Source organism: Hyperoodon ampullatus (genome assembly GCF_949752795.1).
Source record: "Hyperoodon ampullatus genome assembly, chromosome: 4".
NCBI lineage: Eukaryota > Metazoa > Chordata > Mammalia > Artiodactyla > Ziphiidae > Hyperoodon > Hyperoodon ampullatus.
In genome coordinates this window covers 47354511-47426293 of record NC_136917.1, presented here as the reverse complement: position 1 = coordinate 47426293, position 71783 = coordinate 47354511, and the positions used below count along the sequence as shown (strand labels likewise).

Genomic DNA, 71783 nt, shown 5'->3' with positions numbered 1-71783 from the left:
TTCCCATATATAAAATGTATGGGAGATTTCCCTGGCAGTCCAGTGGTTAGGACTTGCACTGCCGTGGCCTGGGGTTCAATCCCTGGTCAGGGAACTAAGATCCTGCAAGCCAAGTGGTGTGGCTAAGAAAAAAAGAAAGAAAAAGAAAAAAAAATGAATGGGCTGCAGCAGACCATCTCAAAGAAACTGTAAAGTGTAATATATAATGATTCTGTGGCTGACTGAGGGCCTATCCAGTCTTCTTTGGAGGGAGGGATGTTGCTGAAGCAGGGAAAAGAAGGACTCACAGAGCTGAAAGATTTGAGAGATGAATTTCTTCCCCTATTAATTTCATCGGTGAGAAACTGAAGCCCGGAAGAAAGGGACTTGCTAGTACATGGCAGAGCTAGCCTCAGCCCTTTCCTTTGGGCTCCTACATCAGTGTTTTTTTGGCAACAGGAGGCACTTCTCTCTTCTAAGCTCTCCCAGGTCCTTTGTTACCGTTGTGAGGTAAACCCAAGGTCTGCCTGCCTTACAGGGGCTTAGTGGGTTTGCTCCCGATCTCTTAGAGGGCTTGGTCCCAATCCTAGGAATATTCCTCACCCAATGCTGCCTTTTCCTGCCTTATTTCAGGAGGACCTACCAGTTGGCGCTGTCTTATGCCGAGACTGAGATCAAGGAAGCTGTTGGCTGAGTAAGAGATTAGGGGAGGATCTGTGGGTACGATGGAAGCTGTAAGTTGGTTTCAGGTAGATTGGAAGCTAGTGCTTTGGAGAACCTGAGCCCAGTAAGCTCTCGGAGGCTTCCTGCCACACACTCTTACTTAAAAAATTAATATTCACGGGGCTTCCCGGGTGGCACAGTGGTTAAGAATCCGCCTGCCAGTGCAGGGGACACGGGTTTGAGCCCTGGTCCAGGAAGACCCCACATGCCGCGGAGCAGCTAAGCCCGTGCGCCACAACTACTGAGCCTGCGCTCTAGAGTCCGCGTGCCTAGAGCCCGTGCTCCGCCAACAAGAGAACCCACCACAGGGAGAAGTCTGTGCACCGCAACACAGAGTAGCCCCCGCTCACAACTAGAGAAAGCCTGTGCACAGCAACAAAGACCCAACGCAGCCAAAAAAAAAAAAAAAAAAAATTAATATGCACATTTTAAAAAAGACATCCATAGTTAAATCCTTAATTTTTTTAATCAAAGGATTTATAATTAAAGCTAGAGTCTCCTTATCTGACCCTCTCCATTCCTCTTTCTGGGGCTAAACTTTTTTTTAAAATTGGTTTTTTGTTTTAGTTCTTCAGTTCTCCATCTCTTTGTATAATACACTTTAATGATATTTCTCAACTAATCAACATGTTGTTAGATGAAAATATGTACCTGTCAATCTCCCCCACTCCTCCTGTCAATATAATTATTTCACTTTCAGTTCTTTTTTACTTATCTTTGTACTTTTAAAAATTATATAAGCATAAAGATAAACTTCTTATAAATTTTAAAGAGTATTTGTGTTAGTTTCCTATTGCTGCTTTAGCAAATTACCACACATTTTGTTGATAAAACGAGAAATTTGTTATCTTACAGTGCTGGAGGTCAGAAGTCCTAAAATCAAGATGTTGGCAGGGCTGTGTTTTTTTCTGGAGGCTCTAGGGAGAATCCCCTTCCTTGCTTTTCCAGCTTCTAAAGGCCTCCCGCACTCCCTTGGCTTGTGGATCCTTCTCCATCTCCAAAGCCAGTAGAGTAGCATCTTCTCTTCTCTGACCTTTCTGCTTCCCTCCTATAAGAACCCTTGTGATTACATTAGGCCCGACTGGGATAATCCAGTATAATCTCCTCTTGTCAGTATCTTTAACTTAATCACATCTGCAAAGTCTCTTTGGCCATCTAAGGTAACATGTTCACAGGCTGTGGGGATTAGGACCTGGAGAACTTTGGGGGCCATTATTCTGCCTACTCCACCATACATCCCAGTTTACCTGGAACAGTCCCACTATATGCCTGGTGTCCTGGTGTAACTATTAACACAGCTCCCATTGTAAAGCAATTATACTCCAATAAAGATGTTTTAAAAAAATTAATACAGCCCCGTTTATTCTCAAAAGTGTCTCCACTTGAACAAAAAATTATAACACCCCACTTATCCAATGTTTCCCAATCTCTTTTATACCATAACACATGTGGAAAATGATAACATTTTATAGATCCTTAAGATAAAAGAACAAGCCTATTCATGACTAGAGGTAATTGTCTCAGAAGCTCTGGCCACGTTAGGACCCAGCTGGCTGCTCCAAGGGGCAAAAGTATCAACATCTCAGCACCCCTATAACCCACTTATGGTACGCCATTGGCCACTGCATACCATTGGAAAGTCTTCCTTACACTAAAGCAATATAGTATGTTTTAAAGCCTGTTCTTCTGATATGCTCCTGTGTGAGCAGCATTTAATTCCAAGGAGTGTACCCGGGTTCTCATACACATGCCCTGACGCTCCTGTCATTGCAGTCCTGCCTGCAGGTTAGTTCAGGTTGTCAGACTGCTGGCATCTTTTCCCATATGCCTTCTGGTTCTTTGTCCCTGCAGAATTCCCCATCCCTCGTGCATTCTCCCAGGCATCAAGAGTGTTGGTGTTGGTGGCAGACAGGTCCCATTGGATTCTCTGGATGGGCTTTTTAGACAGCTTGCAAAATTCTTCTCTGGGTCTTCAGAGTGCATATGTCTCTTAACTTTGTAACACATTTTTTTTTCTTTAAACGTACTTCGTTTACCACAAAGTCGTTAGTGGTAAAACATTTTAGCATCATTACCTCCTTTCTAATCATCAAAAGTCACAAGAGCTTGGCTCAGAGGCACATTATAGTGTAGATACGGCACCAGCACTTTTCCTAGTATCTGAGCTGCTGTTTGTTCCCTTAGTGGGGTCCTTGCTTTAACGGCTGCTTTTCATTTCAACCACGTTGCTAATTTACTGAACAGGATGCACCTTCCTTGGTCATCAGCATATTACATAATGATGGTGTTTGGCTTTCTTTATAACAATTTCTAATTTCTATAGCCATTTCTAATTTCCATTCCCAAATTAAGAATTTTTTTTTTTTTTTTTGCGCAGGCGGGCCTCTCACTGTTGTGGCCTCTCCCGTTGCAGAGCACAGGCTCTGGACGCACAGGCTCAGGACGCACAGGCTCAGTGGCCATGGCTCAGGGGCCCAGCTGCTCCGCAGCATGTGGGATCTTCCCAGACCAGGGCACGAACCCCTGTCCCCTGCATCGGCAGGCGGACTCTCAACCACTGCGCCACCAGGGAAGCCCCCAAATTAAGAATTTTTAAGTGAATTTTGGCACTGTGCCACTTAATGAATTCTTGAATTATACTGTTATGGCTTACAGAATATTTTAAATTACACTAATAAAGAATGCTTATACTACAGATAATTACTCAATCCACCCATAGAAGTTCCATGTGAACAATGGCATTTCTCTCTGGTTTCTGACAAAAATGGGTGGGCACTTCTGTGTCCCAGCCAAAGCGTAGCACACTTTACAGTTCACTCTTTTGAACATCAGTCAGGCTATTATGAGATACCTCGTGAAAGTTTAAATTTGGGTAGGATTCTAAATACTCTAAATTCTGCATACAAAGTAGGACTTCATTAACATTTTTATATCACACCATCTTAAATACATGTAATGCAGCTATGTATACAGAGACCGTGTTGTGTACCCTGGGTGTTTTTGTTTTTTCCTTAACCAAATGTGCTCATTTTACGTGTGCTATTTTGTAACCTCCATGTATGTGGGGGCCAAGGGCTGGGAAGCCAGAACCAAGAGACACATGACGTGTGTGACTCTGGGTTCGTTGCCCCTCCTCTCTAGGCCTCAGTTTCTCCACTAAGGATGAGAGGTTGGACTCACTGACCCAAGAGGGGCTTTCCAGCTCTAATAATCTAGAGTTAAAGGAGGCTCCCTGGAAGAATCCCACATTCTCTTTATGTCTAGGGATGTAAATAGAAGAAAAAGAGAACAAAGGGGAAGGAAAAGAAACAACTACAAGAAAAAACCGGAAAGGAACAGATACGTGTTGGTAAAAGAAGGGAAAAGGAAAGCAGCAGCAAGATTCCTAGACTCACAAAGTGCGAGTATGGACTTCATTTATTAAAAAATAGGTTTCAATTCACAATGTTTTTTAAGAACACTGGCTGTGGAGTTATAGAGTTTGACTCCTGGCTTTATCACTTATATTCTTGTGTGACTTTGGGCAGTTTTCCTGTCTCCTTGCCTCAGTTTCATCTATTAAGTGGAATGAAAAATAACGACCTCATAGGATCTCAGGGGGGAGTAAATGAGTTTGTAAAGCACATAGCACTCAGTGAATCAGAGATCTTACTGTCATTGTCATCACTTTTCCTGGAGTCCCCCTGAGACAGCGGGGACAGGAATTCTCCTTCCTTTAAGGTGTTTGTAGGTCACCCTTCCCCCTCCCATCCTCATGAGGCCAAACAACTCCCAGTTCCTGAGTGAAGAACCCAGAGAGGCGAAGCAGGCACGTTCCCCCCATGCTAACCAGGTCTGTCCCTCCACTGGATGTGGACAGTGAGAGTAATGAGAATCACCTCTTGTGTGGGTATATTGATCAGTACAGTGTGCCAAGTGCTCTGAAACCCATCAGACCCTCTTCTGGCTGAGAGATGAGGAGGCAGAGGCTCAGGGAGGTTAAGCCCCAAGAGGTCATGTCATGTGTCCAGGGGTATAGGAGGCTGGGAAGCTGTATCTCAACACTTTTGCCCCAGTACCCATAACCTGGGGAGGCGTTCGCTCAGCTTCTCCGGGGAGGCTGGGCTCCTGCGTGTTCTCTGCCCTTTGATGGCATTCCCCACCCTCCTGCTTCACTAACTGTGGGTGCTGCTGAGTGGTGGGTGCGGTGAGATGGTCAAGTATGTGGTCACTGGCATTCTGGCTTCAGCAATGATCAGCCGCGCGACCTTGAGTGTTTTAAATCTTTCTAAAGCCCACTTTCCTCATCTGCAAAATGGGGATAATGCCTTATGCCTAGAATGAGAAGCTGAGACAGGGTTTCTTGAGAAAGTAATTTACTAAGGGAGTGTTCTCAGGAGAAGGGGTGTGAGGGAAGCAGAAGGGAAGAAAAAGGGAAAAAGCTAAGTGAGGATGCAGTCTCAGGTGGAGACTAGCTTCAGCCTGATCCCACAGGGAGCTCTGGAGCACAAGTTGCATCATAAGCTGATCTCACCTTAAAGTCAGGGGACTGATCTTTGGTTCCCATCCCCCTTAAGTAATTGGCTGTGGACTGCACCTCCCCCATCTGTCATAGAGTGTGAAGGAAATGGATCGGGAACACAAGGGATCCTTAAAGAAGAGATGGAGAGAAAAAGGGGAAATTGAGCAGGACTCATATGACATACACAATCAATAAACATATACCCTCTCCTTTTTATACAAAAGGCTGTATCACCATTCTCTTCATTTTTTCCCTTAGGAATATAACTGGAATTTGCTTCAAAATAATTTAGGGTGAAGGGGCATTAGGTGGGAATAGATAATCGGGGTGGTGGTGGTGGTGGTGATGGTACTGGGTTGGGATACAGATAAATAATGTTGGCCAAGAACTCTCTCCAGAGTTGGTTTCACTCCCAGCAGCCAATCAAATCTGCTCTTTTGAACACCATCAATGGTCATTCTTTACTAAACACAATGGTCTGTTTTCAGTCCTCTTCTTATGTGAACAAGCAGTAGCATTTGACATGGGTAGTCTCTCCCCTCCTTGAAAAACTTTCTTCACTTGGCTTCCAGGACACCACCACTTCTGGTTTGCCTCCTAGCTCAGTGACCATGCCTTCATGGTTCCTTCTGCTCATTCCTAGTCATCTTTCTATGCTCTCCTAGGCTTGATTTTTGGATTTCCTCCCATAGTTTTCTGCACTCACTTCCCTGGTGATCTCATCTAGTCTCTTTGCTTAACTACCATAAATATGCTGACAATGGCCAATTTTTTACCTCTAGGCTGGACCTCTCTCCTCTCCACAATCATCCCAATGCCTCCCTGACCTCTTCCCTTGGATGTCTAACAGGCGCTTCACACACAACAGTCTCCCCTTGCTCCCCACCAAAACCTGCCCCTGCCATTGTCTTTCTGTTCTAGTAAAAGGCAACTCTATCTTTCCTGTTGCTCAGGCCAAAGTGTTTGGCTCCTCCCTCTCATACTCCACTTCCAGTCCATCAATGTGTCCAACCTACGATAAAATTATTTTCAGAAACTGACCACCTTCACTGCTGTCACTCTTGCCAAGTCATCACAATCTTATCCTGGCTTACTACAACTGCCTCCCAACAGGTCTCACTGTTTCTGCCCTTGCGTATATCAACCCAATAGACAAAGCATCCTTTTAAACCCTAATCAGATCATGGCACTCCTCTGCTGAAACTTCTCCAGTATCTTCCCATCTCACTCAGAATAAAAGCCAAAGCCCTTAAAGTGGCTCACAGAGCACTATACAATTTTCACCCATTTATTGTTGCTCTGACCTAATCTACTTCTCTTTCCCTAGCTCTCTTTGCTCCAGCCACAGTGACCTCCTTGTCATTCTTCAAACGGATGAGGCGCAGTCCCACCCCAGGACCTTAGCATATGCTATTCCCTCTGCCCAGAATGCTCTTCCCAGTGTTCACATGGCCTGTTTCTTCACCTATTTCAGGTCTTTATTTACATTTCACCTTCTCAGTGAGACCTTTCTTGACTATTTAAAAGGGTTGCAATCCCTTCCCTCTGCCTCCAGACTCCCTCTTCCACTTTCCTGATTTATTTTTCTCCATAGCAGATACACCGCTGACATATGTATATTACTTAGTTATTCTTAGTTATTTCTGTTGCCTGTCTCCTCCCACTAAAATATAAACTGCACAAGAGCAGGGGTTTTTGTCTATTTTGTTCACTGTTGTATCCCTAGAGCCTGGCACAATGATACTCAATAAATACTTATTGATAAAAATATGAACACATTTCCTCATCCTCATCTTCTTACTGTTCTATTTGATTCTTAATTTGTTATTATATTTTAAATTTCCAAATTTTAATTTAAAATTAATTTTAAAATATAAAATTTATAATTTTTATTTTTCCTCAGAATATTCTTTTTTAAAGCATATTGTTTTTATTTCATGATTGCAACATCTTATCTCTCTGAGGTTTCTTAGGGCAGCGTTTCTCCAACATGAGGGAACATCAGAATCACCTGGAGGTCTTATTGAAACAGATTGCTGGGCCCCACCCCTGGAGTTTCTGATGCAGATTCTGGAGTGGGACCCCAGAATCTGCATTTCCAGTAAGTTCCCAGGGGATGCTGATACTGCTGGCCCAGGGACCCCAGTTTGTTTTTTTATGTTTTGCATAGTTTCGTCCAAGGTGCTTTCATGTGTTTGTGCATTCCAAGGTGCTTTCATGTGTTTGTGCATTTGATTCTTCTTCTTAGAGGCTTTTCTCAGATGTCTGGTAATCTCTTTAAAATTTTAAAATTAACCTTTTAAATACAATAAAGTTCATATATTTTAATTGTCCAGGTAATGGCTTTTAAGTTTAAGCCTATGTACCCATCATCCCAATCAAGATGTAGCATTTTAGCACTGCCCTGGAAAGCTCTCAAGTCCCTTTGCTGTAAGTCCGCACCCTACACATCCCAAGCAACCACTGATCAGTTTTCTGTCACTAGATTAGTTTTTGCTCATTCTATATATTTGTATTAATTGAATCATGTAGCATGTAGCCTCTTGTGTCTAGCTTCTTTCACTTAGCATAATGAGATTCATCCTTATCAGTAGTTCCTTCCTGCTATATGTGCCACGATTTGTTTATCAATTCATCTGTTGATGAATATTTGAGTTGTTACTAATTTAGCTTTATTAGGCTGCTTGCTGTGAACCTGTGAGTACAAGTCTTTGTATGGATCACAGCCAGGACTAGGGTGAGGCAAGCCAGGAAACCTAGTTCACAAAATTTAAGAAGGCCCTCACTCTTGTGTACCTATAAGTGCCAACTGTGCACTTGCACAACCCTGATAGGGAGCCCTTCCTTAAATTTTCCACCCAAGGCACCAGGCTCTGGGCCTGGTGTGGATATGCTTCTATTTTTTTTGGGTAAAGAGTGAAATTGCTCCATCATAGGATAGGTATGCATTTAACTTCATAAAAAACTGCCAATGAGTTTTCCAAAGTGGCTGCACCATTGTACACTCCCACCAGCAAGGGATGAGAGTCCCAGTTGCTCCACATCCTCACCAACACATGTATTTCCACTATTTTCTTCTCTGTTGCCACAGATGGACTGCTGCAAATATGGCTCACCCGTGCAGTTCTTTCTGTCATCCTCATCTCTTTGGCTTTCCTGATCCAAATGAGATTCAGGAGAGTTTTTGTTGTTAGTCTTGCTGAACTGTCCATGAGCGCTGTTTCAAACAAAGGCAATATAAGCTGTGCAGCTCTGAGTGAGCTCTTCACCTTCAGAAAGAGTTTTTATTGATGCTTTTCTGAGATCTGCCCTCTCCCCTAACCCCCCACCCTGGGTCCCCTCACTCCTCTCTGAGTTTATTCTCCTTTCTCCTGCACAGCTTGTCTGATCTCAGCTGCTTTTGTTGGTCCTTACACGTATTTTGGTAACTATGGATTATATTTCTCTTCTGGCTTTGCTGTAAATAGAATTTGCAGTTTTTTCCTTTTTGCTTTTGTATAGTTTCTAAGAGTAAAAGTCAAAGTGGTTATTTACACAACCATTTTGCACTAGAAATCTTTATATTTCTGAGTAAACAGTGGGAGCAGAGGTGGAGATCTGCATATTGGGGAAAAGTTATCTGGGAAAGATAAGGAGATGTTATTGTATGCTAGTTTCTAATTAGGGCTGCAAAATGATAAGGCTGATAGAGTCCTAACAGTATCTGAAAATTGTGCAGCCTTTTTTCAAGGGTCTCTCTAATAAAGGTGTAGTGGTCACCACAGAAGTAAGAACATCAGTGCATCCCAGGGGCAGATGGGGAAGGCAAAATCCCACCTGCATCAGTAATTCCAATAGGGAGCTATGTGGTTCTCACAAGCTCTGCCTTTCTGGGGTAAAACATTAGGAGGAGCCACAGAATCAATGAAATTTGAGGTCAGGAGGTGACCTAAAGGGGGCATTCCTGGACTTCGACTCAGCAGCATTCCAAGCACAGCTCCTGGCACTGAGCAGTCAATGAACTGGGTACTTCTACCAGGGATGGGATGAATTCATTCATCCTCATATTTTGACTGAGCATGAATCTACCTTCTTTTCTCTTTCCCTGCTGAAATGAATCAACTGGAGTAGATTTTTTAAAATATACATATAGGTTATGGAACATATAGAGATTTTAAACATATATACATAAAGTAATGTATGTTTATGAAATAATTTAAACAGTACAGACAGTGAAGAATAAAAGTCTTAAGCAAAACAGTAAGTACTGGTATTCATGATTCTAAATTTTAACACCACACATCTGTACATGCTTATATATAGATACTTCTATAAATACATGGCATAGGGTTTGGAAAACAATACTCAAATGCTGGTAACTGTAAATCTTTGGAGAGGAGAGTGAATTTGGGAGAAGAGAAATTTTCACTGTTTATAATACTTATATATTGCCTAACATTTTTTTTTTCTTGCTGCGTTGGGTTTTTGTTGCTGTGTGCGGGCTTTCTCTAGTTGCAGTGAGTGGGGGCTACTCTTTGTTGCGGTGCACGGGCTTCAGTAGTTGTGGCACGTGGGCTCAGTAGTTGTGGCTCGCGGGCTTAGTTGCTCTGCGGCATGTGGCATCTTCCCAGACCAGAGCTCGAACTCGTGTCCCCTGCACTGGCAGGTGGATTCTTAACCACTGCGCCACCAGGGAAGTCCATGTTCATTATCTTGATTGTGGTGATGGTTTCACAGGTGAATATATATGTTGAAAGTTATCAAATTATACACTTTAATTATGTGTAGTTTATTGTATATAAATTAAACCACAATAAAGCTGTTAAAATATTCAGTAAAAATTATATAATGCAATAACATATTCCTATTAGAAATGTTACACAAGAATTTCCCTGGTGGCACAGTGGTTAAGAGTTGGCCTGCCAATGCAGGGGACATGGGTTCAATCCCTGGTCCAGGAAGATCCCACAGGCCACGGAGCAAGTAAGCCCGTGCGCCACAACTACTGAGTCTGCGCTCTGGAGCCTGTGAGCCACAACTACTGAAGCCTGAACGCCTAGAGCCCATGCTCTGCAACAAGAGCAGCCACAGCAAGTAAAAGCCCGCGCACCACAACGAGGATTAGCCTCCCCCGCTCGCGGCAACTAGAGAAAGCTGGTGTGCAGCAATGAAGACCCAATGCAGACAAAAATAAATAAATAAAGTTATATTTTAAAAAAATTTTTAAAAGATAATGAATATATTTGTCACCTTGAAAGTTTCCTTATGTCCCTTTATAATCACTCTCTCCTCTCCTGATCTCCTCAGCCATTCCCAGACAACCACTGATGTGTTTTCTGTCGGTGTAGATTATTTTAAAATTTCTAGATTATATAAACAAGAATTTTTTTTCTGGCTTCTTTCACTCAGCATAATTAAGATGTATCCATTCTGTACCTGTTTCAATAGCTTTTTTTTTTTTTTTGCTGTGTAATTTTTTTTTTTTTTTTTTTTGCGGTACGCGGGCCTCTCACTTGTGGCCTCTTCAGCTGCGGAGCACAGGCTCCGGAGGCGCAGGCTCAGCGGCCATGGCTCACGGGCCCAGCCGCTCCGCGGCATGTGGGATCCTCCCGGACCGGGGCACAAACCCGTGTCAATTGGCAGGCGGACTCTCAACCACTGCGCCACCAGGGAAGCCCGCTGCGTAATTTTTAAAAGTAAAATCTGCTAGGAGGAGGTAAGAGGAGCGTAGATAAGACATACACCCCCTGTTGCCATTAAAAAATGTCATTTACATTTTTAAAACATATTAAAAAGAGGGTATTGACTTACCTCACTGCACCATTTCCAGTCGCAACCACACGTCTGGGCAAACGTTTAAAAGTATGACAAAAGTTTTGAAAAGATGCATTATTTCTCGATTATTAAGCGCAACATATGCTCGGTGAGAAGTGTTAACGTACGGCTAGCGTAAAACTGAGCCACCTTTCACAAGCCCACAGCTCAGGGGACCGCGCTCTCCAACTCTGAACTCGCGGCCGCGCCTGAATCTTCGACGCCCGGCTCAGGCCCAGCTCCCGCGAGAACCGTCCTTCCCGCAGAGGCAGCTCCCGTCGCCAGGTGGTGCTGCGAAGCCGAGCCCCCGAGCCTCGCGATAGGGGAGGAGCAGCCGCGCGCGGGAGCATGTGACCCGGGCCTCGGGTTTGGGAGCCTGGATCACGTGATGGCGCCCGGAAGCGGCTGCCAGGGCAGCGGAGGGTGGGGATGGCTAGGGCTCCGAGCTGAGGCAGGGAGTGGTGGGCTGCTGCGCTGAAGCTGGAGCCAGAGCCGGAGTCGAAACCCGAGCGGTGAGTCCGCGCGCTGATGGCCTGGGGCTGGCGGCGGGTCGTCGCCTTCTGCTGTACCCACGTCTCCTTCCTCCGGGCTCAGCGGATGCTCCGGGTCAGGCACCGACCGGCTTAGGCTGCGGGTCCGATTCTCCTCGGTTTCCCGGTCGCAGCTGCGGTGCGATGCGGGCACTCCTCCTGGATGAGGGGAGGTGGAGAATCCCTAGTCCTTCGCGCTGCCTCCCTTGACCTCCCCGACCTGTTTGACAGGTGTAGAAGCTGAGGTCCCGAGACGGGAAGAATCACCGAAATGACCAGCTAGGGCTTCTGTTGCGCTTTCTAAAGGGGTCCGGACATCGCGGGCAGGTGACCCGCCAGCTGCGGGAACCCTGCTTGGGACTTGCTAATAGCGGGTCTTTGGGTCATAGAATACCGAAACTACCAGGATTCTGCGAAATTATCTTTGGCAGCCCCTTTCTAGAGCTGTGGGGAAATCGAGGTCCAAGAAGCGGTAGGGGTTGCCTAAGGTCATCCAGTGAGTTAGTCGCAACCCTGCGATTAGAATCCAGGTCTCCCTGAGCTCCAGTGGCTCTTTGCTTTTCATCACACTGCCTCCTGCAGAAAACTTGACAGGTGAAAAAGCACGCTTTTCCTGTCCTCTTTTCTTTCATTCCTCTCTCTTTTTTAGCTCTGCATTCTCCATCGCCGCCGGGATCGGCTTGGCTCTGGGTGTGGTTCCCTGATTCAGTGTTCACCGATTTTTCTGCAAACTCATCATTCTGTAGGTTTTGCTTCTAACCGTTCTGCAATTTTGTGTAAGTCATACCAAAATATGAAATAAGAAGCAGAGTATACTCCTGGGAGGGTAGGTGGCTCCCAGCTGAGGTGGTGGAGAGCCCTAACATTAACTTGAAGAATGTCAAGACCTTTGCTTTATTTTTAATATAGCTTGTTAGATTTGGGGAATGCTGGTCATTCGGATGGATGTTTTGCAGTTATTTGAGGCTTGCCGAAAGAAGATAGCAGCGTGGTGTAATGGAAAGAACTGAGACTGGGGAATCAGGAGATTTTGTTCTAGTTCTGACACTTGCTTTGCAACCTTGGGTGACTCCCATCCTTGCTTGGGTTTAGGTTTCCCAGTCTGAACAGTGATGGGGTGGAATCCCTAAGGTCTCCTGCTGTGACATTCTCTGCATCTCAGTCTGTTTGTTTCCTATTCAGAGAGATTTTTTCTCCTGTATATTAGCATTTCCCTTGCAAAAAGGTTTAATTCAGTTGTCCAGGAAGCAGTTTCTCTACTTATTTCTAGGTTACCATGAAATCCACCTCCTCTTTCTACCTATCTCTGTATTATATCTAAGCTAAATGCTGATAGCTGAAAATGGTTTTGACTTTTATTATTTTAAATATGATCAAGGCCCTCTTTGATTCTTGTTGAGAGGCTAGTCTACAGTAATTAACGTGATTGTATGTTTAGAGTGTGTTTTTTTAAAAGATGTTCTTGAAGTCAAGAGGACACAAAAGACTTGACCATTCGCTCTGGGTTTGAGACTGTTTGGGGTGGAGGCCTTATGCAACAGAGCCTGCTCTGATGATCATATTAAGTCTCTCTCCCCTTGTTTTCTGATTGAGCCATTTATAATTGTCTGCTCTTGAGTCCTTGTTTTTCCTTTAAAGCATGTATCTGTTCATTTGGCCTCATCCCTGTGGCAGCTTGAAGTGCTCAGAGCTTTGTCTATTTTAAAGGCAGTGTAAGGAGGCGGATTCCATTTCTTTTGTAATGTTCCAGAGACCACAACTGGGACCGGTGGATGGAAGTGCCATAAAGGAAGTGGTTTTTGGGTGAGCATAAGAACTTTAAAAGAATTAGCGCTCTAGCATGTTGCAACACAGAGCATGGCAGTCCCTGTCGCTGGAGGTCATTGTCACTGGGCAATTACTTTTGGGAATGTTGTAGATTAGGTCATTGTGTTGGGTAGAGGGTCAGACTAGATAAAATTTTCAGTTTTCTTCTAACTCAGAAGTTCTTTGAAATTCTAGGACTGGACTTGTTAGCATGTGGGATGTGAGGTAGAGTAGGTGGAACCGAGGTCCACTTTTGTGAATGCTTTATTTTTCCACTTTGCTCAGATAACAATTCTCATGTTAAATATTCCACTTTTTCTTTCTTTTTATCCCTCCTCTCTTCCCCAGTGAGTGTCTCAGTTCTTTAAGTTCTTGATACCTCTTGCAGGGTCAGATGCTGAAGAGTCATTGCTGTTAATGGTATATTCCTTCTTTCCATCCTGACCTGAAGTGAGATCCTAGAGCTGGGCTGAGTGAGTGGACTTTGGTTTCTACTTTTGCTGACTGGTCCTCATACTTTCTTCCAGAGGTGTGTGACTACCCACTGAGTCTTAGGCTAACTTTCTCTTTTTCCCATAGAGGAAGCTCACATTGTCTTAACCCAGATCTTGGCAGAATCTTGTACCTCCTTCCTTTGGCCGGGCCTTACTTGGTCTGAGCACACAAAGCTAGTCTCTATTTAATGAGTGTGGGGTCCAGTGGATAGGATATTCTGCATATGCCAAAAGAGAAACCTCCCGATGCTGTATTTGGTGCTGTCTCTTCTTTTTCCTTCCATACATTTCTCTTGGAATCCTTGACACCCAGGGCCAGTTCTCAATGACCCTCTCTAGTAGGAAAGACTCCTCTGTGCTTCCCTTTTCCGTGAAGTTCAGGAATCTGTCTACATGGGTTACTGGGATGCTCTTGGCACATAGATCACTGTTTCCGAGATGGAGACCTGGCTCAGCTCTCCAGAGTGATGGAATGGAGGAAGCCCTGCAGCGCTTTATTTGTGTAGTGACTTCCTGACTTGAACTTCTGACTTCTGTCCTTGAACTTCTCTCTAGTAATAACACAGTTGCTGCCATTAATGAGGGTCCATTATGTACCAGGTAACATAATTAACATCTTTTCCTTCTACCTTCATAACAATATTGTAATGTAAGCATTCTTTTTTTTTTTTTTTTTTTTTTGCGGTATGTGGGCCTCTCACTGTTGTGGCCTCTCCCGTTGCGGAGCACAGGCTCCGGACGTGCAGGCCCAACGGCCACGGCTCACGGGCCCAGCCGCTCCGCGGCATGCGGGATCCTCCCAGACCGGGGCACGAACCCGTGTCCCCTGCATCGGCAGGTGGACTCTCAACCACTGCGCCACCAGGGAAGCCCCTGTAAGCATTCTTAATGACATTTTTCAGATGAGGAAATTGAGACAAAGGGAGATCAGGGTCACACAACTAGGCTCTGAACTCATGTACTTTTTATTATTCAGGATTCCCCCTGTAGACCTAATCCTGCCCCAGTTTTGTTCCCAGGGAGATTTTAGGGAGAGTAGATGGTGTGTTAGAAAGAACACTGGACTAGGAATCTGATATGCTGTATTCTAATCCCAAACTGTTAACCAGCTGGGGCCTTGGTTTTCTCACCTATAAATGGGAAACTGGAGCTTGGTTACCTGTCAGTCATGCCTGGTCCTAACATTTAGAGATTTTTATAATTGTGGGTAAAAAGTGAGTGTGTTTGCTCTTTCAGCTGCTTCCGTGCAGAGCCTGCTGATGTCAGCAGCTGTTTTGCGGCTGTCCTTGCACCAGACCCTCTCAGGCAGGAGTCTCGAGTTAGGAAATGCACTTTTTTGGTAGATCAGATGGCGTCCTATCTGATGTCCTCTAAAATAAATCTTGTGGATGTCAGAAATTTTCACTTCCCTCCCTGTAGACCACATATAGGAACACAGTCTGTGTCCTTATTCATGTTTTTGGAATTCCAGCAACAGAGAAGAGAACGTATATCTAGAGAATTCGCTGTTTCTCTGGGTTCCAGAGAATATAATTGTTTCAGAATAATAGGTAGCACTTTTAGTCTGCGTATATCACCAATCCATGAACTTTGGTAGGAGGGGAGACCTGCAGTATACCTATCATAAGATCGTATATATATGTTTTTTTTCATAGTGCTTTATATAAATCTGCCTGTAATCAGGATCATCTAAGAAGCCTGTTAAAATTAAAATGCTCAGGCTGAATCAGATTGGGCCCAGAAATCTGTTTTGGTTTTTTTTAGCAGTTTTATTGAGATATAATTCACATAGCATACTATTCATCCATTTAAAGTGTACAATTCAATAGCTTTTCCACTGAACTCACAAAGTTGTGCAACCATCAACACAATCAATTTTAGAACATTTCATCACCCAAAAGAAACTCTGAACCCTTTAGCTGTCACCCCCTAATCCCTCCCAACTCCCTACCGCAAACTCTAGGCAACTACTAATCTACTTTTTGTCTATAGGTTTCCCTATTCTGGACTTTCATATGAATGAAATCATACACTATATGATCCTCTGTGACTGACTTCTTTCCCTTAGAATAATGTCTTCAAGGTTCATCTGTGCTGTAGCACCTATCAGTATTTCATTTCTTTTTATTGCTGAATAATATTCCATTGAATGAATATTCCACATTTCATTTATCCATTTATCAGGGTTTTTTTTCCCCCATTTTTTGGCTACTAGGAATAATGCTGCTATGAACATTTGTGTGTATGTTTTTCTATGGACATACATTTTCATTTTGGTATGTACCTAGGAGTGGAATCATTGCTGGATCATATGGTAACTATGTTTAGCCTTCTGAGGAACTGCCAGACTGTTTTCCAAAGTGATTGCACCATTTTACATTCCCACCAGCAGTGTAAGAGGGAACCCTCTACATTTGTCTACATCCTTGCGGATACTTATTATTATCTGTCTTTGAGTCTAGCCATCCTGGTGGGTGTGAAGTGGTATCTCATTGTGATATTTGTTTCTCATTTACCTGATGGCTAAGGATATTGAGTATTTTTGCAGATGATTATTGGCTTTTTTCACATCTTCGGTGAAATATTATTCAGATCCTTTGCCCATTTTTTAATTGGGTTTTCATTTTATTATTGAAGTGTAATATATTTGCAGAAAATTTTTCCCATTCTGTGGGTTGTTTTTCACTTTCTTGGTGGTATCCTTTGAGGCATATACATTTTAAATTTTGATTAGGTCTAATTTACCTATTTTTTCTTGTGCTTCTGCTGTCGTATATAAGAAACTCTGGTTAATCCATGGTCACAAAAGTTTATACCTATGTTTTCTAATAAGAGTTTTTATAGTTTTAGCCCCTACATGTTGCTCTTTCACCTATTTTGAGTTAATTTTTATATATGGTGTGAGGTAGAGTTACAACTTCATTCTTTTGCACGTGGATATCCAGTTGTCCCAGTGTCAATTGTTGAAAAGACTATTTTTTCCTCCATTGAATTGTCTTGGCACCTTTGTCAAAAATCAATTGACCGTAGGTATGAGAGTTTATTTCTGGACTCTAAATTCTATTCTATTGATCTATCTGTCTGTCCTTATGCCAATACTGTATTGTCTTGGGGTCACTGTAGCTTTGTGTAGCAATTGGGAAGTCCTCCAACTTTGTTCTTTTTCTCCAAAATTGTTTTGGCTAATTTGGGCCTCTTGAATTTCCATATGAATTTTAGAATTGACTTGTTAATTTCTGCAGAAAGGCAGTTGGGATTTTGATAGGGATTCAATTGAATCTGTGGATCAATTTAGGGAATATTGCCATCTTAACAGTATTAAATCTTCTAATTCATGAATATTAGGATGTTTTTCATTTATTTAGGTCTTCTTTAATTTCTTTCAATGATGTTTTATAGTTTTCATGTACAAGTCTTACACCTACTTGGCTAAATTTCTTCCTAAATATTTGATTCTTTTTGATGCTATTGTAAATAGAACTGTTTTCTCAATTTTGTTTTCAAATTGTTCACTGGAAGTACAAAGAAATACAACTGATTTTTGTATATTGATCTTATATCCTGCAACTTTGCTGAACTTATTAGTTCTAATGGTTTTTAGAGGATAATTTTTTATGTATTTACAAGTCACCCTTAGAAGTATTGTTTAAATTTTAGTAATGAAGCTAACACTTTAGTACTGCCTGTCCCTCCCTCCTCTCTTTTCCTCTCCCCGACCTTCCCGTGTGCCCTGAAAGAGACCTACAAACTCGTACAGATGGATTCTCCTTCCGTTATTGGAATTTATCTTGTTTATCGTACTGAATTTGGAATAGAATTTAATCACTAAGTCTTAAATAGCTATCTTGAGAACATTTTAGTATTTTCAAAAGTAAGTTCAAAAATGAGTTTAGTATTTCCAAAAGTATGAGTCTGATAGGTGGGGGAAAGATGCTCTTACAGTTTTTATTATCAGTGGTCTTTGTTGGAAATTAAAAAACGTAAAATAAAATAAATACAAGGGGCCACCCATTCATCAGAAATAGCAAAAATAAAAATGATAAAATCCAGGAATTCCCCAGCAGTCCAGTGGTTAAGACTCAGTGCTTTCACTGCTGAGGCCCAGGTTCAATCTGTGGTCGGGGAACTAAGATCCCACAACCTGTGTGCACAGCATGGCCCCCCCCCAAAAAAAGATAAAATCCAAAGTTGGCAGGGTTATGAAAAGATAGGCATGTCCATATATTGCTAGTGACACTGTATGTTAGTTCAGTCATTTGTATGGTGATAACCATAGAAAAGCCTATTCATCTAGCTCTACTCCAAGGATATGACTTGAAAATTAAAAACTATTTGTAGGAATTTTTTTAGCTATGATGTAAGATAGTCCAAAAAAAAAAAAAGCTCAAAAGCCAACAGTTGGGAGCTAGTGAAGCAAATTATTTTATTAATATAATGATGGACCATTATATTACTGTATTACAACTAAAGATCATCAGTGTGTGTACTGTGTAGATTCAAGGAAGAGTAGATATAAAATAAGTGGAAAAAAACCTTAAAATAATGAGAATATCGATTAATTAAAAATAGTTTATATAAGGAAAAATAAGGAAATTTATCAGGGTTATAAAAATAGTTGGTATTTCAATGCAATTTTGGTTGAATATACACTTGAAAAAAACAATATATACATATATATGTTTGTCAGTAAACATGCAGACTTTTCTTATGTAGTACACTTTTTTTTTTGGCTGTGCCACGTGGCATGTGGGATCTCAGTTTCTTGACCAGGGATCGAACCCGTGCCCTCTACACTGGAAGTGTGGGGTCTTAACCACTGGACTGCCAGGGAAGTCCCTTAGTACACTCTTTTGAGTCTAAATATCTTATGGAGATTTTTACTTTGTGTTGATGGGCCACACATATTCTATAAACTGTTCATTGTCCTCAAGAAGCTGAAGGAAGAGCTGGTCTTGAACTCTTAAATATTACATCCCTCATTTGGACAGTTAACAGGGTCTAATAAACTCTCCCACAGGGCAGGAAATGGCAATTATAGCACTAGATGGTAGAAACCAGGTTTCATCACAGAGAGCCCAGGGCAAGGTGGCCATGGAGGCTTGCACTCAGTGGGGACAGCTAGAGAGAAGAGGAGGAGGCCTTGGTTGCCAGAAAGAGCCCTAGAAGGCACTCCAGGGAGTGACTGCACTCACCGTCTACAGTGCTTCAATTCCTGCTTAACAGCTCTGAGAGGGGCTTCTGCTTGGATCTTTCCAGGGATAAGGAACTATCTCCTAGAGTGATCCATTTGGACAACTCTCTTTTCTTAAAATAAATTTATTTATTTATTTTTGGCTGCATTGGGTCTTTGTTGCCGCACATGGGCTTTTCTCTAGTTGCTGTGAGCGAGGGCTACTCTTCGTTGCGGTACGCAGGCTTCTCATTGCGGTGGCTTCTCGTTGCAGAGCATGGGCTCTAGGTGCACGGGCTTCAGTAGTTGTGGCATGTGAGCTCAGTAGTTGTGGCTCGTGGGCTCTAGAGCGCAGGCTCAGTGGTTGTGGTGCACGGGCTTCGTTGCTCCACGGCATGTGGGATCTTCCCGGACCAGGGCTCAAACCCACGTCTCCTGCATTGGCAGGTGGATTCTTAACCACTGTGCCACCAGGGAAGCCCTGGACAACTCCTTTTGATAGTTGTCTTCCTTATGTCTAGCCAAGGACCTGCCTCCCTTTACTTTCCACCTACTGATCCTGTTTCTGAGTAATCTTTGAGGCTCCACAGAACAAATATGATCCCTAGGACAGATTTTAAAGACAGTTTTTTTACCTCCCGATTTGCCAGTTCTCCAGGTTGAAACTTCTCAGGGCTTCCAACTGTTCTTCATTTAGCTGGTTTTCTTCCCCCTCATGACCTTGGTGCTGACCCCTGGCTATACCGCAGTTTATCATTATCCCCTTTATAGTGTGCTGCTGGAACAGAGTACAAGGTATGGCAAAAAAGAACAGTCTGTCATCTCCCTGGGGTTCTTTCTTGTTGTAGTGCAACCAAGAATTGCATTAGTTGAATTGGCATCTATTATGATAATATCATTGATTTCTGTTGAGCTTATCAACAAGTAAAACCCATAAGTAGCATTTTTTTTCCTTTTTTAACATGCACACAGTTGCCAAGCCACATCTTCCACATCCTGCAGTTGTTCATTGGACTTTTGATCTATAAATTTCAGCTTCTTTCTGAGCAGTTTTCTTAGTGATAATCTGCTGTGGGTCACAACGTAAAGAGGCCTCTTTACAGTGTTTGAAATAAATTGAGCGTCTGTACCAAGTAAGCAAGAGTGGTTTTTGGTTGATGGGGAGGGATTGGGGAACTTGTCAGTGCCTGTTTTCTGTCCCTCTCCCTCAGTAATACGCAGGGTTCACCTGGAAGGCTCTGTTCCTCAGATGCTTTTGGTATATTGGAAGAGACTAGAAATTAGCTGCTGTTTGCATAAAGAATTGCATTAATTGATTCCTGGAATATTAGAGCAATAGTTTAGTACACCGTACCCCCCACCCCCGCCTTTTTGAGCATGTGGAACTAAGACTCGAGACAAATAAGGAGATTTGCTCCAGGCTACTGAGCAAACTGGTGTTAGAGGCAGATTTAGCACCCAGGCCTTCTGACATTCATAGAAATTAATTTAATTGCTTTTGCCTGAATAGCAGCTTTCAACTGTTCATATTGAGATACTAAATAGATTTTTTGTTTCCTGGCCCTCTTATGAATTTCATTGCCCCAGAGCTTAGATGACTTCCTTGAATTCCTCCACCATGTGAGTAAATGATGCAGACTTAGATATCTAGCAAAGTCGGCTCTGGTGGTGAAATGAGGCAGGATCCTCTCTGGGACTTCCAAGCCCCTCACTGGCTTTCTGTCAAGCACTTTCCTCGTGAGATTACATGGGGTCCTTCCTCCATTATAGTTGGTGGGAGAAAATGAGATCACCCTTGGATCACTCAGGTGCTAGGTGGGGTCAGTTTCCAAAGAGTCCCTTGGGACTGGACCTCTGGGAGCACTTGACACAGAGCTGTCTATTCTCTGGCAGGTAGTGATGGGTGTTGGGTGGGACGGCGTGTTGTGATGGCCATCAGAGGTCCTATCTCTTCACCAGGCATCTGAGATAGCACATCAGACTAAGGATGGGCATCCAGCCACGTGCTGAGGGAGAGCCCCTTATAGGCAGCTGGTTGTGCCAGTCTGCCAAGTGTCAGAAGGATTTTTATTGGTAATTTTTAATGTTCATGGGCCTTTTCTTCCTTACTTGATTGCAGATTCTTGGAGAAAGTTGACTCTCTTTCATTATGATATTCCATCACTGCAACTGGCAGTGTATTCAGTAGGTATTTCCAGATTTAGGCAGGGTGTCAGGATGTATGTTTACGGCTTGGTGCTACCTGGCTGTAGCAGAGCAGGTCCCTTCATCTTTTGGGGGAACGATTCTTCATCTGTGAAATGAGTAGTTTGGAGCGACCTCCAAAGGCTCTTTTAGCAACCGTCTCTAGGATTCTGGGAGCCTACACAGCTCTCAAAATGTATCCTTATAGTGTATTTTAGCGAAGTCCTTGTATTTCTCTTTTCTGGTGTATAATTATTAAAAAACTCCACTCATGGGACACCACCCTCACCATCCTTCCTCAGCACACAATAGGAAGGGTTTCTTCTTTCACCAGCTTTTGAAAAATTGGCAAAAAGGGAGAAGGGTTGCGGCGGGGAGATGTTGCTACAAGGGCCAGTGGTGAGCACCTCTCATGCTCCTGGTCTTCCTTTGTGCTGCTTTCAGCTGCCATTTCTCAGTATGCAGGCTGGTTGCAAGAAAAGAGTCCTAGGATGAGGGAATGAGCATCACTGATGACCTCTAAAGAGTATAGGACATACCAGAAGTCATGGCAGAGAGAAAGAGAAGGTCATCTGTGGCTCTGGGACCTGGTGGCAAGTTTGAGCAGAATTAGATGATCTAGAAGGGATTTCTGGAATGCAGAAGGCTCTTTCTGGACTGAATGCAGAGGAAAAATAGAATACAGCTAGGAATATTTAGGTTCCCATCCTCTGAGAGCTTGCTCTTGGGGAAGATGGATGTAGATACAATGTCAGTATTGTTCAAGGTCCAAGAAATTAGCTCAAAGGAAAGGGTCGTTAATCCCAACCTAAGGAATGGGAAAGGCTGCCTAGAAGTGCCTGTCTGCATCTTCCCCCATCCCTCCCAAGCCGTGCCTCACCTTTGCTCTGTCCAGGTGTGCAGGCAAGTTTAGAAACTTGTGAGTGTGACACCGACTAGATAGGTTGCGAGGGAGAAGCCAAGAGAGCGCAGCCCGCCCATGTGTACTTTGTACCTTTTTCATTTCTCTTGGTATCAGGCAACCTCACTGTACTTAATCCATAGTGCAGCTGTCACTGAGCTACTGTGGCAATGGCTGCTTCTGCCCCAGAGCCGACTCCAGGCTTGGAGCTAAAGGCCCCAGCTACTGGAGGTCTTAGCACTGCTCCTGTCCCCTCAGTTACCATGTCCACGCAGAGACTTCGGAGCGAGGACTACCGTGACTACAGCTCCACCGACGTGAGCCCGGAGGAGAGTCCGTCCGAAGGCCTGAACAACTTCTCTTCCCCGGGATCCTACGAGCGGTTCGGGGAAAGCAACAGCACAACGTAAGTAGCTGTTCCTGTCTACCCTCCTGGGTGTGGTTCATATTCCTAAATTCTGTATCAGTAACATAATCTCCATTAGAGTTATTTTTGCTCCCCTATTTTATCAATTCCCTACTTTACAGATGAAAGTAAGAGGTAAAGAGATTGAGTGAGTAATGGTGCTGAGATTTGCGCTCCTTGTCTGCCACTCTCTAGTCTGTTTCTTATTCTTTGTTCATTTCACCTGTGTGGTCCCAGAAGGCTGGTGCCGAGTAAGAGCCTGAACATCAGAAAAACTTCTAAAGAGAACATTCTCTTAATTTAGAACCATGAGTTGTCTGTGCTAGAACCTTAAATGCCTCCAAGTCCAATTGGAAGCCTCCTTTGCAAAGTCTCCCTCAGACTTCTGTCCCCATCACCAATCAACTGGGATATTTGGCGGAAGAAGTAGGAAGAGGGAGGAATAACTTCTCCTGCCCTTAAAAGATTCAAGGGGTTGCTAAAGGTGATCTGCTTTGCATGCCCTTGGGAGGGCTTAAGTCTTACTCCTGGAAACTGAATTCCAAGTCTCATCTGGGTGAGTTTGGCCCTCTATGGGCCTCAGTTTTCCAAATGTAAGAGAAAATTGAGGACCCCCCCCCACCATGAAGCTATACCGACTCACCGTTCAAATGAAAAGATTCAAAGGAGGGTTTTCTACTCCACTGAGTTGTCTGGCTCAGTTCTGAAAGTCAGCAGAGCCCCGACATTTTCTCTGGACCCCAGGATTCCATCTTTTGCAGCCCTTCTGTTTATTCCTCAAGCTTTGCCATCACCTGCTCTGTGTTCCCTTGTGGGTTGGGTGTGACTTACTGAGGGATCCATTATGTCCTTGACTCACACTGTCCCACTGTGACTGCCCAAGGAGACCATGGAAGCTTCTCTTGGAGTTCATTACTGGTGAAGCTCCGCCTAGCTGCAATCTCTCCTAGTGCAGGGCATTTTCCCTAGTGAACTCAGAACTAGAGGAGATGGCCGGCCCACATTATAAGCCCCTCTCCACCTCTAGCTGGTTTTCTGCTCATAAAGATTCAGTCTCCATAACTTCTTTCTCCTGTGGCATGCTATTGTAGATTCCCCCATTTGCTTGCAGTGTTAGCTGGTGGAAAATATTGCTTAGACCACAACTGGCAGCAGTGAGGACTGTCTTTCCTCTTTTTTCCCTAACCTTACCTACTTAATTGGCTTCCCCCAGGTGGAAGGAGTGTCAGATGCAGCCAATGACATTTGATAGCTTCCCTTCAGAAGTCACTCTTGTTACTGTGAAATACTTCTTCCAAGCTTGTCTCTCTCTAGTTTCCTTTCCAGTTTTTGCTCCTTGTTCTTAGGCATCAGCTTGTCTATGCAGTGCTTGCCGCATGGGGTCTAGATTTTCATTTTTATTTTTTTCTTTACTTTTTTTTGTCATTATTTTTTTTGGCCGCGAGGCTTGCGGGATCTTAGTTCCCCAGCTAGGGATTGAATCCGGGCTCTGGCAGTGAAAGTGCAGAGTCCTAACCACTGGACTGCCAGGGAATATGGAAAAAGTACATGGAACGAAGTACAAGAAGCAAAGTATATGTACTTCGTTCCATGTACAAAAAGCATGTACACACCAGGCTCTTCTAAGGGTTTAGGGCTCAGTAAAAATCCCTAATCAGGGGTGCAAATAGGAACCCCAGATGCTTCCATGATGATGTGTTTGGTGAGGGTATTTCCTAACACTTGAATGTTATCAAGCTGTCGACTGCTTTGATGACAGCCTCATTTTTTACTCTTTTGGGCAAAGTTTTCTTATTGCCCTATTGAGCTACATTATACTGCTCTTGATCAGGCTTTGATACTTTTTCTCCAGGCTGGCAGGCTGAGAAACCAGTTGACTGAAACTGGTCTTCTGCAGGTTATCTGGAGCAGCCACTTGCAAAGTATGGTCTTCAGACCCTTTAGGGCTCCCAAGACCATTTTAAGAAGCCCACGAAGTCAAAACTGTTTTCATAATAATACTAAGATGTGATTTGTTTTTTCACTTTGTTGACATTTGCACTCATAGTTCAGAAGAAATGATGGGTAAAATTGCTGGCGCCTTAGTGTAAATCAAGGCGGTGGCACCAAATTATGCTTGTCATCATATTTTTCACTGTCACACATATACATATACAAAGAATAAACCGGTTTCACTTAAGCACGTCCTTGATGAAGAAGTCAAGTTACTAATTTTGTTAAATCTTGACCCTTCAGTACAGGTCTTTTAATATTCTGTGTGACAAAATGGAAGGTACACATGCAATACTTCTACTGAACAACTAACGAACTATAGGTCATTCAGACCTGAGTACTTGGCAGACATTTTCTTGAAAATGACAGTAATGAGACCATCACCTCAAGAAAAACAATCAGTAGTATTTGTTGCCCACAATGAAATTTGAGCTTTCAAGCAAAATCAGAAAAAAAAAAACTCGTATCCAGCACTGTGACCTTGACAGCTTCCCTCTACTCAAAGACTTTTCTGATGAGATTAGGGATGATATTAATGAATGTGATTTTTTTTTGATATCGTATAATGAAATGTGCCAGCATTTGGAAGATCCACATAGCTCAGGGAATCAGTATCTTCCCAGATGACCAGAGGGTGATGTTAGAAAATTGTGCGTGGGTAAAAGATCCATCCAAGGAGCAAGATCACCAGTGGGTTTTCATGTAATAGAGGGTGAAAAGGTCAGATTCCACATTACAACTAACTTCTAAGAAACTACATGTGTCGAGTTTTGGTGTAGTATCAAAGAAAAATTATCACAATTGTCGGAAGAGGCTATTAAGATACATTCTAACTACATGTCTGTGTGAGGACAGATTTTCTTCAGGTACTTCCACCAAAACAACATATCACAACAGCTTGAATGCAGAAGTAGTTAGTCCAGCTGTCAAACAAGACATTAAAGGATTTGCAAAGAAGTAAAATAGTGTCCTTCTTCTCACATTATACTTTTTGGAAAATAGAGTTACTTTTTGTTAAAAATTGGTTATTAACGTGTAATAGGTTTATTGTTATTTAAAATTAATAAATGTTTTAACATTTCTTGGTGTAATTTATAATATAATATATGTCAGCAGACATAATCCATAGAAGCAAAAACTGTTTGGGATCCTCAATAATTTATAAGTGTATAAAGGGGACCTAAGACCAAACAAGTATAAGAACAGATTTGGAGCGTAAAGAGACGACAGAGATTTGTGAGGCTTATTTCTCCCTCCCACCCCCTGCAGTTAAGACTCTGCAGTCCATGGAGTTGATTTTGTGATAGGTCATATGGGTTTGGGTAATCCCAGCTCATGGCCATTGATTAAAAAGCATGATTTTGGTCAATTGCCTGGAATCCTGCTGTTTCAGAGCTGAAGTATGCTGTTCTGGTCCAGTCCCCTCACTCTACAGATGAGAAAACAGTCCCAGAGAAGGGAAGGGAATTGCCATATGGAGTTAATGGCAGAGCCAGGGCTGGAGGGACCTGATCTCCCATGAAACTCAGCTCAGAGGCGTTTTGGGGAGGCCCCTGGTAGGCAGGTGGTTTTGATACAGTGCTTATCTTTGCCCTTAAGTGGATTAAACATTTGCCAAGATAGAAATTTGCTTAGTCCATCATCCTGCACTTAATCTCCTGGTCACTGGCCACTGATAATGAATGAGTCACCCCTGGACCCTTACAGTCCTTTAGTTTAATCCAGGAGAGCACTTGCCTCTTCTCATTCAGACTTGAAGCAGTTTTCTTCATCTTGCCTGAGAAGCTTGGGAGACAGTAGAAAGGTCAAGAGATTTTCTTCCTGGAGGTAGAGGGAGAAAGGTTACCGAAAGTAAAATTCCTTTCCAGAGAGTGTAGATGGGTCTTACTTGTTACCGTCTTTACAAGGTAACACATGATTTGCTTTCAGTTTCTACTGAATTGCAGATTTGAAGAAATATGTGAAAGCATCATTCAGGAGGTATTTAGGTTATTTGCGCAGAAGAATTTCCAGACGGTGCCAGGGGCCAAATCCTGATTAAGTCTGTGGTACCATGTTTGATCTTTTCCGTATCCTGCTGGAGTAACAGAGGATGGAAAATGCTAAAGATGAGGCCACTGACGTCAGTCCTTTGAGGAGCTCCCATTCCGTATGGAATGCCCATCCTCACCCAACCTGAGCGGCCACAGAGCTGATGCGCTCCTCTGTGTTGGTGCTCATGCCTGTGTCTGGGCGCGTGTTCCCAGGCTCTTCTTCCCTGTTGGCACACACACAGAGCCCTGCATAGGGCCCAGCTGGGCTCAGCCCAGGTCTCTGCACGCTACAAACCCTCACCTCCCTGCCCCTCCCTGGGCATTGTTCCTGGGCTCTTCCTAGGACAGGGATCTTTCTACCTTGGGTGGTTGTTAATGTGTCTGCCTTATCTCCTTGGAGACTTTTATTCGTTTCTAGAGACTGAGGTCCATATCTGGTTCATGATAATTTCCACCATTGCATTAACACAATGTTTTACACATTATAGATGGTATTTGTTGAGTGAAAAAATAATGAGGACACTTGAGAGACTTTACAGTCGCAGCTTCAGGCGGACAGTTTGTACAACAGATGAGGGAAAACTGTGTCCTCAAGGCAGAAGGATAAACTAGGTGACTGTGTGAAGAGGGCTTCTCCAATCTTAGGCATTTGACTTTTTTTTTTTTAATAAAAAGTACACCAGGGACTGCAGACCCCTACTGTCCCTCTGATCTAATCTCCAAGAGAGGTGGACTTTTCAGATGCTTCAGGGAACAGAGTTTATAGCCCAATGACTAAGAGAGTGGGCTCAGGGGCTAGACAGCCTGGGTTTGAATCTAGGCTCACACTCAAGGTACATGGCCTTGAGCAAGTTGCTCCCTCATGCATAAGGTGAAGTTAATACCTACCTCATAGGGTTGTTCTGGAAATTGAATGAGATAACTCATGAAGGCACTTAGCACAGTGCTAAGTGCTCAGTAAATGCTAGCTCTCATTATTGTTAACATGCCCTTGTCTGCCTTCTTCCCACTTCAGATGGTTCCAGACCCTGATCCACCTATTAAAATGCAACATTGGCACAGGACTCCTGGGGCTGCCTCTGGCCATGAAAAATGCAGGCATCTTGGTAAGGGTCTGTGTCGGTGCAAGGAAGTATTGTGACAAATTTTAGGAGACAGTGTTTTTTTTTTTTTTTTTTAATTTACTTCATGGAAAACATTTTAAAATGGGAATATTTTCTTTTTCAAATTCAGTTGAGAAAAAGCAAAGTTCAGGTGTTCATTCATCTAAAGATATTTATTGAGGATCTTCTGTGTGCCGGGCACTGTTCTAGACTCTTAGAATATTATCAGTGAATAAAAACAGACAACGATTCCTTCCCTCATGGAGCTTACTTTGAGGCAAGGAGGAGGTACTTGAAAAGTTTCTGGCAGTTTCTATCAATAATATTAGCTAATGAGTTAGTAACAGAAGTCTGTCCATTTTCTACACAGTCCTTCCATGCCCTACCCTTAGATGGCCAACTCTGAGAATCTTATTTTTGTCTTTCATGATTCTCCCCCTATAGGCTGCCTGTCCAAAGCCGTTCTGGTTTCTTTTAAAGCTGGAGAAGCTCAGAGACGGGGATTGTCCTCCACTAAGGACGGTCTTGTGGCATTGCTCTAGAGAGAACTCTCCCCCTTCCACCACCCCTTAGCCTGTCTCTTCTTCCCAGACAGTCCCAGGAGCCTTCTATTCTGCTGATTGGCAACAGTCTCGGAATAGCCTTATCTTGTGTCATTCTCCTCCTGGAGATTAATTCTCTAGAAGACCTGCTGAGGTTCAGATAGTGCCCGTCCTAACTCAGCTCATCTCTGCGAGCACATTTGTCTCTCGAAAGCTCTGCCGGAAGTTCTGTCATTGGAAGGTTCCCTAGTAAAGTTTTGATCATTTGCAAATCCAATTCTAATTCTGTCTGCTTGTCTCTCCCCCTCTTACCCACAATACCTGTCTGCAGATGGGTCCCATCAGCCTGCTGGTGATAGGGCTCGTGGCTGTGCACTGCATGGGTATCCTGGTGAAGTGCGCTCACCACTTCTGCCACAGGTGAGAGCACTTCTCGAGTGACAGATTGTCCTTTGGGGTTCCGTTGCCAACACTGAAAGTGATCACTTAACACAGATCACTCTGGACTCTGTGCCGGCTGAAGGTGGCTGCTAGTCATCACCACACTGCCTTTCCCTGGCGATTTTTGTGTTCTTTTTTAGCTTGTTGTCATCTGTCGCACTTACTTATATCCAGTGGACAGAGACCACATTCTGGTTTTACATGCTTTGTAATATTTACCCCACTGAAAAGGTTTACCAGATGGTTGTTAATTATAAGGGAAGTAACCGTCCCATTGACATAAGACTTCTGCTCCTTGAAAGCATCAGACCCAGGACTCAGTGGTATGTCTAGGGTGGCTGATGGGGAACCGGCCCAGGTCTCCGTGAGCTATGTTTGTTCTGTCGTTGTCGTTGTCTGACCCCTGCACTCTGCCCTTCCTCTCCCTCCCCTCCTCCCAGACTGAACAAGCCCTTTGTGGACTATGGGGATACGGTGATGTACGGCCTGGAAGCCAGCCCCATCTCCTGGCTCCGGAACAACGCCCACTGGGGAAGGTAATGGGTTTCCTTTTTCTTTGCGGCTGTGGCCGCCCGGTGTGGAGGCCTTCAGATAGGGAGGTGAGGTGTGGGAGACAGTGCAGCTCATGGGAAGAACATTGCTTGGGTCTGCGGACTTGAGTTCTAGCTTAGCTCTGCCAGTGGTCATTTGTGTGACCCTGGGCTATGTGACCCCTCCCTTCCCTGGGCCTCAGTTTCCTCATTGGTAAAACTTGGGGCCTGGCCTGAGAGATATTGAAGGGCTCTCCCAGCTTTGACAGCCTGTGACCAGTGATTATATTTCATCCCCTTGTTTGGTCAACAGATATATTTAAGCACACTCTTATAAGTGGTACAAAACAATTTTAGGTATAGGGAGGAGGGTTTCCCTGAGGGATATTATGTAGTCCTGGCCCTCCAATGGACGGAGAAAGATGCATGGGAATCTTGAGAACAAGAGATCAGGAATAGGATATACCAGTAGAGAGAGTCATGAGCTAGAAATACACCGCAGGAGCCCTGAGAGGGAGGAGCCCTAAAGACGCTCTTGTCCGCCGTGGCAGATGAGAAGCGCACATGATAGGAGCTTTCAGGGCAGGGCACTGGGCGGGAGGAGGAAGGCTTCAAGGAGGAGGTGAGGTGAACCAGAACAAATGGGTTTGTTAGGGAAAGAGACGTTTCAGGAGCTGGGTTGGGAGGTGTTTGGAAGTTTCTCCTTATGGTAACTTTTCAGATGCCTGGAGAGAAATATTCTACTGTTTGTTTCCTATTTGAGGAAACGGTACATGTAGATGTAGAAAATTGATAACATCGAGGGCTGAATCCTTTTTTTTAAAAAAAATTGAATCACATTAAAGTTATGTTCTCCAGAAAAACTCCTTGTTGTGGTCATAGGGAGACTTTTACCTTCACACATAGTCAGCTTCTTCCTGTGATGCAGGATTATGTAATTCTTTCAGCAAAGTCGTTTTCTGTGCCTGGGAGAAGCCAGATTGCCAAGTGACCACTGTTGGTTGGTTGGTTGTTAGTTGACTCTTTCTTCTCCTCTCTTCTTCTCTCCTCTTCCTTTCTTCATCTCTGTTTTTTCCTCTCTCCTCCTCCTCTCTTTCCCTCTGGCCCCATACCTTCCCCCTCCTTCCTTACTCCCTCCCTCCCTTCCTTCCTGTAATAAAATTAACGTGTGCTTGTGGTTAAAAAAAAAAAAATTTTTTTTTGGAACAAGTTAAGAGAACATAAAGTGAAGAGTAAAAGTATATCCCGGTCACAGTTGCATGGGTTTTATTTTGGAATTTTCTGAATATATACAAACATACACACATTCTTAACATTTTTTACACTAATTACCATACTATGCATGCTGATTGGAAACTTGTTTTGTTTTGTTTTTTTCCCTTAAAGGTCTTAGACATTTCTTTATCAGCACATGTAGATTTAACATATTCTTTTTATCTGCTGTATTCTGTTTCATCTCATAATGGCCTATAATTTAATCATTTTCCTTTTGATGACCCCTTAGGTTGTTACCAGCTGTTGTTGTAACAGTGCTTCAACCAGCAGCCTCTTTTGGTACATCAATTTCTGTGTCCTTATGTGAGAGTTGGTTCGTTGATCCAAGTTATAGAAAGAGATCCGTGAAGGGGTCCACTTCTTGGGCTTTTATGCTGAGGGTTCCCTGTAGCTTTAGGACAAACAGTGTGAGAGGGGATAGGCGGGCCATGGGAAGGGGGTAGCCAAGGGGCTGGGTAGTGGTCCTGGTGTATGTGCTCCGCCCTGGGCAGTGCAGTCTCAGGACTGTCTCGAGTCTGCCTGACCGCGTGCAGCATTCCTGACACGAAGCCAGGAAGGGGACCTCGGGAACCACACAGATAGCACCTTCTTCACCTTCCTCCAAGGCTCTAGACCAGTGGCATGTGGCACATTTTCTCCTCTTTCCTGGGCAACACTCATCCTTGTCACCTGATGGGAAGGGTCTGTGATGACTTGGGAATAAGTGCTGTTCAAACACCTGTCTCTCTGGCAGTCTTGCTTGCTATCATTACGATCTTTGTCTTCCTTCCTTCCCCACCTGCAGGCACACTGTGGACTTCTTCCTAATCGTCACGCAGCTGGGATTCTGCTGTGTCTATTTTGTCTTTCTGGCTGACAACTTCAAACAGGTAAGCCCTGGTAAAAAGAGAGACTGGCAAGAGATGAGTGGACTTTCTGTTTAGGGTCTCTTCCAAGCCAGTTTTGTTCAACACAAGAATTGAGATCTTAACACTTTATGTAGAACAGTGTCAGTGTCGTTTGATTTTATCTAAAGACCCAGGGCACGGGACTTCCCTGGCAGTCCAGCAGTTAAGACTCAGCAGTTCCACTACAGGGGGCACAGGTTCGATCCCTGCTCAGGGAACTAAGATCCTGCATGCTGCGCAGCGTGGCAAAAAATAAATAAATAATAAATAAATAAATGAAAATTAAAAGAAAAAAAAACTTTATAGAGACCCAGGGCATCGAGAAACCTCAAGATGTCATGCTGTCCTCCTGTCTTTAGGTAAGATGTGATCAAACCCAGCTCAGACATTCATGTGGCTAACAATCATGAAGATCTCCAAAGGCAGTTCACCGACCACTAACTTTCTATGTGGCCTTCTTCACACACTGAGCCTTTAGCCAAGAACCCCTTCCGGTGGGAGGGCCACTGGCCTTTGTCATTTGAGAGGCTTTCTCTGCTGCTTTTCTTCCCCTCATTCTAGGTGATAGAAGCAGCCAATGGGACCACCACCAACTGCCGCAACAACGAGACGGTGATCCTGACGCCCACCATGGACTCGAGACTCTACATGCTCGCCTTCCTGCCCTTCCTGGTGCTTCTGGTGTTCGTCAGAAACCTCCGAGCCCTGTCCATCTTCTCCCTGTTGGCCAACATCACCATGGTGGTCAGCCTGGTTATGATCTACCAGTTCATTGTTCAGGTATGACCCCAGGCTCCCCGCTCCACCTATTAAATAATCAGAGAAACAAAGAAAGTGGGTAAGTGGAACATAAATAGGGGTTTGTTACTTATGAGCAGTGTACTTAGTTAGGTTAGGGCTTCTCAGCATGGGCACTGTTGACGTTTGGGCCGGATAACCCTTTGTTGTGGGGCTGTTCTGTGCATCGCAGGATGTTTAGCAGCATCCTGGTCTCCACCCACTAGGTGCCAGTAGCAACCGCTCCCCAAGTTACGACAACCAAAAGTGTCTCCAGATGTTGCCAAATGTCCCCAGGGGGGCAAAATTACCCCCACTGAGGTCACTGGTTTAGACTTTTACCCAGTTAGATAATTAAGACATAATCATTATATAAGATTGGAAAAGAGAGAAAAATATTAAGATGATTCTTATATTAACTTATAACATTTATATTCTTATATTAAATAATATAAGAATCATCTTATTATATAATATATTGTAATAAGGAATACTATATTATTATTTTACCACTCCAGTTTTTTTTTTTTTTTGCGGTACGTGGGCCTCTCACTGTTGTGGCCTCTCCCGTTGCGGAGCACACGCTCCGGACGCGCAGGCTCAGCGGCCATGGCTCACGAGCCCAGCCGCTCCGCAGCATGTGGGGTCTTCCCAGACCGGGGCACGAACCCGCATCCCCTGCATCGGCAGGCGGACTCTCAACCACTGTGCCACCAGGGAAGCCCTACCACTCCAGTTTTATATTTATTCAAATAGTAAATAATTCCTTACCACTCCAGTTTTATATTTATTTGTCAGAATTGTAAATCCGGTGATTATTCCACCTCACATAGCCCATGTGGGCAGGTCTGTGGGGAGGTGCAGGAGAGGACATCTGTATATAGATGGGTAGAAGATCAGGCTGAGGAAAATGTGCCCTTAAACACTGGTTGATTATAGACATTTGCCAAGACTTGAGAAAAGGAAAAAAATGAAAGCATGTGAATAAAAGAATAACTTTAAAAAAAAGGTATGTACATTTAATTCCCCAAATAACTCATCAATACATACTTATGAAAATACAGACAACACAAGTACCTTTTGAACACTCCGTCTCCACCCTGAGTCTCCTCCACTCTGGGACCCTCTGTGTGTGTTTCTAGGTCCTGCAAATGCATTTACACACTGTATTCCTATGTAGAGAAATATATAAAGCAAAAATTGGTTTTGTGGGGTTTTTTAACATAATTAAAAAATTATTATATGTAGTGTTCATCTGCTTTGCTTTTTTTCTTTGACAATGTCTCAGAAAGCCTTCCATGCTGATATACCTGTTTATCTCATTCTTTTTAATTGCTAAATAGTATCTCAGAGAATAGACGTGTTGTAGTTTCATAGCCTGTCAAGTCATGTATCATCTGTAGTGTCATTTAGTATTATGACAGTGAATATTCGTATGCCTTCCTTTTTGTGGACATGTATAAATACTTCTCCAAGATAAGCATCTAGAGGTGCTAGAGACGCAATTGCTAGACAGTGTGCACTGTAGAATTTTTTATATTGCCAAGTTGCTTTTTCCAAAAGCTATTTACCAATTTCACATTGACTCCCTTCCACAGTTTGTAAGCAACCCCTTCTAGCCACACTGTATCAATCTTTTAAATTTGGCTCAGTCTGACAGGTGAACATTACCTCATTTTCACAGTCTGCTTAACAGTGACCTGGTTACCCCCTGATGAGGTTTCTAGGAGAACAGTGGGTCGTAAAATACAAGGACTTCCTGTACTGAGGAAATGACATAATGAATTTACACCAACAGTGTAGTCAGTGAGCATTCACTGGTATTTCCTTCTCCCAGTAAGTCAGGTGGATGGCAGATATGGACTCTTCTCCTGCAGAACTATTTTCTTTTTTTTTTTTTGAATACAAATTTTTTATTCTGGGTGCTTTTTACCATTTCAAACATCATAAATAGCAAAAGACAAACAAACAACAAAAAAAACATATTGCAAAAACAATACATATAATAATCATGTAAGTATATGTCTTCATTATATATATTTTATTCATAATTTTGTTTATAGCTTTATTTTAGTATCTTTTATGGTTCTAGTAATGTAAGTGATATCCTTTATAAAAAGCCTTGCAGTATTCTTTTTTTATTTTATTTTATTTTATTTTTTTGTGGTACGCGGGCCTCTCACTGTTGTGGCCTCTCCCGTTGCGGAGCACAGGCTCCGGATGCGCAAGGCTCAGCGGCCATGGCTCACGGACCCAGCCACTCCGCGGCATGTGGGATCTTCCCAGACCGGGACACGAACCCGTGTCCCCTGCATCGGCAGGCGGACTCTCAACCACTGCGCCACCAGGGAAGCCCAGCCTTGCAGTATTCTTACTAGCAGTCAAGGTGCAAGAATGCCAAATCAAACTAGCCAAGCATCTAAGCAGAACTATTTTCTAATGCATAAAATAGACAGCTGTCCATGTCCCATTTTTTTATGGGACTGGAAAGAGGACCTGTGAACACATGAATGACAGTTTCCAGAGAGTTTCTTTCCCTATCTGGCCAATTAAGTTAAAACAAGCAAGGGTAAATAAATGTATGATTTAACTTTGTAATTAGAGATCTCAGTCAGTGCCTAGGACACACTGCGGTGAACGCTAAAGACAAAAACGGGTGATGCCAGCTCACGTAGACACTGCATTTAATTTCAAACCACTGCAGGTTGTTGGACTGTGATTGTTGCTGTGATCCGAGGGCTGGGATGGGAATATGGGTTCCATAGTCCCCCCGTGAAAGTAGTGTCCATCCAGGGCATTGTCTGTGCCTCGTACAACCTGCGCTTCTGGATGAGGCAGCCCTGCTGACTTCCCGAGAGCGATTCTGAGCCTGTCTCTGGGCTCAGCCAGGAGGTGGGTTGTGATCTGATAGTGCTATCTGCCCGGATCTGGCTGTGTGTCCAGGAGCTTCATTTTGATGTGGTACACAGCTAAAGATGTCCCTCTGGGTTGTTTTTGTTGTTGCTGTTAGTTCTGTCCCATCTTGGCATTTTGCCCTCTTTACCTTGATATTTCCTCCTGCTGTCCAAAGTTCCTGAATTTTCACCTAAACCCGAGCCTGTACATGACCGGTGCTCTTGCGCCTCAGGCTCATGCCATTGTAGGAAGTCGCCTGATGCCTTCCACCTGAGCAGCTGTCTTCATCATGTTCATGACAAATGGCACAGTTCTAAGCAGAGTGCCTTGCCCACAAGGGCTCCTAATAAATCCAATAAATGTGTTATCACTGCATATCCTTAATTCTTTTTTTTTGGCCGCATCTCACAGCTTGTGGGATCTTAGGTCCCCTGACCAGGGACTGAACCCGGGCCATGGCAGTGAGAGCTCGGAGTCCTAACCACTGGCCTGCCAGGGATATCCTTGATTCTGATATGTATTTTTTCACAGTTAATAACGTTTCCAAAATTGGAGTACATCTGACAATCCTTATGTACATTTAACAGCATTTTTTCAAAAAGCTGTTACAATTACATAATGTGGTACAAATGAGGAGATAATATGTTGCAAGTGAGCCGATTTTAATTTGTACATTTCTTTGTAAATGAAAGTTTTTCCCCAAGTTTAATTCGTTGGAGTGTAAGGCAGTAGCAGTCATTATATATGTAGAATTATAAATTCCTTCTGCTGGTCTCATTCACACCAGTATCCCCAGACATGTATTTTGAAATTCCCCCTCTGATATCTCAGCCCGATCTGATATATGACTCTGGGCAGTAGTCATCCATTAACCAACAGATCCACTAACCTCCTGTTTTCAGGAACTTCAGTTACACTGTGACTCAGGGATAATTACAGGGTGATCTCCCCCTCATATTTCATCAAAGAACAAAAATATTTACGAGTCTTGTCTTCATTCTAGGAACTGAAGTGCTTTTTTATTTTTTGGCTGCGTTGGGTCTTCATTGCTGCGTGCAGGCTTTCTCTAGTTGTGGCAAGCAAGGGCTACTCTTCTTTGCGGTGTGCGGGCTTCTCATTGCGGTGGCTTCTCTTGTTGCGGAGCACAGGCTCTAGGTGCACGGGCTTCAGTAGTTGCAGCACGCAGGCTAAGTTGTTGTAGCACGCAGACCCTAGAGCGTGCAGGCTTCAGTAGTTGCGGCACATGGGCTCTAGGGCAGGCAGGCTTCAGTAGTTGTGGAGCACAGGCTCTGTAGAGCACAGGCTCAGTAGGTGTGGCACACGGGCTTAATTGCTCCGCGGCATGTGGGATCTTCCTGGACGAGGGATCGAACCTGTGTCCCCTGGCAGGTGAACTCTCAACCACTGCGCCACCAGGGAAGTCCCTGAAGTGCTTCTTATGAGAGATCTAACTGATTTCTTAGCAGGGGCTCAGAAAAAAAAAAAAAGAAAGCATTTAAAAGATCCTTTTTATCTTAGGAAGACTATAATATAATTGCTTTGAAATCTTTCAAAGAGAAGCCTATTACAGAGAGGAATAGTAGATCTCTTTTTGCTCTCTGATATTATTCCATCACACTGTTAGGACATGCCCCATATCTCTCTAGAGACCTCTTTAGTGAAATCAGTTTTAAAAGATTGTAAAAGGCAGTTTTAAAGTCATTTTTTAATCTAAAGGCCAAATTCTGAAAGGATGGCAGCTTCTGTCTCCTCTGAGTCCTGCTCCTTTGATACTGTCCATCACTGAGGACTCTTGCCCATTGGTCAGCCAGGTGGGTACATACTTACATTGTACCTGCAGTTATCAAGTGCCTTGGTTTTTATTTGCCTTCTTTTTTTTTTTTTTTTTTTTTTTTTTTTTTTTTTTTTTTGCGGTACACGGGCCTCTCACTGTTGTGGCCTCTCCCGTTGCGGAGCACAGGCTCCAGACATGCAGGCTCAGCGGCCATGGCTCACGGGCCCAGCCTCTTCGTGGCACGTGGGATCTTCCCGGACTGGGGCACGAACCCGCGTCCCCTTCATCGGCAGGCGGACTCTCAACCACTGCACCACCCGGGAAGCCCCTTGCCTTCTTTTTAAAATGCTTTTTTTGCTATTTTTTTCCCCATATGTGCCGATACACCTGTTGTGTGCCTATCAAAAATATTTTCCAAGTGTTGATTTACAGAATTTTTGAAAAAAGAGAGAAAGAGAAGTAGAGAAAAAAAGAGAAAGTGTTCATCTAAAAATCTACCACCTTTCCCTCCAGCTTTATCTGTGTGGAGTGTTTATGTAGTTATATCATGGTGAATATATAAATTTTAAAAATATTTTTCTCATTACTATTTCATAAGCAGTTTTCATGTACTACTTAGTTATCCCACTCTTTACTTTTTAAATAGTGCATAATATTCTGGGGTTTATTGGATGTGCAGTAAACTAACTGTTCAGATGTTTGGGAGCATTTAGGTTGTTATCACTTACTGTTAAAAAGCCTTACTCGGGGCTTCCCTGGTGGCGCAGTGGTTGAGAGTCCGCCTGCCGATGCAGGGGACACGGGTTCGTGCCCCGGTCCGGGAAGATCCCACATGCCGCGGAGCGGCTGGGCCTGTGAGCCATGGCCTCTGAGCCTGGGCATCCGGAGCCCGTGCTCTGCAATGGGAGAGGCCACAGCAGTGAAAGGTCCGCGTACCAAAAAAAAAAAAGCCTTGCTCAACTTTTTTCATATTTTCATCATTTTTTTTTCTACTTAGATTATATTTCTGGGGATGGGATTACCTACTGAAAGAACATGATTCTTTTTATGCAGTCTCTAACATTTGAGGTTTTTTTTTTATAATAAATTAATTTTTTTAGTTTTGGCTGCGTTGGGTCTTTGTTGCTGTGTGTGGGCTTTCTCTAGTTGCGGCAAGCAAGGGCTACTCTTCGTTGTGGTGTGCGGGCTTCTCATCGCAGTGGCTTCTCTTGCTGCGGAGCACGGACTCTAGAGCGCAGGCTCAGTAGTTGTGGCGCACGGGTTTAGTTGCTTGTGGCATGTGATATCTTCCCGGACCAGGGATTGAACCCACGCCCGCTGTGTTGGCAGGCGGATTCTTAACCACTGCGCCACCAGGGAAGTCCCAACATTTGAGTTTTTAATGGTACTTTGGGCTAGTCTTTCCCCAAAGCAAGTAGGGTTTTCTCAGCTTGATGGAAAAAAAAAAAAAGAAAGGCTATAAATGACCCCAAATCATCTGTCCCAAACTTAGGAAAGGTTTGACCTGTCTGATGCTGGGGTTGAAATCATGAATCTCCATATAGCCTTTGCTCTGTTTTATTTTCTCTCTTTCAGGGTATCCCAGACCCCAGATTCCTCCCCTTGGTGGCATCCTGGCGGACCTACCCTCTGTTCTTTGGCACGGCCATTTTTGCATTTGAAGGCATCGGGATGGTAAGAGTTGCACTGTGATTCTCTGGTGCCCTCAGTGTCCTTGAGGTCTGCTTTAAGGAATGCTGAGGAAATGCTATTAGAAATTATCTTCTGAGTCTTATTGGCCAGTTAATGGACAGCGTTTCAAAGACTCCACTGAAGTTTCCCAGCTCCAGCTTTTGGAAGTAAGTTGTATGTAATTTGAGAATGTTTCCCTTCAAGCCCTCTCTGTTGCACACTCATCTCCTGTGTGTGCAGTAAGCAGCAGTGCAGGGCAATTCTGAACACAGGGTCTAGATTCAGACTGACTTGGGGTGAGTCCTGGCTCTGCCAGAGAGTAGCTGTGTAACCTTGTGCAAGGACTCGCCTTCTCAGAGCCTTCATTGTTTGCTTCTGAAAAGTGGGCTTAATGTTTAGTAGTTGTTAAGATTAAATGAGATATGTGTAAAGTGCTTTGTATGGTCCCTGACATATGGTGAGCATTAAGTACTTTTTCTTTTCATTAATAATACTATTGATTTTATTGTTAAATCAATAAACATAACGAATGAATTCTCTGCCCTGGAACACTGTTGAGCTGTATTTTCCTTGTATAAATGAGTAGCCTTTACTCCCAGCTCAGCTTCCCCGTGTTGGTGCTGTGATTTCACCAAATTCTTCTCCTAAAGGGAGGAATCTGTCACTCAGGTGTACCTATTTTGGTTTTTATTTGTGTTTTTCATAATAAAGGTCCAGAATTCTCTGAAGAAAGTTATTAGCTCTGCTGGCCTAGGGCTTAGGAAATGGGAAGACACTTCTTTCATGGAATATCTTTTTGTCCCCATTTGATTGTCCTGTCACCTTATACACTTTTAAGAAAACCTAGAAGCTGGACATTTTTTGTCACAATTTGAGGAATTGCCCAGGTGGTGTCCATGGAACGTGAGGCTCTAACAACATGGGGGAGGCTTTTCGAGTGATTGTGTGTACGTGGTTGTCCTGAGGTTTTGAACCTTTCCCTGTGCTTGCTCTTGGGGCTTCCCATTGCCCAAGAAGAATGTCTCATTTTTTAAAAAAATTTTTTAATAAATTTATTTATTTATTTTATTTTTGCGTTGGGTCTTCGTTGCTGTGTGTGGGCTTTCTCTAGTTGCGGCAAGCAGGGGCTACTGTTCGTTGCGGTGCGCGGGTTTCTCACTGCGGTGACTTCTCTTGTTGCGGAGCACGGACTCTAGGTGCATGGGCTTCAGTAGTTGTGGCTCGCGGGCTCTAGAGAGCGGACTCAGTAGTTGTGGCTTGCGGGCTCTAGAGCGCGGGCTCAGTAGTGTGGCTCGTGGGCTTAGTTGTTCCGTGGCATGTGGGATCTTCTCAGACCAGGGCTCGAACCCATTTCCCCTGCATTGGCAGGCAGATTCTTAACCCCTGCACCACCAGGGAAGCCCCAGAATGTCTCATCTTGATTCACAGACATATATGGTTTCCCTGCTGCTGGGGCAGAGGCCTGAAGGGGCCTGTATTATAGCAGGAGAAAGAGGTCCCAAGCACTCGGGACTGGAAAGAAGAGGCTGAGTGAGTGCAGAAAGAAGCCCAGGTTTCTTTAGGAATGTTGTACTGCATTTGTCAGTTTCCCCTAACAGCACAGGGCAGAAATTGCTCTTTGCTTCATTTCATTAGCTGAGACTTGGATACGGAGTGATTCTGTAATCATCATTATCTGTTACTTCAAGATTTGTCCATGTTTTCTCTTTTTACAATAGAGACACTGCTGTTTTGACTCTTAGTTTGGATCTGAGTGCTGTTGGGCATGACCGGTAAGAGCAGTGGACTCACTGGGGCTTCCCGTGCTCTCTCTGTTTCTGCACCATTTGGCCTGGGCTGGCCGGGCTGGAGGAGATGGGCACCCTGCCCTCTGGCTCCTGAGACTCTCCACAGAAAGAAACTGAAGGAAAGCTTAGAAACTGTTTCTCATTGGATGTGGATCAACTGAAGCTTGAGCCCCTTGAGCCGGTGGTGGGGGCGGGGCGGGTGTTGCTGAGGGCCAGTTGGAGATACAGAGCAGTGATACGCCCCAGAGCCCCAGGCCTGCACCAGGCTCGCTGGGTGTGTCTGGCTCAGATCTGCTCTGCCTGGTGGCCGCAGGCCCTCAAGGAAAATGAGCGTAATGGGGACCGGGGCGGGGGAGGGGGGTGGTTGCGGGCAGTTTGATGTTGCCCTGAGTCACGTTTCGGGAGTCAGACCAGCCAGGGGCAGTTGACAGCAGATCATGAAGGTTGTCACAGTCACGCTTGCTATTTTCCCTGTGCCTAGACGAACCAGCCTTCATTAAGGGCCTTTCCTAACAGTATGGAGGTTCCTCAAAAAACTAAAAATAGGGACTTCCCTGGTAGTCCAGTGGTTAAGACTCCTCGCTCCCAATGCGGGTTTGATCCCTGGTTGGGGAACTAACATCCCACATACCGCAACTAAGCCCACACGCTGCAGCTACTGAGCCTGCGCACTCTAGAGTCGGTGCGCCGCACCTAGAGAAGCCCACATGCTGCAACGAAGACCCAGCACAGCCTAAATAAATAAATAATAAATAAATAAAAATAAATTTATTGAAACAAAAACCTAAAAATAGAGTTGCCATGTGATCCAGCAATTCCACTCCTGGGCATCTACCCAGACAAAACTATAATTTGAAAAGATACATGCATTCCTGTGTTCATAGCAGCACTATTCACAATAGCCAAGACGTGGAAGCAAGCTAAATGTTCACTGACAGATGAATGAATAAAGAAGATGTGGCGGGGCTTCCCTGGTGGCGCAGTGGTTGAGAGTCTGCCTGCCAATGCAGGGGACACGGGTTCGAGCCCTGGTCTGGGAAGATCCCACATGCCGCGGAGCGACTAGGCCCGTGAGCCACAACTACTGAGCCTGCGCGTCTGGAGCCTGTGCTCTGCAACAAGAGAGGCCGCGATAGTGAGAGGCCCACGCACCGCGATGAAGAGTGGCCCCCGCTCGCCACAACTAGAGAAAGCCCTCGCAGAGAAACGAAGACCCAACACAGCCAAAAATAAATAAAAATAAATTAATTTAAAAAAACCCAAGAAGATGTGGCATACACACACACACACACACACACAATGGAATATTACTCAGCCATTGAAAAGAATGAAATAATGCCATTTGCAGCAATGTGGATGCAACTAGAGATTATCACACTAAATGAAGTAAGAAAGAGAAAGACAAGTATCATCTGATATCACTTATATGTAGAATCTAAAATACGACCCAAACAAACATATCTACAAAACAAGAACAGACTCACAAATAGAGAGAACAGACTTGTGGTTGCCAGGGGGTCGGGGGTAGGGAAGGATTGAGAGCTTGGGATTAGCAAATGCAAACTATTACATATAGGATGGATAAACAACAAGGTCCTACTGTATAGCACAGGGAACTGTATCCAATATCCTGTGATAAATCATAATGGAAAAGAATATGAAAAAGAATATATATATGTATGACTGAGTTACTTTGCTGTGCAGCAGAAATTAAACACAACACTGTAAGTCAACTATACTTAAATAAAATGTTTTAAAAGAAAATTTTTATAATAAAAATTTTAAGTATTAAAAAAAGAAAAAAGGGGCTTTCCTTGGCTTTGGCTAATGTTAAAGAAAGTCCTGGACTTCCCTGGTGGTGCAGTGGTTGGGAGTCTGCCTACCAATGCAGGGGACACGGGTTTGAGCCCTGGTTCGGGAGGATTCCACATGCTGTGGAGCAACTAGGCCCGGGCGCCACAGCTACTGAGCCTGCATGCCACAACTACTGCAGCCTATACACCTGGAGCCCGTGCTCCACAACGGGGGAGGCCACCACAATGAAAGGCCCATGCACCGCAGCTGGGGAGAGCCTGCGTGCAGCGGCAAGGACCCAACGCAAGCAAAAATAAAATAAATAAATTTAATAAAAAAAAAAAAGAAAGAAAGTCCTCTGCTGTGAGGGAGAAGGCCGTGAGGATCAGTGGTTTGAAATAGGAGTCTGGAAACTGGGTTTTGTTATACATCTCCACAAGCCTCAATCTCCAGGGTCCTCTCGGTTTCTCTAACTTGGAAATTTCACTTGTCACTGCTAGTGCCCACCCCTTTTGAGGTAAGGAGACAGTTTCTGGGAACTGGAGTGGCAGTTTTCCCTGACCTGCATTTTGCATTCTTGGGACAGGTTAGCAGAGCTGTGACTTCAGGTGAGGTACAGCTGGCTTGGGCCACCATCGGTGTCCCTTCCTTGTTGCGCTGGGTGGGCATGATGCAAGAGGGCCTGCTGGGTGCCTTGCCACCTGCATTTGAGAAGCAAACAGCACTCCTAGCCCACAGGGATCTTGTAGTCAGAGGCAAAGAGCCAGACTGTGCCAGGAGTCCTGGCTTCCGGGCCTGCCCGCCCTTACCTCCTGGGACTTCCTGCTTAGACAGCAGGCTCCAGAGCTCCTCCAGCTCGGCAAGTGTAACTAATGAGGAACAGCTTGCGTTTGTCTGTCTAGTCAAGGGCAGATGTGCTTTGGGGGAATTTGGGGATAGAGAAGTTACTTTTTTCTGAGAATATTACTTTGTTGTTGTCATTGGCCATTAATGTTGCTTTATTCTATGCTTTCTCTTCTCTCACTACTCTCCTAGGTTCTGCCCCTTGAAAACAAAATGAAGGATCCCCGGAAGTTCTCGCTCATCCTCTATGTGGGAATGGCTATCATCACTGTCCTCTACATCAGCCTGGGGAGTCTGGGGTACCTGCAATTTGGAGCTAACATCCAAGGGAGCATAACCCTCAACCTGCCCAACTGTTGGTATGTGGGGGAGGATGGAAGCCGGGGAGCACCGGGTTTTCTAAAAATTAATAAGGGTCAGAATGTGTATTTTTCCTCCTCCCTATCTCTTAAATCAGCCCACTTCACTTAAAAAATTTTTTTTTAATTTTATTTATTTATTTTTGGCGGCGTTGGGTCTTCGTTGCTGCGGGCAGGCTTTCTCTAGGTGCGGCAAGCGGGGGCTACTCTTCATTGCAGTGCGCGGTCTTCTCACTGTGGTGGCTTCTCTTGCTGCGGAGCACAGGCTCTACGCACACGGGCTTCTGTAGTTGTGGCATGTGGGCTCAGTAGTTGTGGCTCGCGGGCTCCAGAGCACAGGCTCCGTAGTTGTGGCGCACGGGCTTAGTTGCTCCACGGGATGCGGGATCTTCGCAGACCAGGGCTCGAATCCGTGTCCCCTGCACTGGCAGGCAGATTCTTAGCCACTGCGCCACCAGGGAAGCCCCAGCCCACTTCACTTTAGCTCTCACTTGCCACCAGCCCCCAGCCTAGCACCATCCCTCCTTGGCTGCCCAGTAAGCCTTTTGGCTGGTTTCCCTGCCTGGGTCTGACTCTCTTTCCAAATCTGTTCTCCTCCTGTTACCCGTGTGAGCCATCTAACCCTTAGTGCAGTCATGCACTTCCCCACTGAGAAGGCTCAAAGGCTTCCTTTAGTTCTTATGATAAAGAGGAAACCTTCAGGTACAGTCAGGGCCACTCAGGCTCTAGCCCCACCCCTACCTTATTCCTTCTCAGTGAGGAGGACTCAGCCTGGGCGTCACTCTGTTTGAGAAACTTCTCTGATGTCTCAGCCACAGCAACTTCAAGTCTAGGTCAGTGGCCCTCCTCTCTGTTGCCCTGGAGTCCCATGAGGATCCTGTCCTAATTCTTCTCCCATTGTGTTGTAGTTGTCCGTTTACCTGTACTGTGATCTCCCTACATTGTAAGCTCTGAGGGCAGCAACTGTCCAGTTCTTCATTTTACTCCAAGCCCCTGGCACAATGCTTGGCATATGATCAAAACCCAGTGAAAAGTTTTTGATTGAAAAGGAGGACTAAGCGCTGAGACTGTGAGGCATTTATAAATGAGGAGAGGTTACCAGGAAGCCAGTGGGGCACAGAGGATAGAGGTGATCTGCCATGTCCCAGATCTATGGCCTTGGACACATCACAGCTTCTCACTGCCTCAGTTCCCCTTTCTGGGAAATAAGAATAGTCATTTCTGCCAGGATTGTCATGAAGATCAAAAGATGTGTGTGAGGGCTTCCCTGGTGGTGCAGTGGTTGAGAGTCCACCTGCCGATGCAGGGGACATGGGTTTGTTCCCCGGTCTGGGAAGATCCCACATGCCGCGGAGCGGCTGGGCCCGTGAGCCATGGCCGCTGAGCCTGCACGTCCAGAGCCTGTGCTCCGCAACGGGAGAGGCCACGGCAGTGAGAGACCCGCGTACCTCAAAAAAAAGGAAAAAAAAAAAAAAAAGATGTGTCTGAGCTTTCTAATACTGTACTGGCACTATGGAGAAGTAGGATGCTGCAAGAGCTTTATGCTTTGGGTGAGTCATTCTGATGGAAATGGATGCTGCATGGATTGGTGGATCCCCTGACTGATGATGCCATTTCTCCCTGGAGATCTGAGCCCAGAAGGGTCAAACATCCAGTCCATTGACCTTGAACCATACTAAATAGACGGAGAAAGAGGAAGGCAAACCTGCCTGCTTCCCAGCTTCTGCTGTGCCTGTCCCGTGGCTGTCACCTGCTGCATGTGCAGGTGCAGATGGAGCCTCTCACCATGGGCCTGGGATGCTTGGGAACCCTTCTGTATCTCATTTTCCCTAAGTCATGGTTGGTGTATTGTAGAGAAGCACTGAGACATACTGAAATGCTTCCTAAAAAGGTAGATGTCACAGGGTGTGTCTTAAGCAGCAGTTCTTTTCGGAAGATTACAGTTTCATTGCAAAGAGCAGCCGTGAGCAGATTCTGAGAAGCTTGTCGAATGCCCCAGGGATCAGAATAACCTTTCAAGCCAGTCTGGTTTTAGAGCTCTGATCAGTGAGGCATTGTACAAGGACAGATTGAGAAAAACATTTTTTCAGGAGTATCAGTGTTTCACACAGGACACCCTAATCAGCAGGGCTCTGGGGACTAGGTTTGTTGTATGGCCAGCCAAGTGGTAGCCCTGAAATGGGCTTTTGTTTTCTGAAAGTCTTTCTCTTTCCCTCTGATGCCTGCTTTTAAATTTCCAAATGTTCCTGCCCTTTCAAGAGGGAAGAGTCGGGTGGTAGCTCGCATAAGTGAAAATAAATGGATCAGGAGCCGCAGAAGCAGCCCACATAATCTGAAGCCATAGCTGAGCATCTGTCTTCTTTCCTCTGATGTTTCAAACCCAGCTACCCTAATCTTTCTGCCTCCATTCGGGTGTGATTTATTTGGCCATCCCAGCAGGTGACTATCCTGATTCTAGACTTGCCAGCACTCCAGAAGGCTTTGGTGCTGCACTGAGTTTAATTATAGAGCCACTAGCTGGTTTTTTCCCCAAGGATTTTTATCATCTCTTCTTGGAGCAAGTAAGATGTTTTGGCAATCTCAGTTTCTCCCAGAGTGTTCTGCTCATAGCATTAGAACATCTTCTAGGTATTAATTTCGACCACAGAGGAATTCAGTATGCATCATGCAGAATATAATCACCACTTTTAAATAGATTTCCAAGGGAGGGAGGTCCTTGTTTCTCGCTTCATAATGCATGAGGGTCTTATTTGAAGTGGAGCTTTGCTTAGGGGCAGTGTCCTTGCCTTTAATGATCAAGTCAGTTCTGTGAATACTTACTGATCAAACCTTTTTACTCCTCTGCACAGTCCTAGGCCTGGGATAAGATAGGGATGTCCCATGGTGAGTTAGCAGTCTCCCTGAGAAGCTACCCATGAAGCAGTAGTAGGATAGTAACCCTAGTGGAATGGAAAGATGGATTTTGCTCCTGCCTCTTGCCCTGTGTGGTCAATGTCTGATTCTAGGGAGCACTGAGTTGGATGGGAAGGATATAAATAGGCTTGTTGGAGTTACATTGCATTTTTTTAAATAACATCTTTATTGGAGTATAATTGCTTTACAATAGTGTGTTGGTTTCTGCTTTATAACAAAGTGAAACAGTTATACATATACATATGTTCCCATATCTCTTCCCTCTTGCGTCTCCCTCCCTCCCACCCTCCCTATCCCACTCCTCTAGGTGGTCACAAAGCATCGAGCTGATCTCCCTGTGCTATGCGGCTGCTTCCCACTAGCTGTCTATTTTACGTTTGGTAGTGTATACATGTTCATGCCACTCTCTCACTTTGTCACAGCTAACCCTTCCCCCTCCCCGTATCCTCAAGTCCATTCTCTAGTAGGTCTGTGTCTTTATTCCCGTCTTACCCCTAGGTTCTTCCTGACCTTTTTTGTTTTCTTAGATTCCATATATATGTGTTGGCGTATGGTATTTGTTTTTCTCTTTCTGACTTACTTCACTCTGTAGGACAGACTCTAGGTCCATCCACCTCACTACAAATAACTCAATTTAGTTTCTTTTTATGGCTGAGTAATATTCCATTGTATATATGTGCCATATCTTCTTTATCCATTCATCTGTTGATGGACACTTAGGTTGCTTCCATGTCCTGGCTATTGTAAATAGAGCTGCAATGAACATTTTGGTACATGACTCTTTTTGAGTTATAGTTTTCTCAGGGTATATGCCTAGTAGTGGGATTGCTGGGTCGTATGGTACTTCTATTTTCAGTTTTTTAAGGAACCTCCATACTGTTCTCCATAGTGGCTGTATCAATTTACATTCCCCCCAACAGTGCAAGAGGGTTCCCTTTTCTCCACACCCTCTCCAGTATTTATTGTTTGTAGATTTCTTGATGATGGCCATTCTGACCGGTGTGAGATGATATCTCATTGTAGTTTTGATTTGTATTTCTCTAATGATTAATGATGTTGAGCATTCTTTCATATGTTTGTTGGCAATCTATGTATCTTCTTTGGAGAAATGTCTATTTAGGTCTTCTGCCCATTTTTGGATTGGGTTGTTTGTTTTTCTGATATTGAGCTGCATGAGCTGCTTGTAAATTTTGGAGATCAATCCTTTGTCAGTTGCTTCATTTGCAAATATTTTCTCCCATTCTGAGGGTTGTCTTTTCATCTTGTTTGTGGTTTCCTTTGCTGTGCAAAAGCTTTGAAGTTTCATTAGTTCCCATTTGTTTATTTTTGGTTTTATTTCCATTTCTCTAGGAGGTGGGTCAAAAAGGATCTTGCTGTGATATATGTCATAGAATGTTCTGCCTATGTTTTCCTCTAACAGTTTGATAGTGTCTGGTCTTTAATCCATTTTGAGTTTATTTTTGTGTATGGTGTTAGGGAGTGTTCTAATTTCATACTTTTACATGAATGTGTCCAGTTTTCCCAGCACCACGTTATTGAAGAGGCTGTCTTTTCTCCACTGTGTATTCTTGCCTCCTTTATCAAAGATAAGGTGACCGTATGTATGTGGGCTTATCTCTGGGCTTTCTCTCCTATTCCATTGATCTATATTTCTGTTTTTGTGACAGTACCATACTGTCTCGATTACTGTAGCTTTGTACTATAGTCTGAAGTCAGGGAGCCTGATTCCTCCAGCTCCGTTTTTCTTTCTCAAGATTGCTTTGGCTAGTCAGGGTCTTTTGCGTTTCCATACAAATTGTGAAACTTTTTGTTCTAGTTCTGTGAAAAATGCCACTGGTAGTTTGATAGGGATTGCATTGAATCTGTAGATTGCTTTGGGTAGTAGAGTCATTTTCACAATGTTGATTCTTCCAATCCAAGAACATGGTATATCTCTCCATCTACTTGTATTATCTTTAATTTCTTTCATCAGTGTCTTATAATTTTCTGCATACAGGTCTTTTGTCTCCTTAGGTAGGTTTATTCCTAGATATTTTATTGTTTTTCTTGCAATGGTAAATGGGAGTGTTTTCTTAATTTCACTTTCAGATTTTTCATCATTAGTGTATAGGAATGCTAGAGATTTCTGTGCATTAATTTTGTATCCTGTTACTTTACCAAATTCATTGATTAGCTCTAGTAGTTTTCTGGTAGCATCTTTAGGATTCTCTATGTATAGTATCATGTCATCTGCAAACAGTGACAGCTTTACTTCTTCTTTTCCGATTTGGATTCCTTTTATTTCTTTTTCTTCTCTGATTGCTGTGGCTAAAACTTCCAAAACTATGTTGAATAAGAGTGGTGAGAGTGGGCAACCTTGTCTGGTTCCTGATCTTAGTGGAAATGATTTCTGTTTTTCACCATTGAGGACAATGTTGGCTGTGGCTTTGTCATATATGGCCTTTATTATGTTGAGGAAACTTCCCTCTATGCTTACTTTCTGCAGGGTTTTTATCATAAATGGGTGTTGAATTTGTTGAAAGCTTTCTCTGCATCGATTGAGATGATCATATGGTTTTCTCTTTCAATTTGTTAATATTGTATATCACATTGATTGATTTGCATATATTGAAGAATCCTTGCATTCCTGGGATAAAACCCCACTTGACCACGGTGTATGATCCTTTTAATGTGCTGTTGGATTCTGTTTGCTAGTGTTTTGTTGAGGATATTTGCATCTATGTTCATCAGTGATATTGGCCTGTAGTTTTCTTTCTTTGTGACATCTTTGTCTGGTTTTGGTATCAGGGTGATGGTGGCCTCGTAGAATGAGTTTGGGAGTGTTCCTCCCTCTGCTATATTTTGGAAGAGTTTGAGAAGAATAGGTGTTAGCTCTTCTCTAAATGTTTGATAGAATTTGCCTGTGAAGGCATCTGGTCCTGGGCTTTTGTTTGTTGGAAGATTTTTAATCACAGTTTCAATTTCAGTGCTTGTGATTGGTCTGTTCATATTTTCTATTTCTTCCTGGTTCAGTCTCCGCAGGTTGTGCATTTCTAAGAATTTGTCTATTTCTTCCAGGTTGTCCATTTTATTGGCATAGAGTTGCTTGTAGTAATCTCTCATGATCCTTTGTATTTCTGCAGTGTCAGTTGTTACTTCTCCTTTTTCATTTCTAATTCTATTGATTTGAGTCTTCTCCCTTTTTTCCTTGATGAGTCTGGCTAATGGTTTATCAATTTTGTTTATCTTCTCAAAGAACCAGTTTTTAGTTTTATTGATCTTTGCTATCGTTTCCTTCATTTCTTTTTCATTTATTTCTGATCTGATCTTTATGATTTCTTTCCTTCTGCTAACTTTGGGGGTTTTTTGTTCTTCTTTCTCTGATTGCTTTAGGTGTAAGGTTAGGTTGTTTATTTGAGATGTTTCTTGTTTCTTAAGGTAGGATTGTATTTCTATAAACTTCCCTCTTAGAACTGCTTTTGCTGCATCCCATAGGTTTTGGGTTGCCATGTTTTCATTGTCATTTGTTTATAGGTAGTTTTTGATTTCCTCTTTGATTTCTTCAGTGATCTCTTAGTTATTAAGTAGTGTATTGTTTAGCCTCCATGTGCTTGTATTTTTTACAGATTTTTTTCCTGTAATTGATATCTAGTCTCAATGCATTGTGGTCAAAAAAGATACTTGATACAATTTCAATGTTCTTAAATTTACTGAGGCTTGATTTGTGACCCAGGATATGATCTATCCTGGAGAATGTTCCATGAGCACTTGAGAAGAATGTGTATTCTGTTGTTTTTGGATGGAAAGTCCTATAAATATCAATTAAGTCCTTCTTGTTTAATGTATTATTTAAAGCTTGTGTTTCCTTATTTATTTTCATTTTGGATGATCTGTCCATTGGTGAAAGTGGGGTGTTAAAGTCCCCTACTATGAATGTGTTTCTGTCGATTTCCCCTTTTATGGCTGTTAGTATTTGCCTTATGTATTGAGGTGCTCCTCTGTTGGGTGCATAAATATTTACAATTGTTATATCTTCTTCTTGGATCGATCCATTGATCATGATGTAGTGTCCTTGGTTTCTTGTAATAGTCTTTATTTTAAAGTCTATTTTGTCTGATATGAGAATTGCTACTCCAGCTTTCTTTTGATTTCCATTTACATGGAATATCTTTTTCCATCCCCTCACTTTCAGTCTGTATGTGTCCCTAGGCCTGAAGTGGGTCTCTCGTAGACAGCATATATATGGGTCTTGTTTTTGTATCCATTCAGCCAGTCTATGTCTTTTGGCTGGAGCATTTAATCCATTTACATTTAAGGTAATTATTGATATGTATGTTCCTATTCCCATTTTCTTAATTGTTTTGGGTTTGTTTTTCTAGGTCTTCTCCTTCTCTTGTGTTTCCTGCCTAGGGAAGTTCCTTTAGCATTTGTTGTAAAGCTGGTTTGGTGGTGCTGAATTCTCTTAGCTTTGCTTGTCTATAAAGGTTTTAATTCCTCCATCACATCTGAGTGAGATCCTTGCTGGGTAGAGTAATCTTGGTTGTAGGTTTTTCTCCTTCATCACTTTAAATATGTCCTGCCAGTCCCTTCTGGCTTGCAGAGTTTCTGCTGAAAGATCAGCTGTTAACCTTATGGGGATTCCCTTGTGTGGTATTTGTTGTTTTTCCCTTGCTGCTTTTAATATTTGTTCTTTGTATTTAATTTTGGATAGTTTGATTAATATGTGTCTTGGCGTGTTTCTCCTTGGGTTTATCCTGTATGGGACTCTCTGTGCTTCCTGGACTTGATTAACTATTTCCTTTCCCATATTAGGGAAGTTTTAAACTATAATCTCTTCAAATATTTTCTCAGTCCCTTTCTTTTTCTCTTCTTCTTCTGGGCCCCCTATAATTCGAATGTTGGTGTGTTTAATGTCCCAGAGGTCTCTGAGAGTGTCCTCCATTCTTTTCATTCTTTTTTCTTTATGCTGCTCTGCAGTAGTTATTTCCACTATTTTATCTTCCAGGTCACTTATCCGTTTTTCTGCCTCAGTTATTCTGCTATTAATCCCTTCTAGAAAATTTTAAATTTCATTTATTGTGTTGTTCATCATTGTTTGTTTGCTCTTTAGTTCTTCTAGGTCCTTGTTAAACGTTTCTTGTATTTTCTCTATTCTATTTCCAAGATTTTGTATCATCTTTACTATCATTATTCTGAATTCTTTTTCAGGTAGACTGCCTATTTCCTCTTCATTCGTTAGGTCTGATGTGTTTTTACATTGCTCCTTCATCTGCTGTGTGTTTTTCTGTCTTCTCATTTTGCTTATCTTACTGTGTTTAGGGTCTCCCTTTCTCAGGCTGCAGGTTCATAGTTCCCATTGTTTTTGGTGTCTGCTCCCAGTGGCTAAGGTTGGTTCAGTGGGTTGTGTAGGCTTTCTGGTGGAGGGGACTAGTGCCTGTGTTCTGGTGGATGAGGCTGGATCTTGTCTTTCTGGTGGGCAGGTCCACATCTGGTGGTGTGTTTTGGGGTGTCTGTGGACTTATTATGATTTTAGGCAGCCTCTCTGCTAATGGATGGGGTTGTGTTCCTGTCTTGCTAGTTGTTCGGCATAGGGTGTCCAGCACTGTAGCTTGCTGGTCACTGATTGAAGCTGGGTCTTGGCGTTGAGATGGAGATCTCTGGGAGATTTTTGCCATTTGATATTACGTGGAGCTTGGAGGTCTCTTGTGGACCAGTGTCCTGAAGTTGGCTCTCCCACCTCAGAGGCACAGACAGCACTGACTCCTGGCTGGAGCACCAAGAACCTTTCATCCACACGGCTCAGAATAAAAGGGAGAAAAAATAGAAAGAAAGATAGAAAGAAGATAAAATAAAATAAAATAAAGTAAAATAAAATAAAGTTATTAAAATAAAAAATTATTAAGAAAAAATTTTTAAAAAGTAAGAAAAAACAAAAAAAACGGACAGACAGAACCCTAGGACAAATGGTAAAAGCAAAGCTATACAGACAAAATCACACACAGAAGCATACACATACACACTCACAAAAAGAGGAAAAGGGGAAAAAGTAATAAATCTTGCTCTCAAAGTCCACCTCCTCAATTTGGTATGATTTGTTGTCTATTCAGGTATTCCACAGATGCAGGGTACATCAAGTTGATTGTGGAGATTTAATCCGCTGCTCCTGAGGCTGCTGGGAGAGATTTCCCTTTCTCTTCTTTGTGCTCACAGCTGTGGCTCAGCTTTGGATTTGGCCCCGCCTCTGCGTGTAGGTCGCCTAAGCGCGTCTGTTCTTCACTCAGACAGGACGGGGTTAAAGGAGCTGCTGCTTCGGGGGCTCTGGCTCACTCAGGCCAGGGGGAGGGAGGGGTACGGATGCGGGGCGAGCCTGCGGCGGCAGAGCCTGGCGTGACGTTGCAGAAGCCTGAGGTGCGCCATGTGTTCTCCCGGGGCAGTTTTCCCTGGATCCCGGGACCCTGGCAGTGGCGGGCTGCACAGGCTCCCGGAAGGGGAGGTGTGGATAGTGACCTGTGCTCGCACATAGGCTTCTTGGTGGCTGCAGCAGCAGCCTTAGCATCTCATGCCCGTCTCTGGGGTCCGCGCTGGTAGCCGCGGCTTGCACCCGTCTCTGGAGCTCCTTTAAGCAGCGCTCTTAATCCCCTCTCCTCCTGCACCAGGAAACAGAGGGAAGAAAAAGCCGCTTGCATGTTAGGCAGCTCCAGACCTTTCCCCGGTCTCCCTCCCGGCTAGCCATGGTTCACTAACCCCTTCAGGCTGTGTTCACACCGCCAGTCCTCTCCCTGCACTCCAAAGCCCGAGCTTCAGCTCCCAGCCCCTGCCCTCCCGGGCAGGCGAGCAGACAAGCCTCTCGGGCTGGTGAGCGCTGGTCAGCACCGATGGTCTGTGTGGGAATCTCTCCGCTTTGCCCTCTGCACCCCTGTTGCTTGTGCTCTCTTCCGTGGCTCCGAAGCTTCCTAGTGTGTGGAAACCTTTCCTCCTTCACAGCTCCCTCCCAGAGGTACAGGTCCTGTCCCTATTCTTTTGTCTCTTTTTTCTTTTGCCTTACCCAGGTACGTGGGGAGTTTCTTGCCTTTTGGGAAGTCTGAGGTCTTCTGCCAGCGTTCGGTAGATGTTCTGTAGGAGTTGTTCCACGTGTAGATGTATTTCTGACGTATTTGTGGAGAGGGAGGTGATCTCCGCGTCTTACTCTTCCACCATCTTGAAGCTCCTCCACATTGTATTTTTAATTGTTTTTATTTTTGAAAGGATATATGCCTGTGGAAAAGACTCCAAATGTTCAAAGGGCATACAGAAAATGTTAAGTTTCCACTTGCCTCTCCAGGACCCCAGTTTTACAATTTTCCATTTCAGGGACAACCATATTACCAGTTTCTTATGTTTCCTCCTGAAGATGTTTGGTGTATGTAAGAATGTCACATGTATGTGTGTGTGAAGGGGAGTGTTTTTCCCTCTTTTTCCTTTTTTAGACAGTTGGTACCATACTGTTGACACTGTTCTGCTTCATGCTTTTTTCACTTCATCATATATCGTGGAGCTCGTACCATATCAGCGCCTGGAGTTTTATCTCCTACTTTTTAACAGTTATATGGGGGTACCATGATCTGTTTAACCAATTCCCCACTGATTAACATTTAAACTCTTTTGAGTCTTTCAGACTTAAATAATGCTGCAACGACATATTTTTATGTAAGTTTATGTGCGCATGTGTAAGTGTATCTACAAGATAAATCCCTAGACCTGAAATTGCTTGTCCAAAGGACACGTGCGCTTATAACTTGGAGAGATATGGCCAAATCACCTTGGGACTGTTTTGCACTCTCATTGCTGGTGTCTGAGTGTGCAGAGCTGGCTCTGAACGTGTCTCGGCTCTCTCTGCAGGCTGTACCAGTCAGTTAAGCTGCTCTATTCCATCGGCATCTTCTTCACCTATGCCCTCCAGTTCTACGTCCCGGCCGAGATCATCATCCCCTTCTTCGTGGCCCGTGCGCCTGAGCATTGCGAGCTGGTGATAGACCTGTCCATGCGCACCATGCTGGTCTGCCTGACGTGTGAGTAGAGGACAAGATCATTGCCTTGTCTGTTTTCTTTCTTCCTGAGGGCACCGAGTCCCCAGGGCTTTCATGAGAGAGAACTTGTATCATAGTGAAATGTCCAGTGCTGTGTGAGCAGAGAACTTGGGGTGCAGTGTCAGCTTCAGAGTTGACGCACGTCCATGAAGGGAGTGAATTGAATATAGATGTGCTCTAAAGGACACGGGAATGGAAACGGTGCTTTATTCATAGATATGGCCTAAAATGCAATGGTAATGGTCATAACTCATGCTAAACATGCACTATTACTATTCCGTATGAAATATGACAAAAGTTTAAAAGAGCCATTTAACCCATATGCATAATGAGTACTATAGGTTACTTTGATAGCAGGTGTATGTTTGTTTGTTTTTTCAAATAATTGTGTTTCCAGTGTGACAGTCTATTCCTTAGATTTCATTTTGAGACTGCTTTGATACTATTCTAGACACTTTTGGATGTTGGTCTTAACTAAAATGTATTTCTTAGAAAATTTCTGTTGATTAACCTAGGTGTGTGACTTATCACTTTGTGTTTTATTCCTCTTCGCTGACCACACACCCAGGAGCGTGAGTTGAGAGACGAGATATCACCCTATTTGCTCTTGGTTAAAACTGGTATAAGTTCAAAAATAAAAATAAATTCTTTTTTTGGGGAAGATTCTGTGAATTGATAGAATAGAGAATCCTTGAATAAATTGGTCTGTGATATCTAATTTAAATTTCTAGGCAATTAGCAGTTTCTTTCCAAATTGAATGCTTGAATCATAGATTTCTCTTTTTGGCTGTGTTTAAGGTTTTTTTTTTTTTTTTCTTTTTTTTCTTTTTTGGAAAAGAAACGTCTTTCCTTATTATATTGAGACTTCCCTGGGACTTCCTTTAAATTATCCAATCCAAGCCTCTGTCTTTGGAGTAAAGATAGGTCTATGTGATTTTTTAATTAGACCAGAATGGAATGTTTTAGGGATGAATGATGTGAATGTTGTCTAGCATGCACTCATAGTATGGAAAGTCAGAAATGACTTTATTGGTTAACCGTTAGCAAGAGGAGGACAGGGAAGAGGCTGTCCATCCTTACCCAAGCAAATGTGGGGATCAGACTAGTGCCCATCCTGGAATGGACCTCCTCAAGCCACCTGCAGTGGTCTTCCTGATATTACTTCTAGGACAGTGGGTGGAAGCTCAGCATCCTGGATCTGCGTGGAAAAAACTCACTGGAGCTGAGGAACTAAAGACTGTCCCTTGACCTTAATCTTGGGCAGCTCTCCTGCTGAAGATTTCTTATAGGGTGGACCTGGGTAGGATCGTGGGTACCTTGGATTCCCCAGCCCCAGAGAGCTGATGGCAACCAAGAATCTGACTTCTTGTAGCCTTTATTTGATAGCCCTTCCAGCTCTCTCCTAGACCAGCCTAGAGAAACAACCCACTGTCTGCAGGCCACTGCTGCCCCAAAGCGACTGAAAGGAAGGAATGTGATATAGCTTGCTTTTCCAGTAAATTGCCTTAATGCGTGATAAATGGGATGCTTGGACTCTTCTAGATTTTACTCCTGTCTCCTGCTGGCAACTCTGGAGACTTTGATCAAATATGTATGTTTCCTCTATGGATGGATTAGCTCTGAGTGTGGAAGAGACAGCTTCCACGTGAAAAGTGTTCATAATGTCAACTCTCAGTGCCCTGATTCTTGAATCCAAGGGGCGTTGGAAGAAAGGATAGGGATAGCTCAAATAATGGGCTTTGTTTCAGAGTGGTTCCTTGAGAGAAGGTAGGTCTGTCTAGGTACAATGTGCTGTCCCTGCCGGAAGAGCTGGGGCACTGAGCTGGCCCTGACTCCTCTCACCGCCCCATTTTCTTCTCAAGCCTGGCTTAGCCTCCGCTACCATATGTCGCGCTTCCTGCCAGGTTCCTCTCTGCTGCGCCCCGCAGGAACCAGCAGTCTCTGATTCACAGACCTCATACTATCCTTAGATGCCTCTTGGTTTTCGCTTTGCTTTTCCTGGCACTGTCTGTGGGCCTCACCTCCCTTCTACAGCGTGACTCTCAGATGACATGAGCCGCTTTTGATCTTCAAGCACATTGGGTTGTTTTTCCCTTCTTCTGTGGTCGCTTGTAACTTAGCCTTACATTGTCATCCTATTAAAGGGGGCAACCCCATCATCTCCCAGCCCTAGGCTTCTCTTGCTTTCCCTGGAGACTGTGAAGTAATTGTGGGATTCAGGAGAGGCATTTTACTGTAGCACCAACTTAATTGCATTTATCTGAGTTCATTTGTTTTTGTTTCTCTGTACCTTCAGATCCTTTTGCAGAAGGTTAATTGGTATACGATTTTAGATCTTTGATATAACTGATTGTTTTCAATTATACCTATAAATTTTAATGGCAGCTTATTTTTTTGCTATTTTGGGTATTTTCTTGTCATTTTCTCAACTTTCTGTCCTCTTCCTCACCCTCATCCCCAAGGAAAGCAGGAGCATTTGGTCCAGCCTCATTTTTTTTTCCACTTGGAATTCAACCTTCTCACCACTCTTCCCCATCCACCAAAGATGGCTGTGTCTACTTTTTTTTTTTAATAGATTTATTTATTTATTTAATTTTGGCTGTGTTGGGTCTTCATTGCTGCACGCGGGCTTTCTCTAGTTACGGCGAGCGGGGGCTACTCTTCGTTGCGGTGAGTGGGCTTCTCATTGTGGTGGCTTCTCTCGTCGCAGAGCTCGGGCTCTAGGCACGTGGGCTTCAGTAGTTGTGGCTCGTGGGCTCAGTAGTTGTGGCTCATGGACTCTAGAGCGCAGGCTCAGTAGTTGTGGTGCACGGGTTTAATTACTCTGCGGCATATGGGATCTTCCCGTACCAGGGATCGAACCCGTGTTCCCTGCGTTGGCAGGCAGATTCTTAACCACTGTGCCACCAGGGAAGCCCTGTGTCTACTTTTTGATGCTTAATTTCACACTGTTGGAGAGGAGAGGAAAGGAAAATAACACACGTCAGAGACTGGTGCTCATTTTCTTATGATTTCATGTGGGACAGTAGTTACTTCCAGCCTGTATGTTTGGACATGCAGACTTAGCAGGCCACCTTATGTACAGAACTTGTGTAGAACAAGAGGCTGGAAGAGGCTGGCTCCACCTGAGGGCAACCGGGGCTGTACGAAGAGTAGTTTCTTTGGATTCCTTGAGGCCCTAACCTGTCCTTCAGTGGTTCGAACTGATTCTCTGTGGCATTTGCCACTTGAAGCATTTTATTTCAGTTAGGTATGAGAATGTCACAAACCTGTTATTGAAGATAGAATAACAACAAAACCATCTCAATTAAGAAGCCTGTTTAGACTAGAATGTAAAACATTCCAAGCAGCCAGACCCTTTAGAGCATGAAGCTTCCAGGTCCAAACAAAGCGGTTTTTCAATGCCTTTTGGCCTTTTACACGTCTCAGTCTTGCAGCTATAAAGAAAAAGGGCAGCAGCATTAATACCTGTACACCGTGCCCCCTGTCCCCACTGCGGGGATGGTCGCAAGGCTTCAGCTTCTTCATCTGTAAGATATAAAGTGTATCTGATCGCCTCATGTCTAAAATTCTGTGATGCTGCACAACTACTTTGAGCCTGATTTTAAATTTCTACCAAAGTATTGCTCGAAAAAAGAAAGTTAATGTAAAAACACGTGAAGACTGTCTAGATCTGGAGTAAGTAAAAATGACTCAATATCCCAGTGACTTAAAATAATTTTTCTTGCATTTTATCTTCTGTGTTAATCCTCATGGGCGCTTTTTTTTTTCTTTTTTAAAATTTTATTTATTTTTGGCTGCGTTGGGTCTTCGTTACTGCACGTGGGCTTTCTCCAGTTGCGGCGAGTGGGGGCTGCTCTTTGTTGTGGTGCGCAGGCTTCTCATTGCAGTGGCTTCTCTTGTGGAGAACCGGCTCTGGGCGCACGGGCTTCAGTAGTTGCAGCACGTGGGCTCAGTAGTTGTGGCTCGCAGGCTCTAGAGCACAGGCTTAGTAGTTATGGCGCACGGGCTTAGTTGCTCTGTGGCATTTGGGATCTTCCCGGACCAGGGCTCAAACCTGTGTCCCCTGCATTGGCAGGTGGATTCTTAACCACTGCGCCACTAGGGAAGTCCGTCATGGGCGCTTTTTACAAAAAGTTGCAATCCTAGTGTACATATAACTTTCCCTTTTGCATTTTGTTTAAAATTACATCATGAATATACATATCCTTCATAAATATTTTTATGACTGCATGGTATTCCATTTTATTGATGAATTGTATTTACTAAACTATTCCATTAATGTTGGACATGTAAGTTGTTTCCCGTGCTTTTGTATTATTTTTAAAATTTATACTCCCACTAAATGAAATTGTATATCCTGTCCAAGGCTGCTATTAATTTTAAAGGCAGATTTCTAGCAATTTAAGAGTCACACAGGTGGGCCTCACCAGCGTTGATCATAATAAATAGCAGTAAGCACTTCTGGACACAGGAGCTGTAAGTGTCCAAGGGATTTCTGTCAGTGCGTGTTTGTCTCTAAAGTGCTTTCTCTCCTCTTGTGCATAAGCCAACTCTTTCTGCTGCTGGTCTACAACCACAGGCTCCAGAATCCCAATCAGTTCCTTCTCTGAACATGGCCATTGGCCTCCTGCTGCTTCAGCAGTTAAAGTCACATTTTCAGTGTTTCTTAACCCAAAGGGAAGATGTTTTGTAATACCACTGGAGCCCTCTTCACTAATCATGTGGTCTGGTTGTCCTCAGGGCCCCCTTTCTGTTCATGCCACAGCTAGGCTAATGCAGAGGTCTGGCAACTGCCAGTTGGGAGTTTGTGGTCTTCCTCTTTGCATGGGGTGCTCTTTTCGTGGGGGAGTAGGGATAGGGTATTCCCAGTTGGCTGCTTCCTGAGATCTCTGCCTTCTTGAGTTTCTCTTTCTAGAGGGCTTTATTTTAACTCATGGAGTAAAGACATTCAGTGCTAGAAGAGGTTTTAGTTGCTCCTGTATCTTTCCCAAGTACTGATTCCCATCTCTGGAATTAGTGAAAACTAGTTTGCCACATTTTACCTTGCGGTAAACAGATGCCTTGGCTAGTGAGCCCTCAGTTTGGGTCCCTTTCTCTTCCTCTTCCCCCAGTGTATTAGTGGGAGGCTCACTCTTCCCGCCTTCTTCCCCCATTATCTTTCTCCAGTGTCAGGCTGTATTTTGGTTCAGCTAAATATCCAGTCCAGCTAGGACAGGAAGACAGTGCTCCGTTTGCAACCCTGTGGTCCTGGCTTTAAAAGAAAAGTTTTGCCCTTTTAAAAATATTTCTCTTAAGGATATTTTTGCTAAACATACTTATCTTGTATATCTGTTGTAGTAAAAACAAGAACAAGTGTTTAGATTGCTTTTTAAAGTCATGATGAAATGGAACATCTCCATCCAATCAGAAAAGATTCTGATCTCACAAGCTTCTGTTTCTGTTTTCACTTAATTCTTATCAGAGTGGAGCACGAGTGACTTCACTTAACTCGTATCATGAAGTACCCATCTGTCCTCCAGGCTAATACGAGAGAGGGAAGGGAGAGGACAGACTGTCAGAGCTGGGAGGGCTGGTCGGATCCTCTGACTTATCTCCTCCAGGGGCTCATTGTCTCTGCTAAAACCCTCCCTTCTCTTGAGTGGGCTGGAGCATCCTGGGGACCAGGAGGAATAACTCACACTTCCTTTAACAGTACAAAAGCAGGCAGGCTAGAAGCTACGTTTTCGGCCCAACCATGTGTTCTTAGAGGGGAATCCCGTCTCTCCGCTCTACCACTCTGGAGCAGCGCACGTTGCTTCCCAGTTGACGGTGAATTGAGGGACATATCCCAGAACACATTCCTACGTGACTAAATCTGCATTGCACAGTTCCTTAAAATTTCAGAGTCGAGTGTGACTTGAGTGATCATCCAATATTAATACAATCACCATACTTCATGGGTAAATGAACTGAGGCTCAGAATGGGAACTGATTTCCCCCCAGGTCACACACAGCCTACTACTGAGCAGAGACGGGTGATGCTATTAGCTAACACGTATGAAGCACTTGTTATGTGTGTAGTACTCTAAGTTCTTTACGTGAATGATCTCATTTGACCATCCCTTTTTAGCAGTACTGGGAGATGAGTCTTAAACAGGTTAAGAAACTGGCTGGTCATTGGTGGATTGGAGCCTAGGTTCTGAATCCAGACCCTTAACCACACCCAGGCTTAGGTCTGATGGCTGCCTCAGCTGTTTCCACCCCACTGCTCACCCAAACTGGAACACCTGGAGCCACCACTGTGTGGTTAAACATTAGGCAGAGAGAGACCCAGACCCCAGAGAGGGCAAGTGTCTTATTCCAGGTCACACAGCAGATCAGCATTTGTTGAGCGTCAGGTTATCCATGATGAGAATGCCATTTTGTCATCAGCCTACAGACACTTCACTTCCAACTTTCCTCCATATTCAACCCTGAAGGTTTGAGGGACATCACCAACTCTATTTAGAAATAACTAAAGGCTGAAACAGACTATTATTAACTTGCAGAGCAAGTTAAAAGCTTATCCTTTTTTTAGACTTTCTGAAGGCTTCAGAACACTGAGGGTATTCATGGATAATTGCCATGATGGTTGAATATAGAAGAAAGAAAGAGGAAGGGATTGCCCCAGGGCTATAAAACCCTGGGCGGCAGAGGCAGATCTGAAACTCATTTTCCTTGCACCCCCTTTTGTTATCCAGGCTTCAAAATCCTTGTCTGGTGTCCTCTACAAAGCAGAGAGAGGTCAGGGCTGACCTTTCCCGGATTCTCTTACCACACGATTGTGGTGCATCCCTGGGAAAGCTAACCTGATATCAGACTCCCCCAGTTCTTCACAGACAGGATCTTTCCGCCGATCAGCCAGATCCCCTGTTCTCCCTCCTGCTGAATGTATCATTCTGTATTTTCTTTGTTGGCTGTATTGGGTCTTCGTTGCTGTGCATGGGCTTTCTCTAGTTGCACTGAGCGGGGGCTACTTCATTGCGGTGTGCGGGCTTCTCACTGCGGTGGCTTCTCTTGTTGTGGAGCACAGGCTCTAGGTGCACGGGCTTCAGTAGTTGCAGCACGCAGGCTCAGTGGTTGCAACATGCAGGCCCTAGAGCGCGTGGGCTTCAGTAGTTGTGGTGCTTGGACTCAGTAGTTGTGGCTTGCGGGCTCTAGAGCGCAGGCTCAGTAGTCATGGCACATGGGCTTAGTTGCTCTGTGGCATGTGGGATCTTCCCGGACCAGGACTCGAACCCGTGTCCCCTGCATTGGCAGGCAGATTCTTAACCACTGCACCACCAGGGAAGTCCCATTCTGTATTTTCTTGATCATCAGGTCTATGATGTGACTGTAGCAGGGGCTTGAGGTCCTGGACTCTGTCCCAGCTCTGTCACTTTCTATCATTTAAATTCTTTGGACCTTTCCTTCCACAGCAACCATAATAATGTTGTGGAGTTCCGTACCCGTGGAGCGGAGGGAAATTCAGCTCAGTGAGTGGATGCTTCCCAGTGCTGTCTACTAGACACTAGGCGGTCTGTGTGATGGGAGTGTTCTAGGTGTGCTCTCCAGGACAGTAGCCACTAGGCACAGGTGGCAGTTGAGTCCTTGCAATGTGGCCAGTGTGATTGGGGAACTGAATTCATTTAGATTTAGATAGCTAGTGACCACGGCGTTATCGGACAGCACAGCTGCAGAGTGAGTGTAAGACAGGTGACGTGACCCTGCTCCTCCCCTGCTAAATCCCGGCTCCCAGCATGCCTCTCCCTTTACTGCATGGAGTGGTATTCCAGTTAAGAAGTAGGTGTTTCTCATAAAGCCTGGCCTCTAAATGCAGCCCACTGCTTTCGTCTGGTGCTCAGCCAAAGAAGCAGCGATCGATTCAGACAATCCATCTGGAGGGTAAAAAGGCTGTATTGGACTCCGGCCAATACAGACGTTCTGGCCTCTCACCACTGTGATGCCTTCCTTAGAGCAATTTAACTACATTTCTGCTTTATGAAATGAAGTTAGAACTGAAACCCCCGTGTCTAGTGTGAGTCTCTCATAGGGATCAGTGAGGTGACTGATGTGCCCTGGATCGCTGTCTCAATGCCCAGGACCTCCGGCTGGAGCCCCGCAGCGGGGAAGACAATCCATCAAAATACATTCGATGACTAACGAGTTAACAATGCACTTTCCATAAGCAACAAGATATATACTAGTGATGAATAATATTAATGGTATTATGTGCCTGTTGTACACCAGGACTCTAGTTAAGTGCCTGTGTAATCTCCTTTGATCATCTCAACATCTCTGTGATGTAAGAGCTTTTTGTATCCCTGTTTTGCCAACAAGAACACTGGAAAATAGAAAGGAGCCATGTGTCACTCAAGGCAGAGCCAGGGTTCACACACAAGTGCCTAATTCCAGAGGGCATAATCCTCAATAAACCTGTGAAACATTGGCCTTCACCCCCAAGCTGGCTGGTGGTACAGGTGCTGGTGTGCTCTGGAAGCCGATGGCGTTTCATCATGCAGCCCCCACTCATCTTTTTTTTTTTTAGCAAAACACATCAGGAGGTTTTTTGTGTTTCAAGCAATAAATCCGGATGGCAATGGCAATTCAGTTTCTTTTTTTTTTCCCCATAAATTTATTTATTTATTTATTATTTTTGGCTGTGTTGGGTCTTTGTTGCTGCGCAAGGGCTTTCTCCAGTTGCGGCGAGCAGGGGCCACTCTTCATTGCAGTGTGCGGGCCTCTCACTGTCGCAGCCTCTCGTTGCGGAGCACAGGCTCCAGACGCGCAGGCTCAGTAGTTGTGGCTCACGGGCCCAGTTGCTCCGCGGCATGTGGGATCCTCCCAGACCAGGGCTCGAACCCGTGTCCCCTGCATTGGCAGGCAGACTCTCAACCACTGCGCCACCAGGGAAGCCCTTCTTTTTAAAAATATGTATTTATTTATTTAATTTTGGCTGCACTGGGTGTTAGTTGCAGCACTCATGATCTTTAGTTGCGGCATGCGGACCTCTTAGCTGCAGCATGTAGACTCCTAAGTTGCAGCATGTGGGCTCTTAGTTGCGGTATGCGGGAACTAGTTCCCTGACCAGGGATCGAACCCGGGCCCTCTGCATTGGGAGCACTGAGTCTTACCCACTGGACCACCAGGGAAGTCCTCCCCATTCACTTTTATCATCAGTTGCACCTTCCTCGTGCACACCTGGGCTGAGTTTCAGGTGTGGGAGCCACTGGTTTGTCCTGGCACAGGGACGCAGTCATCATGGGGGGCCTTGCTTCTGAGGTTGGCCTGCACACAGACCTGCTTCTCCTTTCCCTGTATGAAAACACTCTGTGCAATGGGGCTGACATGGGATCGTTCCAGGAGAAGGAGGGTTTTCTCCCTGTTTCGTTTCTTGTCATTCAAGTAGAGTGGTTTGTGTTGGAGGTACCCTCAGTGGTAAGAAGATGAGCCGTCGCTCAGAAAAGGTTCACCTCCTCTTCTGCTCTCCACTCGCTCTCCTTTGGTAGGACCAGGTTACCGTGGAATGTAATTTGGTTCCTTTTCCTCAGAAAGGTGGAAGTCAAGGACTGTGGCAGGTGAAGCTGGGAAATCTGGTTTCCAGTCCCGGTTCTGCCATCCTTGCTGTGAGTCCCGGGTCATGCCACATCTCCAGGCATCAGTTTTCTCATCTGTGGAATGAGAGATTGGACTGGACGATGTCTCAGCTTCCTTGGAGCTCTCCATACTATGAGAAGAACACTTGCTAAATTTGCTGAACAGCGAAGCAGTCTCTCTCAGCTCTGGGCAGTCATCAACAGGCGTGTCCTCTCTCCCACAGGCGTCTTGGCCATCCTCATCCCCCGCCTGGACCTGGTCATCTCCCTGGTGGGCTCCGTGAGCAGCAGTGCCCTGGCCCTCATCATCCCGCCCCTCCTGGAGATCTCCACCTACTACTCAGAGGGCATGAGCCCCATCACCATCGTCAAGGACGCCCTGATCAGCCTCCTGGGCTTCGTGGGCTTTGTGGTGGGGACGTGTGTGACCCTCTACGAGCTGATCCAGCCCAGCAGTGCTCCCATCTTCGTCAACTCCACCAGTGCCTTTGTATAGCGGGCTGGGTGCATTCCCTGCACCGGCCCACTCCGCCCTGTATGTTCCCCAGCACCTGGCCCCAGAGCCTCAGGTAGGGTGCAGGCTCTGGGGAGAGGCAAGGTTGCCATCCACGTACCCTTACCTGGCACCTGGGTTCCCTGAGCCAGACAGGGATGAGGGCAGGGTAGAGGGTCGGCAGCAGATATGTGGGAGGCACCTCTAGGGGCAGTGCCATCTCTGTTCATTTGTACTTATTTTTGCTTTTTTTTTTTTTTTTTTTTTTTTGCGGTACGCGGGCCTCTCACTGTTGTGGCCTCTCCCGTTGTGGAGCACAGGATCTGGATGCGCAGGCTCAGTGGCCATGGCTCATGGGCCCAGCCGCTCCGCAGCATGTGGGATCTTCCCGGACCGGGGCACAAACCCATGTCCCCTGCATTGGCAGGCGGACTCTCAACCAATGCGCCACCAGGGAAGCCCCATTTGTACTTATTTTAACCCGGAACTTTTCAACTCTTTCCCCTGATCACGCCTCCTCCCTTACTGCCTGCCCTTCTCCTTCTGACCCACCTCATCCAAATTATTCCTGTTGCACAGCTCACTTTATTTAAAAATTTTACTGTCTCTCGCCTCATGTTTTCTCCTCGCCCAGGCCAGGCCTAGATGAAGTCAGTGGGAATGCCCTTCTTTATGCCCTTGCCGGGCCCATCTCTTATCTCTCTCCCAAATATTTTACCTCAATATTTTCCTACCTGTTCAAGTCTCCACCTCGTAGTGGAGCCTACCAAGTAGTTTAAAACCAGCTGCCCAGAGCTGGAGTTTTTAGCCTTCACTGTCTCTGGCGTGCTGTCATCCTCGGTGACACCTCCACTTCTCCGGTTTCCTCATGTGGGTCACGATACTGTTATTATCTTAGTTGCTTGAACTCCTGGAAGGTATCAAGTGCTGCCAAAATGGAAAATATTTATATTTTATTTAAAATCAGCCTTTGTTTTTAGACTCCGTCTCTGGATCTGGGACTATTGTGAATCATTCCTTCTTCAGTAAACTCTTACTCAGCTTCTCCCGCTGAGAAGAAGCTTAGTGCAGGAGATGTCTGCTTAGACCCTCAGCACCCTTGGCCAAGGACCCCAGAGATTTTCATCAGGATCATCAGAGTGTGGACCTTTGTGGGACACCATGGACTTTGCCTCCCGTTGACCAGCCAGATTTCCTACTGAGAAAACATGAAGGACTCAGGAGATGTTTGCCGGTGCACAAGGCTGAGGGGAAGGATGGCCACATGGGGTGTGTTTCTCTCCATAGGAGGCTTAGAATATGGCTGCTTTGTTCATTCAGGCCTGTTTCCCAGCCTCAGCCCCTGACAGACAAGCGGCACGGCAGCATCCAGGAAGACACCCAGACTCTTGCCGTGGACAAAAAGATGAGGCCAGTGTGCCCAGAGCATGTGAGATTCAGTTCCTAGAGTTTGCAGCAGCTGGTCTGACACTACGAGTGGTGCTCAGTTGTTTACAATCCCCGGAGGATGAGGAGGATGGGCAGAAACAGTGCCCTGCCCCAAGCTGCCTCCAGGACATGGACTTCTAAAGGAACCACTTGGTTGGGACTTCGGTCTCCTGTGTTCTAAACACTAATCATGCCCTTGTCCTCCCCCCACCCGTATGCATGCATCCCTGGGTATCAGAAAAGAAACAGCCTCAGGGCTGACTCACCCTAAGGTCGGCCTTCAGGTTTGGGAACAAACTGCCGAGAAGGCAGGGGAAGTTCCCTTGCCTTGCTTTCGGCTGCCCCGTCTTCCCTCTTGGTGTGAGAAGTGTTGCAGAAGGGTGTTCATTGACTCTCCATCTCTTGAGCTGTGTGTGTGTGTGTGTGTGTGTGTGTGTGTGCACGCGCGCGTGCGCGCGCGCACGCACGCTCCCCTGCATATATAACAGGGTTTTGCTGTCCTCCACCCCTGGTACCAGGCTCTTGCCTGAAAGTGGGGAGAACAGCACCACTTTATCAGGGGTTTTGTTTTTGTATTTCACCAAAGCTCCTAGGGCCTGTGACTCGCCCTCACAGCCCCAGCTTTTTCTTTCTCTTCTGTTCCAAAGCCAGATTCTCTCATTGCAGTGACTCCTGACCTACCTAATAATTTATTCACTTAGGAAGATGCAGTCAGTGGTGATTTGGTCTCCCTTAGGAAAATGACACTCCTCCATCCTTTCTGCTCTTTGGTGGTCACTCACAGGTGCTTACATGACCAGGGTTCTAGCTGGAGGTGGCAGCAGCCCTGCCCTCTGAAGGCTTTCCCTGCCCTCGGGCTTTCTAAGTAACTTCTAGTACCAAAATGTAACTTCAAGAACTGTCAGCTCCTCTTTGCAAGCCCCGGTTCCAGCAGTCTTTCCAGAGCGGTTCTGAGAGTTGTTTTCAGTGAGAAGGTGCAGGCCAGTAGAAGAGGATCAGATGTGTATCCCACCCGCAGCTTCCACGGCGGAGGCTCTGGGCACTGCTAGAGGCAGTCCTCTCCAGGTAGGTCTTGAGACCCGGACTGTGATGCTGGGACCTGAGGACTGGGTGGCACAATACTGAGGTCCTCTGGCCCCAGGTCTCTCGCTTCAGGGCCCCTGCCCAGGGAAGGTGGTGCATAAGAGAGACAGCTCTAGCCTTGGGGCTTCGGGAAGCTAGTTTGGCCTGGCCTTCGTCCTGTTCAATTGCTTTCCCATGCTTTTGCTGCTTTGACAGCCCGATTGCATGGCTGCTTCAGGAGACCTAGGCAAGACGGACCCCATGGGGACCTGCCAGCTAGTGCAGTTGCACAGCAATGAGTTGTCGAGTAAGGGGTCGGCCAGAGGTCGTAATGGAGGAAGCCCTTCCTCTTCTGGAAGCAGCCCGCGGGGCCAGCTCAGGGAAGCTTACTCCTCTGCTGCCCACAGGACTTCTCAGTCAGGAAGCCCTCCCTGCTTTCCTCCCAGTGCTCTTAGGAACCAGCTGCCCAGCCTCTTTCCTGGGCCCTGCTTTAGTCTCTGGTGAGAAAGCCCCAGCATCAGTAAGAGACTGATCGGGGAGCAACAGAGCAAAGGCTTTCAGTAGTGTGAGGCCACATCTGCCAGACCAGACCAAACCGTGGGGCTTTCTGGCCCAGTGCTGTTCGGCTCTGTGTCCTTCTCCAGACTCCCCAGGGCAACCCCAGATTCCATCAGCCCAGAGGTAGCTTCTCAGAGCCCCTTGTTCTGTCCTGCAAATGCCGCTATTGGGAGCAGGTTTCCAACTCCCTGCAGGCAGTATACCTCTCCTTAAATGTAGGTTCTTGCTGGGAACAGCATGACCTGGCATCTACTATTCCCTTTTTCCTAGAAGTTGTACCATTCACAAGTGGCATTATTTATATTTATGTTGTGCTGTTGCCCAGCTGCTAGGAGCCCATCATCTGCACAGACCCTGGCCAGAGGTATGTGACTGTGTGGCATGTCTTAGCCTAGAACGTGCCGCTTACACCCTCCTTCTCTGTCACTCACCTCTCCAGCCGAATTCACAGGCTGATGCTCACCATTCACTCTCTACCCCCAGGCAAACAGGTACATTAGGAAAATCTTTTCCCCCTCCCTGTTCTCCTGTCTCTTTTTTCTAAAATTTCTCCCTTCCTAAATTGTAGAACATCATCTCTGTTTAATACTACATGTTCACCTCATGCTTTTTGGAAGTGCAGAATCTCAGTTTACGTCTGTTTACAGTTCCCTCTATTCACTATTCACCGCAAGGGGGTCTGTATCAGTTTATTTCATAGCCGATTGGATGTTAAGGTGAGACCCAGCATCGGCCCCTGTCAGAACACAAAGCTGCTTTGTCACAGTGGAAATAAAAAATGTAAGTGGCATGACTTGGTGTACAGGAGTCGGCTCGAAGTCTGCCTTAGAATTAAATTTTTCAAAGTACATTACACGTCTCCAAGGGGAAAGGAGAGTGGTTTGTCTTTGAAATCACTGTCAATACTTTTAGACAGTCCTGCTGGTTGCAAGGCTGTTTGCTCTCACAGCATCTTCCTGTGGCATTTCTTCCCTGTTATTGTACCACTGGGTCCTTTCCTGGCCAGGAGACATAAATGGTGCTGATCTAAGGTTGCCAGAGTTGCAGTGGGGAGTGAGGGTGAGGGTGCCTTTTGTCAGCCGTGTTCTTTTGTTTCAATCAAGGTGGTGCTGTAGAAGTGATTTTGTTTTACTGAAAAATAAAATTATGTGGCTCTGTTGTAGAACATGTCAGTGGACGTGTGAATAAGAGGAATATGAAAAACTACCGTCTAGCAGGTCTTGATAACAAGACAGTCCTGTGTATGTTATGTGCCTGCGTTGGATGTGTGTTTCCCGCATGGTATGTATAGAGATATGGATCATGCTGGAGCTCATGGAAGATCTTATTTTGGGTTCTGCACACGGATCATGTGTTAAACTTTTCCTTAATAAATGAATTTTATTTTTGATTTTTGAGAGGTTGCAGTCTGTGTCCTTGTTTTCACTTTTTTTTCTTTTTTTTTTTTTTGGTCACTCAGATCCCTTTACTAGATCTTATGTCAAAATGTTTCTGGTTTATGTCACAGAGCTCATCCAGGGGTGTAGTGGGAACAGCAGAACCATATGTGGATGGAGAGTCCCCAAGAAAGGGCGGTAGTTATTTTTCTGTTAGACAATCCTGCCCTTCCTAAGTGTGCTCCTGCTTCTCTCAAAAACTTGAGTAGGAATTCTCAGCCCCCTCTGTGTGTGTCAGATGACCACCCAGGACAGGTGTGATGGTCAGTTTTAAGTGTCAAGGTGGTTGGGCGATTGTATTGAATAACCCAGTTATTCAGTCAAACACTAACCTAGGTGTTGCCGTGAAGATGTTTTGTAGATGTGGTTAATGTCCACAGTCAGTTGCGTTTAAATAAAAAGATTATTCTCAAAATGTGGGTGGGCTTTGTCCAATCAGCTAAAGGGCCTTAAGAGCAAAACTGAGGTTTCACTGAGAAAGAAGAAATTCTGCCTCAAGACTGCAGCATCGACTCCTGCCCGAGAGTTTCCAGCTGCTAGCTGGCCCTGTAAATTCTGAACTTGCCAGCCTGCACAATCACTGAAATCCTTGAAATGTCTGTCTGCCTGTCTGTGTCTCTCTCTCTTTCTCTCTGTTTCCCCCTCTCTCTCTCCCCCACCACCTTCTGTATATATGTAAGTATGAATATCTCCATCTAACTGTTTCTGTTTCTCTGAAGAACCTGACTGACACAAGAGGTAACACCTACCTTTCTTGAAGTGACAAGATAGATTTCAGGACATGTAAGAGATGACTCCCTTTTTGTCACATTTAAGAGGAAAAACAAGGCCATCCAAGTTGTCCCTGAGATGATTTGAATACCGATCTTCATTGGCTGACTAGATTAGACTTGTCTAAAAGCAGAGCCCTCAAGGAACACTGTTGAGGTGTAAAACTTTACTGACAGAGGAAGGTGGGGTAAGTATGATGACTGTTTTCTACGATCAGAGTTATTACTGGAACTGGCTGTGGGTGGATAGGGGGGTCAAAGGCATTCAGTGACATGTTCCAGGACACCAGCCAGCAAGGGGCAGAGTTGGGATACGTATGCGAGCCCTGTGGTTGCAGAACCCAAGCCCTTCCCAAGGCAGTGGCTGCCTTGCCCTCTTTAGTGCAGCCTCAGGAGGGAGGGCCACCCTTAGGGACTGTTGAGAGGGTTAGAATGTTATAAAGTACCTGGCATGAAGGGCTTATGAAACATTTTTTGAAACATTAGCTGAATTGAAGAAAACCAAGACTTAGAGAAAAGCAGTTTTACTTGTTTTTTTTCTTTTTTTTTGGTTATGCATTCATTGCATAATCTTGTCTTGCTCACTGGCTTTGGGCAGAGCATTCAACCCTTCTTAGACTGTTCACCTCTTCATGTTTTTATTCCTGCTCATGTCTGTACATAATGCCATAATCCCCCCTTCCAGGTAACCAAGTCCCTCAAGGTAAGCCCACTGCACTTGCACATACATAAATTGAGTGACAGGGACTGGATTTGGGTCCTAAGTCTAGCTAGGGCATTTTGCCAAGTAGGCTGGCTTCCTCAGACCCAGCCCATTGCAGACATGTGCCAAGAAACTGTGTGTCTTCAACTGGTACCCTTTACTAGACCCTTGGCCTTTGGTCTCCCCCACCTCTTTTTAAAAAAATTGAGGTATAATTTACCTAAGTCACCTGTTTTTTAAGTGCACAATTTGATGAGTTTGGGCAAATGCATGCAGTCAGCCGACCACCATTTCTATGAAGATCAGAATGTTTCCTTTACCACCCAAAGGTCCCTTGTGCCCCTCTGCAATCCCATCCCCATGCCACTCGGCCCTTGGAAACAACTGAACTGACTGTCTGTAGCTTTGCCTTTTCTAGAATGTCATACAAATGGAACGTTAAGTATGGTCCTTTCTGTCTGACTTCTTTCACTTTGCATAATGCTTTTTATATTCACCTCTGTTGTGACATGTATCAGGAGTTTGTTTTTATTGCAGAATAATATTCTGTTGTGTGGCTGAACCATAGTTTGTTTATTTATTTACCAGTCGTTGGACATTTGGGTTGCTTCCAGTTTGGGGTGTTATGAATAAAGCTGCTATAAATATTCATGTACAGATATTTGTGTGGACATATGTATTTATTACTCTTTGGTAAATACCTTGGAGTGGAATTGTGAGGTTGTATGGTTAAGTGTATACTAACTCTATAAGAAACTGGAAAATTGTTTTCCAAAGTGGATGTACCATTTTGGATTCTTACCAACAGTTTGTGAAAGTTCCTTTTGCTCCATATCCTCACCATTCCTTCATATTGTGGTTTTTTAAATTTTACCCATCTTAGTGTATATGTAGTAGTACCTCATTGTGATTTTAATTTGCATTTGCCTAATGACTACTGATGTTGTGCATCTTTTCCTGGGCTTATTTACCATTGGCCTTTTTTTTGAAAGAAAACCTTTTATTCTTAGACAACATGATTGTCTATGTAGAAACGCAAAGTACAGAAATACAGAATAAAATTTACCGCTAGAGACAATTAACTCATTCACAGTGCTGTGCAGCCATTACCACCAGCTAATTCCAGAATATTTTTATCACCCCAAATGACAACCATATACACATGAAACACTTCCTATTCCCGCCTGTTTTAAAATGTACCTGGGATTTGTTTTAATTAGGTATGGTAAGGCACAGAGAAACAGATATGACTGTCACAAAGGATAAAGTTTTTATACTCACAGATCCATAGAAACAGGAGGCAGAGCCACATGGGGAAGTGCCAGGGGTGATCCGGGGGCAGAAGAAGAGAGGGGGAAATGTGCGCAGGAGCCTTTATTGAGGTTTTTGTGGGAAAGGCAAGGCAGGGCAGGGTTAGCAAGCTGAGCAGACTTAGGGTTAGATAGGTAAACACTTTGAGCAGCCTGGGCTGTAGAGGTGGTCCCTAGTTGTCCATAACTGGTCCTGGGGTGATTGAGGGCAGAGACCGTGTTCCAGACTGATTAAATGAGTTGGGTTGGGGTTTGCACTCAGGACTGATTGATTGGCAT

At 44.6% G+C, this 71783-nt stretch overlaps 1 protein-coding gene across 1 annotated transcript; it reads left to right on the top strand.

Annotated features, from left to right (window-relative positions):
* Positions 1-22251: 22251 nt before the first annotated feature.
* Positions 22252-64240, top strand: LOC307052780 (proton-coupled amino acid transporter 1; the record flags this gene model as incomplete). Its single annotated transcript, XM_079703905.1, has 10 exons — positions 22252-22487; positions 27528-27618; positions 28489-28577; positions 29039-29134; positions 31188-31272; positions 31852-32070; positions 38312-38410; positions 43024-43190; positions 53961-54130; positions 63969-64240. 10 exons carry the CDS (start codon positions 22252-22254, stop codon positions 64238-64240), a joined length of 1524 nt encoding a protein of 507 aa, XP_079560031.1.
* Between the last annotated feature and the right edge of the window lie 7543 nt (positions 64241-71783).